General features: G+C 37.3%; 3 protein-coding genes across 7 annotated transcripts; 1 reads left to right on the top strand and 2 right to left on the bottom strand.

Moving 5' to 3' along the window:
* Positions 1-6,774: 6,774 nt before the first annotated feature.
* On the top strand, positions 6,775-13,085 carry LOC18427946 (RNA-binding NOB1-like protein). Its single transcript, XM_006836988.4, has 6 exons — positions 6,775-6,995; positions 7,856-8,274; positions 9,067-10,177; positions 11,611-11,779; positions 12,495-12,614; positions 12,758-13,085. The coding sequence occupies exons 2-6, from the start codon at positions 7,971-7,973 to the stop codon at positions 12,902-12,904; spliced, it is 1,851 nt and encodes a 616-aa protein (XP_006837051.1). The 5' UTR covers positions 6,775-6,995; positions 7,856-7,970; the 3' UTR covers positions 12,905-13,085.
* An 8,492-nt stretch (positions 13,086-21,577) lies between these two features.
* LOC18427947 (biotin carboxyl carrier protein of acetyl-CoA carboxylase, chloroplastic) lies at positions 21,578-30,366 on the bottom strand. Its single transcript, XM_011622779.3, has 8 exons — positions 30,223-30,366; positions 29,569-29,746; positions 27,458-27,505; positions 27,168-27,331; positions 24,438-24,768; positions 24,130-24,201; positions 21,987-22,052; positions 21,578-21,876 (listed from the first exon to the last, which is right to left on the bottom strand). Exons 2-8 carry the CDS (start codon positions 29,716-29,718, stop codon positions 21,853-21,855), a joined length of 855 nt encoding a protein of 284 aa, XP_011621081.1. The 5' UTR covers positions 29,719-29,746; positions 30,223-30,366; the 3' UTR covers positions 21,578-21,852.
* An 11,268-nt stretch (positions 30,367-41,634) lies between these two features.
* On the bottom strand, positions 41,635-67,664 carry MPPBETA (Insulinase (Peptidase family M16) protein). 5 transcript variants are annotated; one of them, XM_011622781.3, is made up of 10 exons: positions 66,901-67,664; positions 49,390-49,554; positions 48,987-49,124; positions 48,673-48,824; positions 48,421-48,529; positions 46,300-46,398; positions 44,208-44,273; positions 44,017-44,124; positions 43,464-43,550; positions 41,635-42,038 (listed from the first exon to the last, which is right to left on the bottom strand). In XM_011622781.3, exons 1-9 carry the CDS (start codon positions 67,552-67,554, stop codon positions 43,464-43,466), a joined length of 1,578 nt encoding a protein of 525 aa, XP_011621083.1. In that variant the 5' UTR covers positions 67,555-67,664; the 3' UTR covers positions 41,635-42,038. The 5 variants fall into 5 exon arrangements, with proteins under 5 accessions (XP_011621083.1, XP_088706158.1, XP_088706157.1 ...); XM_088850032.1 differs by having other exon boundaries at positions 41,635-41,960; XM_088850031.1 differs by having other exon boundaries at positions 41,635-41,935.
* Between the last annotated feature and the right edge of the window lie 4,425 nt (positions 67,665-72,089).

Raw genomic sequence — 72,089 nt, 5'->3', positions numbered from 1 at the left:
AATTCAGCAGCAGCATGCCCCATTCCGGCGACCAAATCACAACTCTCGCATACCCGATTGGCGCGAAACTAATTGCATTGTGTGCATGAGGTTCGTGACTATCTATGGTCCAAACGCCGTGTACGATGACTGATTGGATTTCACACACGGAGGCATCGAAGCTGCTGTAAATTTCGGACAAAAACTCAAGACGACAAAATCTTCATCCAGACACGAAATCAAGCTGTGTTTGTTGCAACATGATTGTGACGGCATGTTCAGTGTGATTCGGCCAAAAAATTAAAGAAAAACATTGAAGAACGAGTACACAATCGATCCAAAGTTTTCAAGATTCATCCAAAATTCAAGCTCATGATCATGGATCAAAAACATGATTCATGACTCGAAGTTGGTATCAAATCGATCGTCATGCCGAGCCCCACAAGAAAACAATCATCTTTCAATCAAACAGGCATCAGAACAACCTTGGATCAGTCATGGAAGATCAGGCAAGTTCTCGGGCAGCAATAGGGACTGTTCCAGAATTCCACACATTGTTAAGCAGGGGTAAAATAGTCATTTTGTACCTCATTTTATAATTTATTTTAATTCAATTAAATTATAATTATCTTCAATTTTATGTAGTTTTTGGGCATACACCCATGTTTTAGCCTAATTCTATATAAACAGTCAATGCCTCATTGTAAAAAAGGGGCTCGATTCATTTTCTTGGATCAATCAATAAAGTTCTGAATTTTGTTTAAGCTCGTGGGTACATTTTGAACAAAGAGAGAGGAGAGAGAATAAAAGGGTCGAACCCTTCGATAAGATAATTTTCTCTCTCCTCCCATCTTTTTCTCTCCTCTCTTTTTTATCTCTCCTCTCCTCTCTCTCTCCTCCCCTCTCTCTCTTTCTTCTTCTCATATCTATCTCTCTTTCCCTCTCTTCCTCTTGTCCCTATCTCTCTCTTTCTCTCCCTTATTCTCATCTCTATCTCTCTTTCTCTATCTTCTTCTAGACTTTATCGATCTTCTTATTATCTCTATCTCTCTCTCTTTTTCATCCTTATCTCTTTCTCTCTTTTCTTATTATTTCTATCTCCCTTTCTCTTCTTTGTCTAATACAGGCGAAGCCTAGCCCCGACTGCATATTCTCTCTCTTCTCTGTCTAATACAATTGGCAAAGCTTAGTGTCAACTACATTTTCTCTCTCTTCTCTATCTAATACAATCGACGAAGCCTAGCGCCGACTACATCTTCTCTCTCTTCTCTGTCTAATATAGTCGGTGAAGCCTAGCGCCGACTGCATCTTCTCTCTCTTTTTTGTCTAATACAGTCAGCGAAGCCTAACGTTGATTGCATATTCTCTCTCTTCTCTATTTAATATAGTCGACGAAGCTTAGCGCCGACTGCATCTGCTCTCTCTTTTTGGTCTAATACAGTCGGAGAAGCCTAATGCTGATTGCATCTTCGCTCTCTTCTCTATCTAATATAGTCGACGAAGCTTAACGCCGACTGCATCTTCCCTCTCTTCTCTGACTAACACAGTCGGTAAAGCCTAGCGCCGACTACATCTTCTCTGTCTAACACAGTCGGTGAAGTCTAGCGCCGACTGCATCTTCTCTCTCTTCTCTGTCTAATACAGTCGGTGAATCCTAGTGCCGACTGCATCTTCTCTCTCTCTTCTGACTAGCACAGCCGATGATGCTCAACGCTTACTGTATCTTCTCTCTCGTCACTTCTTACATACAGCCGACAAAGCCTAGTGTCGACTATGTCCATCTCTCTCTTCTCTTTCCAACCCAGCCAGCGATGCCTTGCGCCGACTGTGTATTTCCTTCTCTTCGTCTTCCAACACAGCCGGCGATGCCTAGCGTCGACTGTGTCTCTCAAATTCTTCTCCTTCCTTCTATCTTCTCTCACACTCTTCTCATTCTTTCTTTCTCTTCCTCTCTTTCTCTTCTCTTCTCTTTCTTATTCTCTTACTTCTTACTCTCTCTTTATATCTTTCATTATTTTCTGTTATCCTTTTGTTTGATTAAGAAGGGTTGAGATTAGCCTCTTATAATAGTCATATTGTCTAGCCGTAATGTTGTTGTGCCAAAATTACTTTGCCCACTTTATTGCCATGACAGACAAACCATCGTGCTTAGCTAGTCAGTATCGGTATTGACGTCTAGTAGTAATCCTGTGAGCTGGTCTGAGTTACCGAGCCCGTTTTACTACCATGTCAGGCCAATTATTCACCTGCTTAGTCACTGTGCTGATCTCCCCGCCTAGTCAAATTTTTCTTTCCCCCATCTTTCTTCTCTCATTCTTTCCTTCTTCTTTTGAATGTACATGCCTGTGTACGTTCACCCAAAAGGCCAGGTGTGGTCTATTGACCCACCTGTCTTATAACATTTGCCATATATGTGTGATTGCATAAAATAGGAGAATACAAGCCAATGGAGCCGATTTCAAACTAGTTTTATTACTGGGGGGCTTTCTTCGTAATCTAAGAGGACGCCCACATGAGTCGGCCCGAGTAAGTCCCGAACCCACTTTAAATTCCTCTCTCATCGGTTGGTAATACCTGCTCTTGTTCTCAAATGAGGTTCTCGAAAGAGCGATCTCAAAAGTCCCGGGTCTCCCCTGAAACCCAAGATGCGTGCCACCCAATCCTTCAAGATCCGAAGGGTGAGATCGAGGCACCTAACCATGTCCATTTTTAAGATTTTCGAGTCTTCATAGATCTCCTAGATTTGCACTATTTTTTGAGCTTCAATTTTATTATAGGGGTGAAAAATAGACCTTTAGGTCATGATAAGAGTGTGGGCACCAAAAATATATCTTTTAATGAGATTTTGAGGTACACCTTATCGTGATTGTTCAAGGTTGACACCTTATACAAACCTTACCATTTTTTTACATATGCCAAGTGGGAAGCTAGCAAGGAACGTTCTCCAAAGTGATCAACTTAACGAGTATGTATGGCATACTCCCTCGGGAGCAAACTGTGCACTTGCTTCCCCAGGCAACACAAGGAACTTAATATGATTGTTATAATGTGGAATCCATGGTTCCACTTTGTCATCACCATATTATTGTTTTCAATAAAAACAAATGGATTTTGAGTTTCTAGACACTTAGCTCTCACTGTCCAATTTTGCATGAATTTAATTTATTATTGTAATTTTACGCAAACATACAATGCATGACTTTTCTTTTCTTTACCCTTCTTTTTTTTTTAGACAAAAAACTCACAATAATAAACTTCCTATGCAACTTACCCCAATCAAATTTTTTTTCCCACTTTTTACCCAAAAAAATATTTTTCTAGCAAATGCCTCCCCAAGTAAAAAAAAAGTATATTTTTTTGATGCAGATACCCTTTTCGTACATAAAAAATTAATTTTGGCTAGACGTTCAAGTGGGCTTACGCACAATACCAAAAGCTACATGGGATGCTAGACCACCATGTACCAATTGTTGGACCCTATTAAACTAAAAAAAAGTGTTGGACCGCCTTCATTATCTGCTGAACCGCGAATAGATATGCTTAACCGCATATATAGCTCTACTGGACCACATATATAAAAGTGTCGGACCGTCATATAAATTTTTCATACTGCATGTTTGTCCAGTAACATAAGTGCAGGACCACATTTTGTCCAGGAAAAAAGTGTTGGACCGCAATGTACATTTGCCAGACCGTGTGTTTATGAATAAATAATAGTGTCAGACCGCCATGTATATCTATCGGACCACACTTTTATCCAGAGGAGAGAGGTGTGTAAAAGTCAAGGACAGGTAGGTTAGTCTTTCTTTTATTGTTGTTTTTGGTTGGGGGAGTGGTATTTGCTAAGAAAGTATATTTTGGATTAAAAAATGGGAAAAAAAGTTTAATTGGGGTCAGTTGCTTAGGAAGTCGATACTTGGGGATTATTTGTAATTTTCCCTCGTTTTTTATCTTGGTCCAATGAGGAATAAGTTATAGCCCTAATTTTTGAGTCTTAAAAATACTTTGTTGTCTTAGTGAATGCAATATGTGTTCATTGACATGAGCATATATAAGTGAAGTCATGGTTTAAATGAATTCTAAAGAGAGAAGGGATAATTAGAGAGCTTTGGATGGTGGAGAGCAAATAAAAATAGGAGTTAACATGTCGGACAAAATAATGGATAAAGATAAAGAAATAACTACCCCAAGAGTTTCTTAATATTTTCAATATAATTCTCATGGAGATGAGAAGAGAGGATGATAGTTTCCTGAACGAATCTTAAAAGCAAGGGATGGGGCTGGCAATAGGCACAAAGGCTAGGTTGCCTGGCCTTGAAAAATTGTGGTCTAGGCTATAAAGTGCGGCCTGAGGGCTAGGCAAGGATCCTGACCCAACTTTTTTTTTTAATTTCTTCCCTTCTTTTATTGGGTCTATTAGGCCCGAGCTGCCTTGAACGGGGCTAGGACCGGGGCTAGACCAATGTTACTTCAGCCTGGTCCTAGCTCAACCTGGCTCGGGCTGGATCTATAGGGGAATGGGGCTGAGCTAGAATGGCTAGTTGCTAGCTCTAGCAAGGGAAATTTGTGTCCAGCTATGCAAGAAAGGAAATTATATTTTTGAAATATCAAATAAGTTTCTACCAATTTTTATGAGCTTTTGCATGTTTCTTTTAAGGGTGTAGTTTGTAGAAAACTAAGGCCGTAAACAATTAATGTCAGGGGTACATTCAAATCGTGTCGAAAGATGTTGTTTTAGTATTAAAAATATTTGTGATGGTTTGAAATTTATTTTCATATCTTTTTATAAGATTTAAAGCTAAAAAAATAGTGTAGATCAAGTAGATCAATAAACGCTTAAAAATCTTGAAAGTTAATAGTTCAAAAATTTCATTACCAGATGCACTATTTCCATGACTTGAACTCTATTTTTTCTTATGTTCATACATCGTGAGGTCGAGATGCTCGATTTGAAGATTTTTGAGCATTAAAATAACTTCTAGTAAATTGTTGAGGGGTGTTTAGAGCATCACTCTTATATAACTTTTTCAAACAACTTTCTTACAAAATATATTAGTAGGATATATAAAAAAAAAAAAGGGGAAAATAAATAACCCCCAAGAATAGACTTTCTATGCGACTTACCCCCAACCAAACTTTTTTTTTTTTCTCATTTTTTACTCCAAATTTAACTTTTCTGGCAAATACCTCAAAGTAAAAAAGTCATATTTTTTTGACCAAAAGTGCCCATAGTGTCAGACCGCCCTCTTTTTGTGCCAGACAGCATGCCCAAAGTGCCAGACCGCCCATATTTTGTGTTGGACTGGCCCTATTTTGTGTCGGATTGCATGCTTTTTAGAAGCCCAAAGTGTCAGACCACCTCCACCTCCATTTTTGTGCCGGACCTCATGCCCAAAGTGTTGGACCACCCCATTTTGTGCTAGGCCACATGCTTTTCTAAAAGCGAAGTGCTGGACTGCCCCCATTTTGTGTTAGACCACATGTTTTTCAGAGGGTATTTTGGTCTTTATTTTATGACTTGGGGGGTATTTGTTAGAAAAGTTCAATTTGGGTTAAAAAGTGAGAAAAAGGGTATAGTTGGGGGTAAGTTGCATAAGAAGTCTATTCTTGAGGGTTATTTGTAATTTCCAAAAAAAAAAATCTCTAAAAGATTATTTATTTAATACCAAATTTATAATGAAAAAAATTTATATAAGGTTGCAACCTTAAAATGTAGAAATAAGGTGCGCCTAAAAAATCCGCCATAGAACGCTGTTTTGATGTTAGAAAGCTCTCTAATTGATCATCTTGACATCATGATGTATGAATATGAAAAAAAAAAGATTTTGTATCCCAAAAATAATACATCTTGCAATACATTATCTAGACTCTGCATTTTGAATATTTTAATTTGTTTATAGATCTACTTAATTTGAATCAATTTTGGAGTTTAAAAAATTATAATTAGATATAAAAATGGATTCTTAGGCCATCAAAAGATTTTTTGACACAAAAATTACATTTTATGATAAATTGTGGGGTGCGCCTTAATTTGATTGTTTAAGGTTGCAACCTTATGCAACCCACACCCATCTATAATCTAGTATTAATAAAAGGACACGGTTTCTATGCGGCCAGCCTGCATATTGTAGAAATACGGGTTTGGCAATAAAAATATTTTTTAAATATAATTTGATCCTAATTTTAGAGAATATATAATCTTTAACATGGATATCATGAATATAAAAATAAAATAAAATTGAAGACTAAGAATAATAATTATATTAAGAAAACATTTGGATCGTTAGTTCTACTTATTTTTAGATGGACCACCTATTTGCATTTATCTTTAAGAGGGATGCTTTATACCTTTAGACCGCATATTGTAGACATGCAGTCCACAACCCACACGAAACAATTTTTCTTAATAAAAACTCTAATTTCAATTAAAGTAGTTCTCAAATTGCAATTCAAACTATGTATTTTCTTAACTAATTTTTGTTGGGTGCTGTTTGTATGGAGCCTAGGCTCTAAACAATCAAATTAGAGCCTACCTTCAAATAGTGTCGAAAAATATGGTTTTAATATTAGAGATTTTTGTGATAGTTTTAAAATATATTTTTATATTTATTTATAAAATTTAAAGTTTTTAAAATAGTATAGATGGGCAAATTTATAAAAACTTAATTTTTTTAAAAATTAACGCCCTAAAAATGAATTACAAAATAGACTATTTTTCAAACTTAAAATCCATTTTTTTGTTATGTGAGATATCGATTTGAAGATATTTAAGCATGAAAACAATCTTTTCTAGAAATTTTTTATGCAAGCTAAACTCTTCCCATTTTTGTTATGCAAACTTCCTTTTTTGGGTTTTTCGCGCTGCCGCGAAATAAAATTTAGGGTTTTCCGTGTAAAACTTTTCGCGCGGCCCTCTTCTCTCAAAACCCTCGCCCCTCTCTCTCTCCTGCCTTCTCACAATACTTCATCCTCTTCAAACGAGGATCCATTTGCAGGCTTTCATCTTCTTCAACAAGGTAAGGAATTGTTTTTGGCGGGTGTTCTTTTATGTTCTTTTGGTAGTTTTTCTGCATCGTAGTGTAAGGATTCTTCACGAAACAAGGTAGGGTTTCCTTCATACGAACCCCCACACGAAATGCCTCATGTTGAACAAGGGTATGGATTATATTCTTATGATTTTCCTGGGTTTTCCCTCTAGATGGTGCTGTTTTTTTTAATTACCAATGCAAACATTTGTTTTCCTATGATTTCCCCATGGAAATTAGATGGTTTTTTATTTTTGGCTTATTCTATTGAGTATAGAAACACAATTTGGTCTATAGAAAAAATGTGGGTATGGTTTTTTTTTGGTTGTAATTTACCTTTTTCTTTTTATTTCTTGCTGGCTTTTTGTTGCTGTATAGAAGCCATTTATAACTTTTACAGTGAGGCTTGTTGGTATAGAAGCAATTTGCTCTGTAGAAATTTGTTGATTTTTTTTATTTCTTGCGGGTTCTTTTGTTCTACTTTTTTTTTTTTTCTTGATGGTTTTCTGTAGTTGTATAGACGCCATTTGTGATTTTTAAAGTGGGGATTGTTGTTGTATAGGGAACTGTTTACATATGAAAACTGTTTTGCGTATGCAAACTGTTACGCATGAACCAAACGAGCCCTTATGGGGCTCAAAGATTTCATGGTTCGTACAGTTCAGAGCTCAGAGTTTCATATACATGGATTTGTTATTTGCTGTTGAATTAGGGTAGCTCAGGAATAACGGGGATTTACTGCGATCTAAAACAGAGTTTCATTGGCATCAATTGAATTATAGTGATATTTCAGAGAATTAGGTTTTTTGATTCATGATTTCATGTTGTGGATGTTAATTGGTGTATTTCAGGAATATTTGGGTTTTTGAGCCGGACTTCGAGTTCTTGGAGATTTCTGAATATTGAGCTGTATTTTGGCTGTATTTTAGAGTATTAGAGTTAGGGTTTTTGATACTGTGAGGAGCCATGGGTACCGAAAGAGCAGCGGGTGGATGGAGTGATATAGTAAAGAAGGGCAGTGGTATGAGGAAGCAAGGGGAGATTGATAGGGTTTTGGAGGACTGTAAATCAAGTAAAGGGATAAGCATCGCTGTTATCGATGCTAATGCTATGATTTCTGGTGGAGAAAAGCTCTCTAATTGTGCAGAGAAGTTTGTTTCAATAAAGGAGGCTTTGGAGGAGATAAGAGACCCTGTTTCTCGTCACAAGATTTCATTTTTGCCCTTCACTGTAGAAACTATGGAGCCTTCCGAGGAATCACTGAAAAAAGGTTCTCCCTCTCTTGAATGCTTTTTCATCATTTTTTTACGGTTTCCAACTGTCTCTCTCTCTATTAATGTCCCTTTGAATTTAGAAAATCCTGCATGTTTATATTTTGACCTTGCTGGTTTTTTTGTTTAATGGGTAATTTTGTCAACAATATGTGCATCCATATATTGTTTAGTTTGTGGCTCCCATTTGAATTAACAGACACGAGAAACAACATCATACCAATATGTGCATCCATATATTGTTTAGTTTGTGGCTCTCATTTGAATTTGCAGACACGAGAAACAACATCATTGAATGATCATGCGCACCTCATTAGAAACTTTGTGCATCAAATCCCTGATTTGACAGATTTTATTACTTGATTGAAACTTGATAATCAAGATCTTGATATATAAGTAATATAGGGGGCTTCAGTGATTCATGCAACAAACGAAGATGCGTGTTTCTTTCTCGCATGTTAATTAAGTTGCTCATTTTATTTATTTAAAAAAAGTTTTTCAACACCTTTGTGACGGATGGGTAGCTTTTCTCTTCAATGTTGTTTGATTCTTTACTTATTCTCTTTACTGCTTTTCGGTGTTTAGTGGGTTTAAAGTACAAACCCTTTAGTTTTCTTTGTTACAAACATTAATTGGGTTATCTCAAATCCTTTTGAGCTTCATCAAGAGTTAGTAAGTTCCAAATTGTGGGACATTTTCCTATCCATATTCTTATTGTGATCACACTTGATTGTTTCTGTGGGTTATCGTAATTCTGCCGAAACCGATTGGAAACTTCTGAATTAGTGCAGTTGTGAGCTTTGCAAGGACAACTGGAGATTTACAGACTCTTTCTGATGTCGATCTAAAACTCATTGCTTTGTCATATACTCTGGAAGCCCGGATTCATGGGACTGCACATCTTAGAGATGTTCCTCCTCCTGTACATGTAGTGAATGTTTCACGATTACCTGAGAAAGACATGCCTGGGTGGGGTTCAAATGTGCCTAATTTGGAGGAGTGGGAAGCTCTTGAACATGCTGTAGAAGGCAACTTGAATGAGAATTCAAGGATTTTGCCATTAAAAAACTTGACTTTGAATGTACCACCTGCAAGTGAATGTGTTTGTTCAGAAGATAATTCACCAAAAATCACCAATGAAGCTCAATGTGAGAGTCTAGAGGAATCAGGTCAAGGTCATAGGAAGCATATAAGATTTCCCCCTAAGAAGATCGTTACTATTGAGGGGAAGAAGATGGTAGCTGATGGAATTGATGCTTCTAAAGGAGAAGTGGATGAGAATGATGAGTGGTACCCAGCTGTAAGCAGGAGCACACATAGGAGGTATCTGAGAAGAAAAGCGAGACGTGAGGCCTTGGGAAGTTGTGATCATCCAGAGATAGAGGGAAATATGGATGAGGAAGTTACACTGGATGACACTAATATTGTTTCAAAAAATGCTGTACTTGACAACACTAAGGCTCTTCAGGGTGCTTCTTTTGAGGAACCTCATTTGGTGAACAAATCTTCCAGTGAAGCTGCTTGTGCTGAGATACAAAATGGACAAATTGGAGATGGCGTTTTAGATCAGGAGGAAGATTTGGATTCTATGATGGGTCATGATGAATTATTAGGTGAGGGGTGTGTTGATGAGGTTAACAATTTCGAGAAAGATGGAGATGATGTTGAAGTTTGTACTATAGGATTGGACCATCTTGAGATAATGAGTCAATTTGATGGCAGTGAAAGCATTAATGCATCTCAAGTGGAAGATAGTAGCAGTGAGCAAAGTTGGATGTTGCGTTCTTTGTCCGACTCAAGTGTGGCATGTGTCACAAGTGACTATGCAATGCAAAATGTTCTTCTCCAGATGGGTCTTCGTCTTTTGACTCCGACTGGGATGCAAATACGTCAGCTCCACAGGTGTGCTTATTTTGTACTTGGCGGTTGTATGTCGATTTGGTTGCTTCACCATTTTTCCTTTTTCCCTTAATATTTCTGCTATGTTTTGTCTATTTATGTTAGACTTTGGCTCAACAGTGATTGAAACTTGGTCATTGTATGATCGGAAACCAGGCAAATCATTTGCCCATGCATACTCCTGCATGTATTTTTTTTTTGTGTATTTATGATATGTGTATTTTGTTTTGATTGGTTATCCATGTGAATTTAGGGCTGGCAATGCGCGTGGCTCAGTCCGAGCCTTCCCGTTGCCTGGTTGGCTGACGAGAGCCCTTGCCCTGTCCTGGGACCCTGGTCCTTCCTTTGGATTTGGCCAGGTTGGGCTGGACCTGGCCTTGATCTGGTCGGGCCTGGTCCAACCCTAAGGGCCATATATGCTGGGCTGGGGGGACTTGTGTGTTGTCCAGCCCATCATCACCCTTAATATGATGTGTGTATTTGTATGCATTTTTATATTTGTATATCTCTTTATATATGTTGTATGTATGTCAGTGTGCATCTCTGATATATGCAAATATGCATGTTTGATATTATGTATATGTACAATTTATATATGTTTGTATTTATGTCGGTGTGCATATCTAAAGTATGTGCATGGGTGCTTGTACATGTATTTATGATGCACACACCACACACATAATACATGTACACATATATGTCCTCTGGAATAGTGGACTTAGCCAACTATATCGAATTCCATCTACTTTCCTTTTTGAATTTTTTGTTTTATTTGAAAATGAGTTCTGAACTATTATCGAATTAATATTTATTTATATGTCCTTATTGTCCTCGGTAATAGTCTACTCATCCAAAAACTAAATAAAATCTTACATAGCTGAAGTAATGCTTTCTTCAATGACTTCCAAAATTATACTTGAGCAATCATATATCTACATTTCATCAGTTCACATACACTAACATATCCTTTTCTTGGACAAAGAATTTCTAGTTGATATAGGTAGGCAATTTATTTTTTTGTTAAAGAACGATGATCGGCTTGAGTTCTGTCAAAGTTCAAATTTTGGTTTTGATCCATTGTTGTAACCATGCCAGCCAAATATCTTACACCTTGGGTTCGTCTTTATCTTACCTGGAGTTGTGTATTTATTTTCACCTACTGAGTTGTTTGTTGAAACTAGATGATCGTGATATTCAATATTCACGAAAACAGTGTTTTCTATATTATGCGATCTTTGAGAATTCTATTGAAAAAGGCAGGATATTACTGTCTTACCTAAAAGATTTAGTCCCTCCTAGCAATGCGACTACTTCTCTTAGCCTCTTCCCTTACCTCTTTCCCTGAAAAATAAAAGAGAGATAAAAAAAATGATATTTTTGGTAATTGTCATGATGTATAAGTTTGTTGAGAACTTCTGAATTGTTCCTTGGTGTAGGTGGGTTTTGAAGTGTCATGCTTGTAATAGAGTGACTGCAGAAATTGGAAGGATATTTTGCCCAAAATGTGGCAATGGTGGGACTTTACGCAAGGTTGCTGTTACTGTTGGTGAGAGTGGTGTTGTTCAAGCAGCTCGACGGCCACGTATTATACTCCGAGGCACAAAAGTGAGCTTATGCAAATGCTGCATGTTTTATGTTCTGTTTGAATTTGAAACTGGAACTTTTGTTTCTTCATGTGCATGCCTGTGTCGGCCTGACATTTGTGTGTGCTTGTTGGTTGTGATCTTTGTGTGCTTGCATGTGTTGGTATGCTCCATGATTGTTTGCGAATAGGCTTTGTGCCCTTGTCTGACGACATTTGTGAAGATTAAAAACTTTATTCTTCAGTCGTATCTTAGGCAACTTTGACATGGCTTTTTGTTTTTGATAATTGACATCACAGATGTGTTGATATACACTGTTTATATGTATGCGTCCATGCATTCACATTGTAAATTTACTAGCCATAGCGACACACAGAACCACAGTTGCATATGCGCATCTAGATAGATGTAATGTCTTCATTGTCATTTCCCCATGTGGTGAGGAGAAGTTTATATCTCTCCTCGTTTGATTGGTTCTACTTTTTGTCAGATTGATTTTGTTCCAAAATATTGGAGTGGTTATTATTTGTGTGTATCATGCCTTTTTTTCTTGTAGTTTATAGGACTATGATCTGTTTTAGGATTTACTGCATGTGTGTTTCTGTCAATGCCTCTGTGTGCATGCATATGTAAGTATTTTTTTTTGTAATTCATGTACGTATGATATGTATATTAATGATTCCATGCATATATTCTTGCTACCACCCTTGATGTTGATTCTCTTTTTCTTTCTGTAGTTTTCGCTTCCTTCGCCTCAAGGTGGGAGGGATGCCATAACTAAGAATCCTATATTACGTGAAGATCAACTTCCCCACAAGCTCCTTTACCCAAAATTGAAGAAGAAACCCGCAAATAAGGTGAGGTTATAGAACGTGGTGGGTTAAGAAAGTTTTAGGATTTTATTAATTTGGTGTGGAATGTATGCTCTATGATCTGGATTTGAATTTCATTAGCAGTTCTTTTTGTTGGGTGTGATTTACTGACATCCTTTGGTAAATAGGGGTTGGATATTCTGAGTTCAGATGATGTAATATTTCATAGTGCCGACAAAAGAGCTTCATTGAAGCCTCCTGTGAGAAAAGCCGTGGCACTTTTCAGCGGCAAACGGAATCCCAATGACAACCATTTCTCACGCGGTAAGAAATAAATGTCATTTATGCTCTTCAGAAAGAAATACAAGTCTGTCACTTTGTAGTGGCTTTTTCTGTAAATTTTTTATTTTTGTTGAGTGAAAACAAATGAGGAGTACTGTCCTTTCAAAATTTTGGTGATTCCATTTGTGACCATGTCACTAGAACAATACAATTTTGAGCATTCCTTCCTTCACACATTTCTGTCTCAAATCTCAATTTTTGATGGAAATATCTCATGTCACTAATATGCTCTTTGTGGCTGCTACTTGAATTGGACATGGGTCTAATAAAACATCTAAAAAGTAACTGCATATTGGATTTTGCGTTGAAACTTGAAATGCCAATAATTCATATGCTGCCATCTCTCTCTGTCTAGAGAGAGAGAGAGAGCGAGAGAGAGAGAGAGAGAGAGAGAGAGAGAGAGAGAGGGCGGACAGTCGGATAGAAAAATAGATACATTAGAGGGAGGGAAGGGCACAGAGATATACATCGTATATGTTACTGTTGCATGCTTATATTGCAAGTAGAATGGAAGTGTGGTCTTTCAATTGTTTGATGGATTCCAAACCAGGTGCTTCAAGGCCATATATTGTGTTATCTCTGAATTATTTTATGACCCTTTTGATTTTTGAGACCATGGTTTCCATTTGAGCTGAATTCTCAGATTTGGTTATCATGTTGGGCTTGCCAAGTTTTTTGAGTAAGGAATCTGTCAGAGGTGTACCAGAGTCTGCCTATCAATCCTTCTTTTCATGTGATCATTTATTCTTGAGCCTAAGAACATGAAACTCTCAGTTGCCTGCCCTATGCTGTGGTGGTTGTGCTAATATGCACTTTCATGTAAGATGCGGTTCTTTCCCTACCTCTATATCAATTTATTAAAAGGCTTGTATGCTCTAATATACAATTGTTAATCTAGACTTGTGTTCCAAGAAAGATCCATGTGCGTCCAAAGGGTATGCTTAGACAATGGACACTAATCTTAATTTTTACAATCCATATTACTGAAATGATAAGGATGGGGCACATGCGCATACATGTCGGTTACCAAATTCTCTAATCAACAGTTAGAAATGTTTTTGATGGTTGAGCTGCCTTAGATAGCATGCTAAAACCATTATTAATCATTTGCAGTATGTCAACATTTCGACATTGCAATGCTTGTAAATATTTCTTGATAATGATATCCATGAACTTGAAGCATGTAGGGTCTGGCAGCTAGAACTAAGAAAACACCGGCAAACATTACTCTGAAACCCATTCCTGTACTCCTCGCAAACCATGGGCTCCCGGTGCCAACTGAACCTTCTTCATCATAAGCGGTAGCTTGGTCGAGTGATCACACTTTGTTAAGAAGTGGAGATCTATATAGATATTGGTTTCCAGATTATGTTGAGGCACCGAAAGTCTCCATTTGATTGATGGAGGGAATGGGTCCTGATAGATAGCTTAAGAATGTCATGGATGGAATGCTTTGAAAGATGCCACTTGTAAGTAGATTGCTTGAAAGTTCAAGAGGCTCCAATTCCTGCCATGCTATGATCTTCTCAGGGATCTTTCCAGTACATGTGGTTGCTGGAACAAGTTAAAAGCCACCTAATCTAATAAGCTTGCTACTTCTTCTGAGATTGTCCCAAAGAGGTTATGACTTGAAATGTCTATGCGTGATATGAGGAAAAGAGTCCTACCATATTTTAGCATCTGACCTTTTGTTGCAATTGACAAGCACCTTGTTGAAATAGTCGTATAAGAAAAGTCATAAAGGTCTTGTTGCTATGATTGCCATAGCTGATGAGTTGTTCAAGGTACGAGGCGTGTTACCCATTATTTTGTTAATGACAAGGTCCAATACTCGAAGAGAACTTAAGTGTGAGCTTGCACTCTTGCAGAAGTTCATGTAAACATGTTTGATCTCAATCAGAGAATGCGAAGGGATAATACGTTCTCTCCGATCCAAGTGGGAATATGTACTGGTAGTTGGTTTGAAGCGACTAATAAATTTCCCAAGCTTGAAGGGATCGTACCTGCCGACTCATTACCTGAAACATCTAGGAGATTCAAGTTCCTCGTTCCTCCTATAGAGCTGGGAATGGTTCCCGCAATGTTGTTTTTGGAAGACTATTGACTTGTATAAATAGTAAAAGATATTACAATAAAGTTAAGCTGCTAGAGGCATCCCACAGGCTGGGTTCTCAGGTGTACACTGCTTAAGCAGCACACTTAAAGACGAAAAAGGCAGAAAAGCCACAGAGAGAAGAAGAAAGAAAACAATAAAGAAGGAAGGAAAGTAGAGAAAGAAAGAAGAAAGGTAGAAATGGGGGAAGTAGCGCCTAGGAAGTTGGCAACTCCAAAGAACCAAAGTGGCAATGTTTCCCACAATGTTATTATTAGACAGCAAAAAGACACCCAATTTGGTCAGAAAGGAGGGGATGGTGCCAGTTAATTATTCCCAGAAAGGGCAATAAGCAAGTCAGCAACGTCTCTCTCATGTCTCACAAAGGAGGGACCGTTTCTTGTTATATGGTTATTTGAAATGGACAGATGCATAAGGTTGGGCATGAAGGGGATGGTTCCTTTATATGGTTATTTGCAATGTTGAGCTGTAGTTGGCTCAGAGTCATGTTGAAAGGTATGTTCCTCTGATATGACTGCCAGAAATTGATAAGAAAATTGGTGGTTTTTATTGCTTCACCAATCTGGGATGAAATAAAGAATTGATATTCTGAGAGGTTCATGTAATCTAGATTAGGATATGTCTCACTCAGGATGTTTTTTCTCTTGTCAGAATCTGCCAAGCATGTGCAATTTCTCAAGCTTTCAGGGAGCTGCCTGGAAAAATTGTTATCATTGGACGTGTCTTACATAGTTTCCTGACGCTATGCATTTGTGTATGTAGGGAGTTATGGAAACTATTATTTGAGAAGCCGACATTTTGATTTTGATTCTATTGCCCAAAATCTATTGGAATTTCACCTGAGAAGTTGCTGCTATAGGCATCAGTTTCCAGGCCTTGCAGGGGAGATATGCTGCCTGGTAATGAACCTCCAAGGCTCAGTTAAGCTGTTTTAAAAAAAAATGAGCCTCCAAGGCAATTCACTGAGAGGTCAAGAGCTTTTAATGACCTTATGTTTCGTACCACTTGGGGGAAGATCTCTAGTGTGTTGGTTGTGAAACAGGTTCAAGAGAGTGAGCTTAGTCAAGTTCCCAGTAGAAGAAGGTATGGGATCCGTGAGAAGGATTTCATTTCAGAGAGAATTCCGCTAGTTCTTTCATGTGCCAAATTCAAGGGGATATGAAACCTGCGATCTTGTTCCCAAATATATAGGGTAGATTTAGAACAACACCGATTAGGAGGTGTGATTTGGTTCAATTAGAAGGCTCTAAAAGGGCAAGGAGAAGGCCTTAAAAGACATGGACGGACCTAATGAAAAGGGAAATGGTGATTTACTGTCTAACTGAGGGTATGCCACTTGATAGAGTGGAATGCGAAACATGATTCTTGTAGCTGACCCCAAATAATTGGGATGATGCTTGGATGATGATGATGATGATGATGCTAGTGATGACCATTTTTAGGTGGGTTTTTCCTATGAAGAAGTTATCCTATAGTTGTAGGCTGTTAGGCTCCGTCATGTTTGTAAGGAAATATGTAAAGATCTCACCAGTTATTCTATTTGCAGTGGTATTGAGTTGAGAAAACCTAGGAAGCCAAATAAGAATTCATTTGACAACCATGGGCGGTCTTTGCCGTCGCAACTGGCCTAGGTAACAGGGATTGGTCCTTTTAAATGGGGGTTTTCAAAAATCTCTAGTATTTGAAAATTGGAAATGGAACTGAGCTGTTCTGGAATTGAACCAATCCGAAGATCTCTAAGGCTTGGGAGGTTCATGAGTTTGGCAGGTAAGGTAGAGATACCGAATGTTTTTCAGGCCATAAACCAGTAGAATTGAGATTGAAATAGAGAATCCATTAAAAGAGAGATTTAAGAAATTCAGGCTGAAAGATTACTTATATTCAGTGACCATGAATTCAAAAGACTGGTTTTACAATTCAGTAGGTCTTGCCTCAGGGAGGGAGGGAGAATGAATTCAAAAGATTGGTTTTGCACAGTAGGTTTTACAATTTAGATCGTCTGGATCGGTGAGGGAAGGAGGGTTTGTAGATGTAGTGTTTAAAAAAGCGGAATGGTGTGGCGGATTGTCCACCCCTAATCTTGTTCTCAATTGGTTGGTTCGGCGATCTGGATCGTTTGTAGATCATCTGGATCGGTGATTTAAAAAAATTAAAAATAAATGAAATAAGATAAAAATTAAAATAGTGGTTGATTGGGTGGGGATTGTGGAGAACGATGGACAACCTTAGATAAAATGAAAAGCGGGGGGGGGATTTAGGGCGAAACAGGCCTCATAGCATTCGGGAACAGGTTTGGTTCTGATTGATTTTGCATGCGAATCTGCGATCCGGAATGGAAATCCTTGTTTTTAAAACACCGGATGCACCTTGCTATGTTCTTGCTGTCCCAATGGGGAGTATACAAAGGGACCGCAATAAGATTACTGGCAGTGGCCACCAATTCGACACCTTCTCAGCGTATATTGTAAAATTGTTAAGCATAAACCATCCAAAAGAAGAGATCAATAGTCCCTCAGGAGACTCAACCCTTAATATCATCTCGGCATGTAGACTACGAAATCCTTCGAGGGTATGTTCCCTCACGCATTGACTGATATTTATTCTCGTCGCACACTGTCATTCCGATTTCTTCTCTCCAAGAATCAAGTTTCATTGCTCTCATTCAAAGACCTTTCATTTGAAGGACCCGAGAATAGGAGCACATTGCTGTGATTCAGCCCATTTGAATGAAGATCACTGCTGGAGCACCCCAGGGTCTGCGATATATGGGTGAAGGTTATTGAAGGACTTTGATGAGCTTTATTTATGGCTTATTGAAGGACTCTGATGAGCTTTATGGCTTAGAGACAGAAGTAACAAAAACAAAATTCAAGAATCCTAGTTTTGAAAAGGCAACAATAAAAATATTGTTTTTTGCCTTTTCGAGAAAATGTATATTATATATAACAAATAGTAAAGTGTCAAATATACCATTATATCGCTATTATATATACAATAAAAAAACTACCACTACCACATTGAAAGGTGAGGACGCAAGTACTTTTTCAAAAGTTCCTTTCCCTCTCAAAATTCTTTAGGAAGCATATCTGCTGTGTTTTGTCTTGTCTTGGAGTGAGTGAAAGACTTCGCACGAATCAGGATCTTTAAGGCGCAAAAGCTGCCATGTAGTAAGATACACTCCCAGTGGTACTTTGTGGAACCTTTGCTTTGAGGAGCATCAAAGGAAGGAGATAGAGATAGTGGATCCAGAGGCAACAGCGAATGCAAAGCCTCTAGTTTGATGGCCTGAGCTTCTGATGATGAAAATTTGGCCCAGGCGAAAAAAGACATGTCTAGGCCAAAGGCCCTATATTTGTGAGATGGGTGCCCTCTGTGCAATGAATGGTATAACTATGTTCGCAGGGCTTGAAAGGTGCGGTTTTAGTCTTTTTTTAGCATAAATGCACAGCTTCACACTCACCGCATCCATGCATAACTCAATGCAAATACCTATCTTATTAATATTTTTTTTTTCTGGGCACTAATTTCATGCAACAGTTACATAGTAATATGATGCAGCAACCTTCAAAAACCATGTTATGGTCATTTGTTTGATCTAAAATTTAAAATATACATTATTTTTATTCTAATGAATGATCACAAAAAATGAAAAAAATTGAAAACACAATTTAGAAAGTTTTTTCTTACCCCAATTAACATAGGCCGTTCATTTTTGTGAGATGTTTAGATCTATGTTTTAGAATGATTTTTCATTTCCCATTTTTTTTGGATGGTTTTATTATCATTAGATAAACAAAGTTAACAAAAAAAAAATGATTTGGAGTTTATAAAGGTCAAGATCTTGAAATTCACCAAATGAATGGTCTAGATTCATTTTTGGAGGGGACTCATTTTGACCATATTTAGGATTCAAATTGAATTTTTGTTTTTTTGGGACTGATTATTGAGATGAAGAGCGAGTGTGCGTAAAATTTTGGATTGTATAAATACTATAAACATGGTTTGTTAGAAGTGTCGTTGCATTATACTATGATACAACTGTTTATTAGATCGTTGCTTTTTTTTTTTGTTTTTTTGGGTAATTTAGTTGGGATGACAGCCTTTACCCGTTTTTTAATTAGTTAGTGGTTTTTGAAGCTGACATGGGCAAATGTGTTTATATTTTTTACACTTAGTTGACACATCAAGGCACTTTAGACGTCGAGACACTTTTCAACGCCTTTTCAAAATCTAAAAATAAAATAAAGTATTGTCTGATATCTTGCATCTCTGTTTTCCTTAAACAATGTAAAGGTTGAAGAAGACGGAGGTGGGTTTCTCTTTCTCTCAAAAGCCAAGCTTTTCAGCTAATTCATATTCAAAGTTGACCGCAATAGTCTCTCTCCCAAAAGCCAAGCTTTTCTGCTAATTCATATTCAAAGGTGTCGGCAATAGCGCAAAATTACGATTAACAAAATTTTCATAAGTTCACAGATTCGGTTAAAACGTTTTTGCTCGAAAGTTTCATAAATTTTCTACCCACAAGCCATTTTGGCTTTCAACCAGGACGTCCCGCAGGCGCCCCCAATGCGTTCTCGCTTTAATTTTAAAGGAAAAAGTTGGATTCTTTATATATATATATATATATATATATATATATATATATATATATATATATATATATATATATATATATATATATATATAGTGTAGTTGGCATACATATGCATCCGTAGCTGTAGAGGTAAAGTGCACCTTCAAATTTTATTATGGTATATAATTTTGATGTAAGATGTTCTTAAGATTATCTCAAAATCTATTTTTATATCTAATTATAAAATTTTAAATTTAAAAAATGGTTAAAATCAAGTAGATCTATAAACATATGAAAATCTTGAAAATGGACGGTATAGAAAATATGTTGTAAAATGCACTACTTCTAGTACTTGAAATCTTTTTATTTTTCATGGTCATATATCTCGATGTCAAGATGATCAATCAACGGGTTTTTCAACATTAAAACTACTTTTTCCGATAGATTTTTGAAGTGCATCTATAGTTCTACAATATAAAATTGTATCCTTATATAAACTTTTTCCATATATATATATATATAATATTTTCAATAGTATTTTAATTTTTATACTAATCAGATTTATCTAAAATTTAAAACGTGTGTATATATGATCAAGTTGCACCAAAATAAAATATAAAACAAATAATAGTCATAAAATAAAATGATAAAATTACCTCTAAAATTTTATAAGAGCATTTATGTAATTTTTATCAATCAAATTATTTGTTTTATATTTTATTCATATGCATCTCACTAAAAGGCACGCATCTACAAAATTTCAGATCATTATCACATGTAAAAAAATATATTAAATATTCAAATACTATCAAATATTTATAACCGTGTTATAAACTTTGAACGATGATAAAGTCATAAACGAAATACTGTTATTCATTACCGATATATAACATTACCGATAAATGGAGCGCCATCTCTCAGCCTCTAAACGCAGGCGTAGTGGTGCATCTCTCTTTCCCCAAACTGTGAATGTAGTGGCGCAATCAATCACAGTTGGACATCATCCTCTCTCTCTAACACAATCAATCACAGTTGGACATCATCCTCTCTCTCTCTCAAATCCACATAGTGGGACATCGTCCTTATTCTCTTTCTAGGACTAAAAAAAAAAAAATCCAAAAAACACCCCCCAGCTTAAACCATTTTTCCGCCCTCTGCCATGTTGCTCCAAGGAGCTACCTAAGCAACCGCCTAGAAGCAAGGATACAGAGGGCACCTGCTCTGGCCCTGCCTAAGCGTTTTCGCCTAGATGGCCAGGTGGCTGAATTTTCGACCAAACTTAATATTTTTATAGCCAATACATGTATCCGTATCGGGCATGACCCATGGATTAGTGTCCAAGTAACATATGCTGAGGGATAGAGACTCTTTAGAAGTATCTTTGCATGTTTTTAATGATAGTAAATACACGGGTATTCCACAAACTAAGAATGCATGCAAAGAGGCGGGCAGGGGCATCAAATGTAATCTACTTCAATACCCAAACCAACTTGTGATTCAGACTAAACAAATTCAGAAACCATAAACCTGTTGTCAAACTGAAGCCTTTGGATTTTAGGCCTAGACCGAAGCGAAGCCTTACCTTGTTCTGCTGCTTGTCAGCTTCGACAGCTTCAGTCAGTTTTGGGCCGAAAAGTTCAAAGTCTTCCCTCGAATAGGCCAAAGCACCGAATTGATTCTTTTTCTCACCAAACCGACTCCGAAGCGAATATGATAACATTGCTTAGAAATTTTAAATATTAATTAGTATTAAGTGGCTTAATAACTGCCAAATTCTAGACCTTACAAGATAAAAATGTAGATCCGAGTCCAAATTTCAAGTCTGGCTGGTGCCCCTAATCAAATGCGTACATGGCCGTTGCTGATGCCCTCAATTTGAGAAAGAGATCTCTCAAGGAAACACAATTAGCAGATGAATTCTCTAATAAAAATCAAATTGAGCATATGTGTGTGTGTTTGAGAGAGAGAGAGAGAGAGAGCTGGAGAAAAAAACATTTAATGGCAGAGTTTCACCAATACATATGGAATTGGATTGCTCGTTGGAGAATCCGAAAATTCTAAGACAAGACATTACAATAAGAGATTTGAAAAAAACTCAAGATACTCTAGTTGATGACCACTGATATTACTACAAATATAATGATTCAATTTAATGAAGAAGGATTACTAAAACCTAAAATCTTCACTTCTAAAAGAAATATAAAAGAAGATCAATGCTTTCTCAACTTACATGGAATGATAGAAGGGCAAGGTCTTTATGGCTCAATGATAAAGAGAGGCTGCAATGCAGGAAAAAAGAATGGAAAAAATTTTAGGGGAGAGAGTAAAAGAGGTAAAAAACGGAAAAAGGAGAGAGAGAGAGAGAGAGAGAGAGAGAGAGAGAGATTACCGTGTCAACGCTTACAGGCTTCCCATCCTGAGCAATGATCTCCACAACAGTTCCCGATTGATCAGCCTGCAAAATCACCAAAACTCATGAACGCATATCCACTCTCTCTCTCTCAGCACACTTCTTAATATCAGTAGTTAACTTCGGTAAATGGTTTAACATTTAAAATATAAAATAAACTTTGGTTAACATCTCTCTCTCTCTCTCTCAGCCCACCATCACAAAAATTAGAATACAACTGTAGTAGAAATACAATAATCTATCAATAGAAAATGGGTGAGGCTTGTAAAATGTGGCAACCTTGTTGAAGTAAGATTTGTGATGTTCTACACCTTTGACACTTCTTTTAAGAAAATATCAAAAAGTAGCATGTCTTAAAGATATTATCAAATATACACCATCCAAAAATAAACAGTGTAGATTACTGCAACCTTCTACAAATAAAGTTACAACCTTATATAAACAAACATTGTAGATTACTGCAACATTCTACAAGTAAAGATGCAACATTATATAAACTTTTTTAATAGAGATAAGACGATGTATGTACCTACTAAACATAAAAAAAGGTTGAAAAAGAATAAGAGATATTTTTAGCCTCTCTCTCATTCACACACTTCTTAACATTTGGTTATGGTTTTAAATTGAAATTAATTAAAAAAAAAAATGGTTGTGGTTTCCAAGGTAAGTGTCATCTTCGGAAGTTCCTGCATGGAATGACACCGTGCAGGTGCAAGATGCTAGTTCACAGCTGAATTCCCGTACATGCATATACACACATATACATGTAGTCCATACATACATGTGCAATGCATGTGGACACAATTACTACACACTGACATAGATACACACGCACGTTCGTACACACACATAAATATACACCAACACGTGCACATGCACATACATCAATATGTACATATATATGTGCGTGCAAGAAGATAAACTGACAGGCATACCCATGCATGCACACACATATATTCATTCATATATACACATACACAGACACATGGATAGGTGCATAATATGTGTCAAAATGAAATAATGCAGCGGCACTAAGAGATATGAGAAAATGTGAATTTCCTATGTTAAATAGGAAATAATGTTCTTAGAGAGCACATCAATTACTTTATTTCTGATGATATTGGGATTAAGGGAATTTGTATAAAACAAATTATTATTGTTTTGCACACTCCTTTTTAAGTGAGGGTGAGGTTTACACAAGGTGGCCTCCTTATACTTTATAAGTAAGTCGCACTTCTAATTCGCGCTTCTAAATTTTGTTTTAAGATGTAGTTTCAGTGTCAGAAACCTTATGATGACTTGAAAATTTGCACTAACCCTATGTATAAATTGACGATACCAAAAATTATACAAATCGAGCATATCTATAAGCTTTGAAAATCTTGAACCAAATAACTAACATGCGCTAATTTTTTTCTTTATATCCATACATCTCAAGGTCGAGATGATTGATTAGATGGTTTTCCAACTTCAGAACAAATTTTTCTACTGCCTTTTTGAGGTGCATCCTACTTTTATCATTTAAGGTTGCAACCTTACATAAAGCTTTTCCTTTAAGTTATTATTGATTCTTAATCAAGTTTGAATTATTTTCCTTTTTCTCTAAGGGATTTTCTGTTTCTTGTCTTTTCTCTCGTATTTCTGAAGTTACTATTTCACAAGTCTTGCTTATAGTGGTCGTTACATTTTTCTGTGTGGGTATTTATAAACTTATTTCAGATTGCTTTCTTCCATATCAGATTTATTTTTAATGTTTGTCTGATACTTTTATGTTCGGTTATCAAGCAGTATCTTCATAGTTATTTTTGTTCCATATGCTTCCAAAATTTTAAGTATACAATGCATGTAATACTTTTTTCCTGACCGCTCAATTCAAGTTTACATAGAGAGCGGAGCACTGAGTAATCAATTGTAGGGCTGCAAACAGGTCGGATCAGGGTTGGGTCAACCTATACCCGGACCCGAGCAGGCCCGAACCAATTTCGAGTTCCTACTTCTGGATCCAGACCTAACCTGCTGGGTTGGAACCCAGACCCGATAAGCAACCCTAGTCCAATGCTAGCATTTTTTTTCAATCAATAACATAACCATGGATAGAGTTGCAGGAGAAGAATCTGCTTACTTCGATCTCATTCATTAGTTTCATAGCTTCGATGATGCATACAACTTGCCCTTTCTGAATTTTATCCCCAACCTAAAGGAGACAAACATACACACACAGTCACCAGAAAGCCGATCCAATTAAAGTTCTTCCATTAACCAACTGCCACCTGAACCGACCACACATCTCTCTCTCTCTCTCTCTCTCTCTCTCTCTCTCTCTCTCTCTCTCTCTCTTTATATATATATATATATATATATATATATATATATATATATATATATATATATATATATATCACAAAAGATTGAAAACCCAACAGAAATTACCTTCACAAAAGGAGGTTCTCCAGGTGCAGGATTCTGGTAAAATGTCCCGGCCATTGGAGACTTAAGTGGTGGTGATTTACTGCTCTTACCAGAAGGAACAGGAAGTGCAAGGGCTGAACCAGAGGAAGAAGCAGGACTAGCAGGCACAGGAGGAGGAGGAGCAGGCTGAGAAGGTGGCATCTGTTGGGGAATCATGTATTGAGTAGGAGAATGCATCATAACTGGAGCAGGAGCCGGTGGTGGCTGAGGCAAAGCTTCTTTCTTCCTTATTGTAAGCTCACAATCGAGTTGCTTCATTTGCAGTTCCATGATGTCTCTTGAGTCTACAAGTCTGCAAAATCAGATATTTCAACACAATTGTTCACATAATGGTGAATTATGAAAAATTCATAAAGTGAACATTCGTGTTAATGTATGTCTGAAACTTCTTGTTTTGGTTGGTGGGACTGAAGCCAAAATTCCAGGTTGTGGACCGAATCTTTGGCTGGTCTCAGTGAAGTATCTTAAATTAAGAAATAAAAAGAAAAAGAGGGACTTGAATTTAGAGTTTAGACCCAAATCTCTTAGGGTATGTTTGACAACCACTCATGATCCTGATATTTAAGGATAATATGAGATTTATAGTCATCATGATCTTTCAAAGGCCAAAAACCATGTTTGACTGGCTAGAATCTTCTCACCCAAAATTGGGATAACCCCCTATTATCTAAATCCCACAAAATTCAAGTGAATTGAATTTTGAGGGATTCGGTTTCTCAGTTACTGAGTCCAACATGAATTAATTTGGATTCCTCATACCCTCCCCTCCCTGGTCTTGACAGCGATCATGCTAGGAAACCAACCCCCACTGCACACCGCTAGGGCACCTTGCCTGTCCCTCTCTCTCCTTATTGCCAAATCTCACCAAAAAACGATTTCTGGGAGCTGAAGTAAAGAACCTACTTTTCTTCTACAACAAATGAAAATTTTAGGGTTTGGCGATAAGGGGAAGCTTCAACAATGATGGTGTTGCGCCTTTCTTTCTCTTGCGAGACCTCACCAATAAAAGATTATAGGACCTGAAGCAAAAGAACTTGCTCGTCTTTTTTAAGATCTACAATAAAGAAGGTTTAGGGTTTTGTTGATAAGGAAAGCTTCTAGAATGGCAGTGTTGCTGGTAGCTAGGGCATGGAGTTCTCCCTCTTAAATCTCCATTTTTTCCGCTGGCCCTTCCAATTTTGATGGAAGTTTACTTTTATGATTTTTCAGCTCTAGAGAGAGAAGAAGAAGATGCTAGGTGAAATCAGATTGTATTGGGCTCAATATTATGTTGAGTGACAACTCAATAATTAAAGCTCTAGGACCTTTCTCTTTTCTCTCTCTTAACCCACATTAGTGCACCCTTCTCGACATAAGAAAATCTATAGATGGCGTTCTTCTGAAAGGAAGAATGTCTCTTTTCAATACTTTACACTCACTCCATGAATGCCTTCAGATCAGGGGCTTCTTCACAGTGAGTTTTTTGGCTCAAAATATCATTTTCATGGTTTTTATTTGCAACCTGTACATTGTAACCTTTTTTTTGTGTGCGTGTGAAAAACCCATTTCTATCTATGGGTATAAATGTAGGTATCAATGCAAGTTGAAATGATCAATAAAGCAAGATGTTTCATTACCCTGTAATTGGGAATCCTCTAATGTGGATCTACTGGGTTATCCATACTTTTTTCAGTGTGTGAAACAGTGAAAATAATAAAGCAAACTTATTTATTTACTATTTTAAGATCTATGATTGTTAGATATCTGCAAAACCCTCCTTTTACCGAAATGAGAAGCGCTTGTTGTCTTTGGCATAGTTTACCCCACCTGAGTAACTGAATATATCTATCTTTTCCGCTCATTCTTTTGGATCATTGAAAAACAGTGTTAGATCTATTAGGTGATCTAGAGTCATTAGTATATTTTGGTACTTGTGAAAAACAGATGCTAGTCATCATAAGGATATTGAGACTTCGTGGGGGGATTGCAAGTAGCTATACTTTCTGCATTTTATCTGTTTCACAAATTCTATGCAGTTCGAGTTTTGGTTTTCTATGCCCTTCAAATCCCATGAACTCATACAAGAAAATCGAGATGAAAGCTTCAATGGAGGGGAGCAGGAAGCCAAGTGCAATATAACGATAGTGGAGGGAGGCAGTTGGAGGATGGTTGGTTAATTTGGAAAGAAAGGACAAGTCTAAAGATCTATGCACTTGCTTAGACCAATAAATTATAGTTTTGATAGCAACAGTTAAAGTTTCAAATTTATAAATTTTTAAAATACAAGTAAACAATCAAACATATACAAAAAAATCTCATATTAGGATAACAAATAATTGAGATATAAGGAAAGCCAACAATGCCATTATCCAAATATCAAATTCTGAATATTTAAATATAATTTAGAAATAAAAGTTATTGATTCTGGAAAAAAGTCCAAAGCAAAATATTCAATTATTGCCTTATTAGAAGAAGAAACTAGATTATTTGATTTTGATTGATTCTAGCAAAGAAACAGATGAAATTCAGTTGATTCCCACCAATATTCCACACATAATGTTCAACAAATGGACGGCCATTATATCTTTTCAGGTTTGGCATGGGGCAATCTTGAAAAGACATTTTCAACTATATCAAATGATTATTGCAGCATATTCTATTCAACCAAATGGATTAAGACCCAATATAGGATATGTTTTCGAATGTACTCACTTCACAAGGTTTGCCACTTCAGCCATAAAAGCGTTTATGGAGGCCTCAGAGACTGTTTTCTTTGGACTAGTCTCCTCAGCTGGCTTGATGTCTTCATCTTTAGGCAATGGCGAATCTGACTTCTTGGAGGTGGTTGGCACAGCATTCGAAGCTTCAACAGCAACCTTGCATATGGTGAAGAAAAGCTCAACAAGCAAAGATGAATCTTTATTTCTTTTTCCTTTTGGGAACTCAATACAACCAAGAAACATAATATACGAAAAAAGACCAACATTATGTTCAGGAATTACCTCATTTAGTTGGGCTCTCCAAACAGTTGACAGGATCCTATTTGGTCCCTACATAGGCAATGAAGGTTTAGCAATGAGAACCTATAGAAGAATAGCATTCAAGATGTTTAAGCCACGAAAGAAAGGCACATTGTTCTCCATTAGCAGGATCCAAAAGCAAGAGAAAAAGACAGCATCAGGCTGGATAGGAACCAGTGTTACTAAAATGGACTAGATGGTTGCTTTGATTTCAATGGAACCTGAAACTAGGATTTCGGGTTAGAATGAGGAAGAAAGCAATACCAAACCCAAAAAGTGTAGTGCAGTTAATATACCCAACTATCTCAGAGTAGTTGGATCTAACTGGGTACCTTTTCTTTGAACTTTTTATTTTTCTAACAGAAAAGGCCACTAGAAAAAATGGGGGATTAAATCAATCCACATCCTTCCTATATATGACATGATAGTTGCTACTGCACCAAGCATAAAATAATGCAACAATAAGCAAAAGTAAATCAGCAGCTGATTATCAAATAAGCACATTGTTGGACTCCAAAAGACCAAAAGCAAGAAGCTGGTGCGCTAATAAATAAATCAGTTAATTGCTTAAATGGACAGAATTGTTGCAACTTAGTAAGTTTTGTCAGCTGCGTAACAATGAAAGCAATTAAAATGACATGATTTGAATGAACATATAAGTTAAAAAATAAAAATAAAAGAATTAGATAAAAAAAAGAGACACTGATGATGGGGACTGTATACATCCCATTTTCGTATATCCATTTACCGAGCACCTGACATGCGGGCTGCCTATTTTTAGCGTATGTGAAACTATTAGAATTTAATATTTGGCAAAAGAAAAAAGAAAAGGAAAACGAAAGGCAATGCATTTCCCTTTCTTCTCTTCCACTGCATAAAGAGAATAACAACAGTTGTAAGCATAAATAGAAAAGGGGAAAAAAAAAAACATAACTACAAAAAACAAAAAGGATATTTCTTAACCGCGGAAATTCTGCTTCTAAAACTTATTAGATTGTATGGTTCTCACATTTATTTACCTAAAAAAAGAAACATAAATTTAGATAATGATACCCATTCATTGAAACAATAGCATAGCAAACACTTACCAATCCCTGAAAAATAAATAAGTTCCCTAAAATTTTGTGATTAATAAAAACCACAGAATGAAAATATTACTGGTGAAATGATATGAAAGTGTTTGAAAATAATCATCAGTAGGTTGTGGTAAAAGAAGATGATAATAAACATGGGACTGCCTACCGGACAAACATCAGGATATATCAATGAAATTTCCCAAAAAAAATAAAAAATACAAGGATTTGTATTTGTTCTAAATTCTTTCGTATTCTGCAAAATCCATAATGTAAATGAAAAAGACTTGCCAACAAGACATGCATTGACCAATAAAAACAAATCAGGGGTTCTCAAAAAAAGAAAAAAAAAGAAAAAAGAAAAAAGACAGAAAGAGCACAAAAATTATAACATCCAAGTTCCAAGTTATCAACATGTTTTAGAATTTACCTAAAAATATAAAAAAAAGGAATTTAAATTATTTATAAACTTGCAGTAGACAACCAACGTGCTTTGTTTCAAACACAACCACATTTTCTACATTAAAGAGAATACAAATTGAGAACAAAGGTGAACTAAGTCAATTTGATCGTAGTTCTAGTTTTAACAAACTTTCCTGACACAGATCTAAGAACACAGAAACTCGAAAATAAAAGCCACGTACAATTACATGAAATTAATGAAACATTAATCATCACATGCAACGATAAATTCTTACTTCGAACCATGTTTAAGTAATAAAATATACATTCTATGAAGTAAGAAAAATGCAAACTTTCATGAGATCAATTGCAATTTCCAGTTTTCTTATATGAACGCAATGAACATTAACAAGAAAATGCAACATTAAAATCCTTAGTTTGAGACATGCTCGCCATTAACTATCAAATAAGCTAATCTGAGAGAAGAAAAAGGCACCATTTCATGAGATCAATTCCAATTCTCAATTTCTTACATCATGTGCCACAATCCGTCAAGGCAAAGAAAAGGGGAAAAAAAGAAGAGCAAAACCGAAAAAAGAAAAAAAAACAAAAACTCACGCTATATCGAAGCAAAGAAGGCCTATTTTTCAAAGATGCCGGAAATGACGCATTGCCTTGAACCTTTTGTTGATGCTTCTGTGGCTTCTCAGAAGCAAAAGAAGCAATTCCTGATGCACCAGCTGATGTTGCAGGGAGTGAAGATGCCATGGCCACGGATATATCCTCGAAATCAAAGCTAAAACTGAGATTTGAGTTTTGATCCTAGGTTCTTGTCTAATGCAGAACGCAAGAGAAAACGTGGACTCAAACGTAAACAGCTCAAGTTCCAATTAAATGCGGATAAGATCACTGGAATCAAGCTATGAATAAAGCATAAATCACCAGAGTTCGTCCAAAATGCAAAAAAATCACCAGGATCGAATCTAATCCAGAAGTCCAGCCTAAATTTCCAGACCTTCGATCAAAATGCAGATAAAATCACTGAAAGCGGAGCCAAAAACCAAGGGGCTCACGCTAAATTTTTTAAATTTCTATCAAAATCGAGTGAACAGTTACTCTAATCACAAGCTAACCAAGATTCACGAGAAAATTTCTCAATTTCAATAAAAATTCAGAGGAATCATCTAATCCAAAGCCGAAAGCAGAATTCAAGCCTTAACCGCTCAGAATCCCCCAAAATGAGGAGGCTCAGAGAGAAGTAGCAGAGAAAACCTTGGACTTGCAGACAGAGGATTGGCAATGGCATAGGAATTAGGGTTGGGGTCGAGGTTTATAAATGGTATTAGGGTTAGTTTTGAGCGATGAAACCGAGGAGAGAAAGAGAGAGGGGGGAGAGCTTCATCGTCATTTACGCCCTCTCCTTGGAGGAGGAGTAAACACAGATTTGATGCCAGCGAGGCTAAAATGGGCCCTGCACTTTTTGAGAGGATTTGTAGGAGAAAAATGACTATAATACCCTCTGCTCTAGGCTAGTTTATTTTGGTGCTAATAATAGAGAAATTTACACTCATACAAGTGAGAAAATGATAACAATGCCCTCAATATCGAGATGGCTAAATATGTAAAAAAATAAAGATTTTAAGTCTTAAAAATCGTCCATCTTGTAACACATAATCTAGATCGCCTATTTTTAAGGTTTCTATGTGTTTCTAGATCTATTTAATTTGAACCATTTTTAAGTTTAAAAATTCACAATTAGCAGTGAAAAGGGATTTATGACGCCATCCTCAAAAATTTTGAGAAAAAGGTTACATGAAGTTGTAATTTTAAAATATAGAATTAAACATTCGTCTCAAAAATCTATCGAAAAAAGTTGTCTTGATGTTGGAAAACCCTTTAATTGATCATCTTGATATCGAGATATATGAATATGTATAGATTTTGAGTCCCAAAAATAATATTTTACAACACATTATCTAGACGGTCTATTTTCAAGACTTTTATGTTTTTATAAATCTACTTGATTTGAACTTTTTTGAAGCTTAAAAAAATTCACAATTAGATATGAAAAGGGATTATAAGGCCATCCCAAGCATTTTTTACACCAATGTTACATCTTATGATAAAATTTAAAGCGCTTATTTGTATTGTTAAGGTCGGAAAAACCACACCCCTCCTTAAATTGGCCTTTTCATTATAAAAATTTTACTTTGCTTTTTCTCATTATGCTTCTAATCCAGGCCTGCAGGGTCTCGAGTGACACCAGTTTTGGACTAAATTCTTGAAAAAAATAATTTGCTATGGAATGTCAGAAGTGATGGCCTTAAATATCTAAAGTGAAGGTTGCAAGATCATAATTAATTAGACTTCGTACTTTCGCTTGGGTCTTTGAAAGTCTAAAATTAGAACACTTAAAGGCCTTTAAGGTCCAAAGACAAATTCCATTTTCATTTCGGACTTTGGTATTTTTTTTTTTTTTTAAAAAAAAGATAATAAAAAATACTAGACGCAAAATATAAAAAAAATATATACATATTTTTTTTAATAAAAATGAATATTTAGGGGGATAAGAGCATAAATTTCTTGAATAGACCAAAGTAAAGGCCCTTGATTTAGGCTTGGGATTCAACTTCATCATCGAAACGAAATTTCTTCAGCCGATTCGATTTGGAGGATAATTTTAGAAATAAAAAGTATAAAATAATAATTTTTAAAATTCATCTGTCTATATGAAGTATATTTTAAGAAGTGTATTTAGAGGGTAGTTCTTTACGAAATTTTGGTGAAGTCACATCTCAAGACAATATACTTCATGGACTAGAAGTCATTGAGATGACCTACCACAAGCAGTGTTCAAAAGATCGAATCGGCCAAGGGCCAGGTCTGAGTAACCGGTAAACAACCAGTCTAGCTGTATAGGTCTTAGTCGGTTAAAAAAGTATTAAAAAATAAAAAATACAAAAAAGTTCCAAAAAAAATATAGAAAGTATATTTACAGCATGATTAAACAAAGCATGTCCAAATGAAGTTGAATAGTGAAAAATAGATTTTAAAAAATTCGATTTGTGCCGAGGGATATTTTTTGAAATTTTTCAAAAAAGATGAGAAAATGTAAAAGTAAGTATTCATGGCCTAAATACTTAAAAATCTTTGTCAAAATGATAAAAAAGATTTCAAAAACACATTACAAACTCATGCTATGTATACTTCTGTCCAATACATACTGAGGGTCTTATATGGCCATAATAAAAATTCGGTTTCGATTTCAGTTACCTATATTTTTTTTAAAATAATTTTTTAAAAATTCCCAGTCAGACCAGCAAAATCGGTCAAAGCCGGATCAGCTTGTATCCAGTTTTGATTTGACTAGCCATTTTCGAGTTGGATCGGTCGAGGTTGCAACATTGCTTACAATCAGCTGAAGCGATTCTAAGAGCATTTGTTGTCATGTATTAGGCACAATGAAATGATATACATTGGGCTGATATGGGTTGCATTAAGGGGGGAAATTGCTCAAATGCCTCTGATTTTGTATAGGTGCAAACTTATAAAATAAATGATTGAAATGCCCTTCAACTCCAGCTTAATGTAATCTGCCTTGCGATAACACTTGCTTACAATAATTGGATGAAATGGGAAAACAAGTAAATCATCATTACGAGCCTCATCTCGACTATTGGGCCTGTTACGAATCTTGTTCTAATATTCTGCTTAATCAAAGGTTATATCTTCAGTCAGATCATAAGTTATCATATCTTTTCTCACTACTTTCATATGTTTTTTTTTAGGCTTTTCCTTGCCATTTTATAGCTTTCCACTTGAACCAAATCGCCTCTTCTAACCGGTGTTGTATTAAGGGCAGGTTTCACATGACCAGCACTTAAGTTTGCTTTCCTTCATCTTATTGCCTATTGGAGCCACCCGTAAGTTCCCTAGTATGTATTCATTTTGAAGTCTATCATTTATTACCTTGCCGCTCATCCATCTCAACATCATCATCTTAACTACATTCATCCTATAGATTAAATACAAGCCCTAATTTTGGATACATAGTAGTTGATTCAAGTGAAAATTACTAAAATACCTTGATCGGGTGCTCTGAGGAAGAATAATAAAATTGCCCTCGATGCTGAAATTGAAAAACATGTTTCAAATTTGGGAAGTGGTACAAATGACTGAAATCTCCCCATTTGGGCACATGGTTCTCGTTTTGGGGGGGCTTGATTCTAGGTTTAAAATTGTGCGGGTAACTTAAAAGATGATGAATCTTATAAGAGCATTTGATACAAGAAAGTTACAATCACTCTTTTAGATTGGGTATATAAATGTTTACATTTGATACGAGACCACCATCATTTCTATCGCTAGATGTTAAATCACATGGCTAGCAATATATAAACAGTGTTCCCAAGAAAAAACTAAAAAAACAAATATATATATATATATATAAATTTTTGAAAAAAAAATTTAAAAAAAAAAAAAAACAAGAAGAAGGAGATAACCTAGTGGATAAGAAGGATTCTGACTTTTATGTGCAAAAAGTCGCTTATGTGTTGCGATAGAAGCCAGAAGGCATTTATGCAAGTGGAGTGGGGGTGGCAAAGGACTCGGGGGTTGATTTGATTCCGGATATGGGTTCGAAAATTGGACCCGGCGGGTCCTCCGATCCAAATCTTAGACCCGCAGATTATTTGGATTCAGGTCTGGATTAGATCGAGTCAAGGTCTGGTAATATTTTTTAGGTCCCAATATATAAAATATATTTAAATACATTAATAGTTTACTTTTTTGGTTGCATCTTATCGGATCAGGTTTGGGACTGGGTCCAGGTTTGAGTCCCATATCATTTTTTTTTCAGATTTGAATCTAGGTTCGATCGAACCCGGTCCCAACCCGTTGCCACCCCTAGAGTGGAGACAACAAAAAGAGGACTAAAATGTCCCAAATTCTGATTGACACGGTTGGCTAACCTTCATAAAATCAATGCTTTTATATGGGGCAATATATATATATATATATATATATATATATATATTTTGGGTAAATCAGATGGGAAGAGATCCCCTACATATGATTGAAATAGAACTTAAGACGTCATAATGTCGCACCCACCATCTTTACCACCTATGCGTTGAGTCTATTCCTAATATCTTGAACGGCTTGAATCGCATTGGTATAAAAAAAAGCCGGAAAATCAAAAGAAGGCGAGGCGGGATCTTGGTTCGCTCCTATGGCAGAGGTTGCTCGTTGCTAGAATGCTTTAAGGTTAGTGTGTTAGTAGAATCCTCTTCTTGCGTGGCTTGAGCATTCGTTTTGGACACTGGGTGGGCGGCGTGTTATCATTTCCAAAGCCATGGAACAGCACCGGAAAACAAGCACAATCTGGTATGTTGTATGTACCAAGCACGCATGTTCAATTCGTCCCATGGGTCAACCTTCAACGGAGTAGGGTTCCGGGCTAGCTATAGAGCAGGCTTGTGAACTAGGGACCCCACATATCTTTATCGACCGGAGACGATGGTAAGGCTTCTTCAGCCCGTCGTAGCAAGGCGAGTCCCACCCAAGTCAAGATAGAATCCGTCTATCTAGCCTCGCCTCTCTAAAATAAAGAGCATGCATATGCAATAAAGCTCATGCATATGCAATAAATAAGTTTAAGAACCAAGAATGATAATTTTTTGAAGAAAATTTATAGACCATCTTTAAAATGGTCGTTTTCTGTCTCGAGGGGCGCAAATGCAGATATGCGTCCCCCAATGCATTTTATTTTTATTTCTAATTCTTATAAAAGCTCACCAAAATTTATGTGTCATTGGTGGTTCCCAGTGGGGCTTACGATGCTTTTCAAGGAAAATGACTAAAATACCTCTTATTGAAATCGCATGGGGGGCATGATGGTCATTATGACCTCCAAAATTCAAGAGGTTATGCATTTGACATTTTTAGAATGAGTCATCATAATCTTTGTCAAGGTCATTTTGACGTTCAAAAGGCCATGGAGCTCAGCTTTCAATCGAACCAGTTTCCCTCTTTCTTCTTGTCTGTCGAGGATTGAGGGTCCACAACAATCTTTTCTCCCATTTGAGGAGCATTCAGGAAGTTGCAATCACTTTTTCTCCTTTCTTCATCTTTCCATGTCATTCTTAGTAGTAGTCAAGGGAGCTCAGCCCTTTCTGGCTTTTTTTTTTCATTGTCATGGGAAAGATTAATTTCTCTTTTCCTAATTCTTTTGCCTAAAGATTTTTCTTATGTTTTTGGTAATTAAGTGGGGAAGCCAGCCCCTACCTATTTTTTCAAATAGTTTAACAGTTCGTTTTTTTTTTTAAGGTGTTAGTGGGTGATGTCAGTAAAAATGAAAACAACAAGGTGGTGACTAGGGTGTAGGGGTGCTACCACCACAACTCCAGTCCCTTTCCTAATTGATGTAGTCCCTCTCATAGAACTTGCCTATGAATGTCTTTTAGGACAAGTCAAAGTACAAATTCTTTTCTTTTTTAATGGAAAATACTCTTCTTGTGAATCTAAAGTGGACTTCAAAACTTAAGATTGAGAAAATAGTCGGAAGCAGGTCTTTTGCCCGAGGTAGTAAATATATACTAGTCACCCACAGAATACACTAATGTTGCTTCTTCTTTTCTAAAAATTTATTAGAAAAAGGCCCAAGTCACTTGCTTTAGAAAAACCAATTATATATGTCAAGCCCAGGGGTTGTGTTTGTAGCATCCCCACACCTAGTTACTACATCATGGTATCTAGTCTTACTGTTGATACTCTCAATTAATACTTTAAAAAAATGTTACTCTAATCTATTAAGAAACGGGTAGGGGTTTATCTTCCCCACTGAATTACTAAAAAAAAAAAGCTCAAGCTTAGACCCCAAAAACAAAAGTGGGGCCTTTGAATGCAAGCTGCCCAACTAGCATCTTTAATGCCATATGTTTTCTCTAATGAATACTGTCAATTTAAGAGCGAGGAAGGTTGTGTTTCGCAATCATCATAAAACCTTTGCCATCACTCTATGATGAATTATGATCCAATGTTATGTATGAAATGATAGAGCAAGATTCGTGTAGTCTACCTCAAATAGTTGGGATAAGGCTCGGATGATTATGATGATGATATTTGTTTTAAAAAAATATTGAAATGGATTAGGAATCATGTCTTGGACTTGAAAGAAATCAGTCACATGCAAATAATTAATTAGAGCTACAAATTAGACTAAGTTCACCAACCCAAACTAGGTAATAAGATTCTTTAGTAACAAATTAAACTACGTTAACAAATCACAATATTTAAAATCCCCCATTGAATCAACAATAACCAACAATATTTTATTGACACACACAGAGATTTAATATTGGTAGTATACAATATCTTCTTTATGAGTCAAATAAACATACTAAATGGAAGTATAAGATTTGAATTCCAGCTCTAAGGACCGAATTAAAGGACACCTAGGATGTAATGTATACTAATGTTCAAGCGCCCCCTTTCACTTTGGGTTTAAAAGTAAAGAAAATATGAGAAAATCTTCAAAGAAAGAGCCCCCGTACTTTATAGAAAACACTTATATAAGGTGTCAATGTTGTAATATATTAGTGTCCCGGTGCTAGAAAATCCTCCAATTGACCATTCCAAATCTTGAGATGTATTGATATGAAAAAAAAAAAATTGAAGTCCAAGGAAAAGTGAATCTTTTGGCATATGGACCATATACTTTCAAGAATTTCAAGTGTTTATAGATAAGTGACATTTTTTTAGCTTTACATTTTATAAATAGGGGTCCTAGATTTGCAGGCTGCTGCAGGATTCTGACACCAAAACTACATCTTGTAGGAGCTTCCAACACCATAACTACATCTTGTGACAGTATTTCTTATGCTTAGCATGCATACACGATTTCTAAGAATGTACATGAAGCTGAAGAGCTATTTTCTTTTCCCACCCGGAAATATTTAGAATAAAACATTTTGAATTTGGAAAGTATACCATGAGGCCGTCTTCTTTTTTTTTTTTTATAGAAAGTCATAACCGCCTATAGCCATTTGGGATAAAATCAAATAATCAGGGGTGTTTGACGATGCTCGAAATCCATGAAGAATTTTCTAAAATTTTGTAATCTATCACTACTTACCTGATTTTATATTTGATGGCTAGTGAAAAATATCATTGAAATTGTCAAAATGGCTTAAATCAACTTACACACTAAAATATCTTATGTTTTTTGTTAAAAGATACCCAAATTGCCCATCTTCCTTGTTTGGAACATGGAACAAGAGAGGAGATTTTGATAATTCAGCCACTTAAATTACTAATAATAATAACCTAAATACCCTACTGGTTCCAGGCTCTAACCTCGAAATATTTTTATAAAAAATCCTACTCCAAGTTTGGCACACAAAATAAGTGGGGCATCTTGGTAACTTGAGCCCCCTTAATCACCCAAGGTAAACGACAAAAACACCCATGTTCATTCCGAATCCTAATTAGACTTTTTTTTTAATAAAAACATGTTTTAAAATTGAAACCAAAATAAGCGATGCATTTAAATCATTTAGCTAAAGTAACTTAAGTGATCTAACTACTTAACAAAGTGCTCTTATTTGTTTAGAGTTTCAAATATGGAAGAAGGGTCGTCATCATCATCGCCAAAAGCCAAGTTCCAACTAATTGAAGTCGGTTAAGAAAAGGTAATTTGTGTATTTTTTAACTCAATAGTTGAGCTATCAAAGCAAAACAATTTTTAAAAAGGGTGCAGTTTGCATGTCGATGCATCCGTAGGTGTAGAGGTACTGTGTACGTTCAAATTTTACAATGGCATATAATTTTGATGTAAAATGTTATTAGGATTATCTCAAAATCTATTTTTATATCTAATTATCAAATTTTAAATTTCAAAAATAATTAAAATCAAGTAGATCTATAAACATATGAAAATTTTGAAAAATTGACAGTATAGATAATATGTTGTAAAATGCACTATTCTGAGACTTAAAATATTTTTATTTTTCAAAATCAAGTAGATCTATAAACATATGAAAATTTTGAAAAATTGACAGTATAGATAATATGTTGTAAAATGCACTATTCTGAGACTTAAAATATTTTTATTTTTCAAAGTCATACATCTCGATGTTGAGATGATCAATCAGAGGGTTTTTCAACATTAAAACTACCTTTTCTGATAGATTTTTAGGGGCATTTGTAGTTCTACGTTATAAGGTAGCATCCTTATATAACTTTTTCCTTTTAAAAATTAATCACTTTGTTTGTAAATAGTCAAATTAATTACCTCATTAATATTTTTGTTGTTGGGCTTTTATTCATCATTTTATTTTTTTGACAATTGAGAGCTACATAAATGCATCATCCCTCAAAGCCGAATACAACCAAAATTTTGGCCCATTAACTGCCCTGAAAGTTGTTAGATTGGAGGATGGTTAGTTAACCTATATTCAGACACATGGGCCCATAAAAAATAAGGATCTACATGATGATTGCTTTTAGAAGATGTCACGGAATGCTGGACCACAAAATTATTTGCTGTCCAACTGAACTTGATGTTATCCAAGAACACTAAAAAGATATAGCCCCGTCCCATGGGTGCACACTGTACTCTTCCTCCCTAGTACAAAAGAGCTAAACTCCCATAGATACTCTTGCACGTGGGATTTCTCGATACAAATTTGAAGGAATCCGGCTTGGATCAAGGCTGCAGCAGCTAGGTTTTTATAGCACTACGTCTCAAGTTTCATTCCTATTTAACCTTGTCAAAAAAAAATTATATCGATAAAAAAATGTGGGCCCACTCTAAAATCTAAACCACCAAATGAGTGTTTTATCTAGAAAAAAAAAAAATGTTGAGTTCCTAAACACCTAAGATTTTGGCTGTAAACACTTAAGATCTAGGCTGTCCAAAATTATATTGTTTTTGTTCAATCTCTAGACATTTATTTTTTCAAACACATAGTATATAATGTTTATTTTATTTTATTGTTTTGAGGTCTGAGGTTACGTCCTCAAATTTGGGTCCCAAATATACTCTTAAATAGGGTTTTAAGCCGACATGCTCCCACAAGAGGATCTTTAGGGAAAGGGAAATAGAAAAAAGAGTATAGTCCCAAAGGGTCAAATTGTATACTTGCACCCTTGGACAAAATCCCGTTGTAGGTTTAATTTCCTGTAGGACCTCAAATTTTAGGGATGCAACTTACTCAACCTCACTAACTGAAAGAGCGTATAAGAAATGGCATCCATGTGAACTCCTGAATGGTGTGTGCTCCAATAATTGAGATTAGAAAGGAAGAAAATAGATAGTCAAGCTTGCAATCTAGTTTTTTATTTTAATTTGTTTATATTAACTTTAAATTTCACTTGTCCACACTTCTCAATCATGTATTCAAGTACACTGAAAATATTTAAAAAAATAGTTTGTAAAAAATAAATGGAACAAAATACATTGAAAACATTAAAGAATTATTGGGTTAATAAGATATATTTTGAATTAGTTTTCTATTTTTTAAGTAATGCAATATAGAAAAAAATTGTAAATCCCACAGCAAACCATGACATTCTATTTTCTTTTATTCTAATCTAAACCAAATGGCACTAGCACACTTGAGTATATACCAACCAAAACTAAATAATTATGTCTCTTAAGCATCGACTCAATGGTAGACATGTTAAGGAGGCTAAGGGTTCAAATCCTTGGAATTTGCTCCCAAAAAACCAAATAAGACTAACCAACACCCTTTTTTAAGGAATTGGGTTTGGGCATCAGTGGTTAGCTATTGATGTCAAGAAATAATCCATCCCAAGTTCGATTCCTACTACTTAACTAGCCCCAATTACAAAAAAAAACATATAAACACTTGAAAACTTCCTAAAATTTTCATATTGGTTATACCCGCTATAATTTGAGCGGTCAGGTCTACTTATCAAGAACTTGATCAGTTGCTATTTTTTTTTTTAAGATCTCATAAATTGATTCTAAGTGATTTTTTGAAATCCTTGGTGCATATCTTAGCCTGTGTGTAATATGCACCCATGGGAGCACCCTATGTACATCCCTTAAAATAAAATTTATCCATCAGCACCCTCTCTCACAATCTTATACTATATTATTAAGCCAGAGTTAAGAGGTGAATACTTATCACAAAATAAGAAAGGACCTAATTTTATAGAGATTGTAGGACACAAAAATAAGAAAGGGCCTAATTTTATAGAGATTGTAGGACACATTATTATATTTAAAGAAAGATAAAGAAATAGAATATGCACCTATTTAAGGATAATAACTAAATTTGAGAGAGAGAATATGCATGAGAGAGATTCTCATATCCATCATTTTCTCAACATTGCTTCCATATCTTAATTTGAGAATGAGAGAGAGCGCACAAGAAAATGATTTTTAACTAAATTTGAGAGAGAGAGAGTATCTATAAAATTGATTCGTATTCAAAATCAATTCAATAAACTAATTCATTGAGAAAGATATTTACCATATTTATTTAGGGGAAGAGGGAGAGAGTAAACACCTATTTTATATTATCGCAAGTATATACAGGACATATAAAATTTAACCTATTTTATTATATTATAGTAAGTTTATATAGGAGAAATAAATCGATAGAGTATGCACAAGAGAGAGAAAAAGATATTTAACCTATTTTATTATAGAAAATATATAGGATAAATAAATAGAAAGATAGAAAAATATGGACAAGAGAGAGATTTTCATGTCCATCCTTATCTCAACATTGTCTTTTATCTTAATTTGAGAGAGAGAAAGAAAGTAGGCATAAGAGAGATTTTTTACCAAATTTGAGAGAGCGAGAGCGAGAGAGGGTTTGAACAAGATAGAGGTTACCTCAAAATTGTTTCTATATCTTAGAGAGAGACGAGACGCACGAGAGAGATTGTTAACCAAATTTGAAAGAGAGAAATAGAAAGAGAGAGTACATATAAAAGAGAGATTTCCATATCATCTTAACATGGTTTGAGAGAGTGAGAGAGAGAGATTTCTATATCTAAACGAGTGAAAGAGATGGTACAATATTTAGTACTAGTCTATAAGATTGATTCTTATCTAAAATCGATCCAATGATCCAATTCACTGAGAAAGATGCCAAAAAGCACATGATAATCTCTCTCTCAACCAATATTTAAAAGCCCAATGCTCACATAAACTATGTTGGCTTCCACCTAAAATATTCTTGTCCTCTTTCTCAAACTTCTCTCAAACATGGTATATCAATGACTATATTGCGCATGTCTATGTTCGTATGACTTCAATTGTGCACCATCTTTATGTTATTTTATTTTGTTAATATCTATATCATGCTCTCATGCCTATGTTCGTATGACTTCAATTGTGCACCATCTTTATGTTCTTTATATCATGCTCTCATGCCTATATTCGTATGACTTCAATTGTGCACCATCTTCACGTTCTTTTATTTTGTTAATGTCTATATTATGCTCTCATGTCTATGTTCGTACGTACGACTTAAATTGTGCACCATCATGTTCTTTTATTTTATGGATATCAATATTATTTTATTATTATTATTTTGGTTTGTGTTTTTACCTGACGTGCATGGTTATTGGGATGCTAGGTTAGGGTTTTCTGATGTTTTCCTAATCACGCAAAGAAAAAGTTCATTCCAAAGTAGGTTTGCAAGATTTTTCTTTTTATAATTTTAAATGCATTTTGCTTTGAGAAAAAGGAAATAATTGTAAAAACTTCAAATGTGCACGACTTTGTAATCCGGTTACACAATGTGATACATTGCTCAGACAAAAACTAGAAAAGTGAATATTACAAATGGAAAATATAGAATTTATACGATGATTTACAAGAATGTTCATTTTGTCCTACGCACAACGCACATAATCCGACTAGTATTTTATCATTCCAAGACACATTCTTTTGCCTCTGAATGCCCTCTCTTTCTATATCCACCATTCCAGTACACGTTCTTGCCTGCATTCAGAGAGCAAGTTCTTGCCTGCATCCAATATTGCTACCCATAACCGTGCACCAGGCACATATATTTGTATGGTGTGGTTTGTACAAGGCCAAGGCTCTAACAATCAAAATAGGACTCTAAACAATCAAAATAGGGCACACCGGCCAAAATTTGTTGTTTTAATATCAAAATTCTTTATGATGATCTGGAAATTTAAATTTAAAGTTAAAAAATAGCATAGATTGAGCATAACCATGAATACTTGAAATTTTTTAAAATTAACAGTCTACATAATACATTATAAGATGCACTATTTTCAATATTTTAAATCTATTTTTTCTCATGTCCATACATCTTGAGGTCAAGTGATGGAATTTTAGGGTTTGTCAACAACAAAACAACATTTTTTTATGCTTTTTGAGGTGCACCCTAATTTGTTTGTTTAGGGCCCCACCCTTATATAAATGTATTCCTTATATAAATTTATCAACATACCCGAGAAATGTAATATTTAGCATTTTACACTGACACTATTCCAATCATGTGTTGTTTGAGTATTTTGAAAACAAATCCCACAATATAGGTACAATGTAAAACAGTTCATCTCACAAGTATCTTTGACAATTTTCTCATATTCTAATAAGAGATGAGAGAGTAGGGGGAGGAATGACCGGAAAATTATCCATTATAAGAGGTTGAATAAAAAACTAAAGATCTATGCTTCTACCCTATTTGTCGAGATAAGCCTTTATTTTGTTGTCAATGTCCTCAATAGCTCACCTATTTTGATAGGCTAAAAGCAGGTAAGTCAAAGAAACATCTCCACATAAAACGCCATTGAATAACATTACCCCAAATTTCCACATTATCAAAAAGTAAATAAATCCATGATATGCCAAATTGGATGGACATTGACGTACGACATAGATACAAGTATAAAAACATTAATATGAAAATTGGACTTTTAGACACAACACATCTGTACATGATTTAAAAGAAAGACAAGGTTGTGATCTTAAGTAGTGTTATGCATTTCTATAGTGAGATTTTTAAAAGGAAATGTTAATAAGCATCCAGGTTTCTAAAGTATTAGATGCAAGTATCAAATCCTTGGCGCATTGACATGTGTAAAAGTAAACGATAGGCACATCTCCATATTACACATTCTTCACCACTATCAACTGCCTCAAAAATGCATATTTTTCTCTTCTTAAAAAGTATAATTTCAACAACCTCAAAACAATTTTTTCTCTAATTTCCATCTAATAAACACATCGATCCCCAACAATGCGTGCAAAGATTAATTAACAAGAAATACAACCAAAAACAAGAAATACAAAATCCCAACCAAAATTCACAAATTTGATCATTAAAAGAAATGATTAATTTAGAACAAAACATCAAGTGAAACTATCATGATAGGGACAAAGCTTTATTGAAAGCTTGATTATTTAACCACATTGGTAATGACACAAAACTTTTTGATTTAAAAGAACAAGACATCCGGGTTTGAGAAAAACCAGAACAAAAGAAATGGCTAACCTAGTAACGCAGCCAGTATGTGCGGCGCCTGAACCAGTTGTAATCAGGAAGGCTTTGGATTGGTCCCATTGCGGCAATCGCAATGTCCTGAAAAGATGAGAATTAAAGTCAAGAAAGCAGTCTCTCTCTTCTCTCTCTCTCTCTCTCTCTCTCTCTCTCTCTCTCTCACACACACACACACAGACACACAGTTGATGCATGTAACTTTATGAACCAGCGTCTACAAAACTTAGTCGAGTCCACTGGGACTCGCCTAAGTTTCTAGGAGCCGGCTTCCTGCCGAGCCAGGAACCATACACAGGGGAATCAGTCGAGTATAGACATTCCCACGATGTCATAAATTGTTCGATTGAAAATGGCCGAGTCAGATGCTTAGAACCCCAGTGACTCCTGACCCGAGTCCATGTTATCTGACACTGTTAAGAACATTAGAACCCCAACATGCTAAAACATGTTTAAAGAAGCAAAAGAACAAACATTGTCGAGAAAAATAAACAAGAAGTAATGCTGATAACAAACTAATGCAGATAAGAAATGTCCAGTGGATTCTTACCCTGTCAAAAATGAACCTATTGGCAACACGCTTCACAGTGCTCACATCAACCGCATCTATTCTTGCAAAGAGTTCGGCAACAGGGATTCTACGGCCATAAGTAAGCAGCTGAACAACAAAAAAATAAGTGTGATCATGGATCAACATATGGGGACAATCTCTCTCTCGCTCACACACACACACCCACCCACCTGGCGACCAATATCTTCAGCTATAGGACTGGTTCCATCAATGTGAAGTTGCAGAGAAGATTTCAACTGCAAAACCAGATTAACCCTTTAGATCAGCAAACTTGCATAACAAGAATGGAAAAACCCCATTGTGGGGCTACATTTCCTCAATATCTTGCAGTTTCATAAAAATTTGAACGACATCCAAATGTATAAATAGATTCCCCCATGTAGATATTTTTTTACATCAGAAAGTTACCACTAATGAGTTAAGCTTACAAGAGGATGTGATGGAGCAGCAGCAACAAGAGAAGTCAAAATAAAAAAGAAGTATTTCCTTCCGTATTTTATGCACTTGCTGAAATTGACGAGCATATCTTTTCAAAATCATTATAAGAAAAGCACCTCATCGTACACATGTACATATGCACATACAGTTTCCTGCAATAAACTACACTTACATTACACTCACATCACATGCCAATTTAAAACAAGAGGCTCTTTGTAATGTGAGTTATTAAAGTTGGGTCAACTTTTGGATGATTGAGAGCCTAGAAATGGAGCAAAGTAGGCAGTTCTCAGTCAGCTCATACTTGATTGATATTTTAAGCGAGGGTAGCAAGAGGACCGGAGCCCTTCCTCTGTGCGGCATTCCAAAAACTGTTGAGACTATAGTTTTGCTGTTTCCTAGAACCTATTAACACCCATTCACTTTTTCTTTTATCAATAGCACCGACTCACTTATTGAACATGACAAACATTACAATTCCCTGTTTTCAATACTGTGATTATGTGTAAGAAAAGGGCAAGGAGACAGGATGTGCTGCTCTTTTATTGCTCCTTTGCCATGATCATCTGGGTTTTCTAGATCTTTTTTATGATACTAAGAAAACCCATTGCTCAATCGAAAGTTAATAAAAACTTCCCTGAGGGTCCTTGAATATACTGGTTAAAAATAAATGTGGATCAAAGGAATGAAATAAAGCCAATTTGAACATCAAACCATTAAGGATGCTTGACATTTTCCGAGCTTTCAAGCCATGTGAAATAAAGAAAAAGCAATGGGGCTCAGTATCATTGCATCAAGGACCATAAACACCAAATAAGATGGGCATCCCACTTCAGATACCACCAACCAAATTGCCTTTCTTAGAACCAAAGTAGAAAGAAAAAGCAAACAACAGAAAAGAGACCTAAAGGATTAAACAAAATAATAGGAATTCAATCAATATTTCTTCAAAAAAACACTAGATAAACTTATCTTAGACTCAACTGTACATAGAGTAAGAAGAGTGTACAGATCCAGTAATGTTACAGGAACCAGCCATTTTTATGTGTTCATGACTTCATCTAAAGATCAGAAACATGGATGGCTTTGACCAAAAGAATATCATTTTTCTGGGTGTTCATCTGCTGCCTAACCCCTCATCAGATTTATATGAAAAACTATTGTTCATGTAGTTCTTGGTCGATAAACCATTCACTCAATAAAGTCTATGCATAAAGGAAGTAAAGCATTTACTCACAAAAGGAAGAAAGAGGAGGAGAAAAGGGGGGGAGGGGAATGTTGGGTGGGAATCCCTGAATAATGAATATATTGAATGTCATTAACCCTCTCAACACATCATTTCAGGAGAAAGCAAATTATAGTCAGTCCGCTTTGATACATCAAAGAGTCGTACAGATTTTTTTTTCTTTTTGGATCAATACAATCTTGATAAAGCCTATGCACAAAGGAAGTAAAGCATAGGAGAAGAAAAAGGGTGGATGGGGAGGGGGGGATGTTGGGTGGGAATCCCTGAATAATGAATATATTGAATGTCATTAACTTTCTAACACATCATTTCAGGAGAAAGCAAATTATAGTCAGTCAGCTTTGATACATCAAAGTAAGAGTCGTATAGATTTGTAAGAGTCGTATAGATTTTTTTTTTTCTTTTTGGATCAATATAATCAGCAATTTGTTTAAAAAAGAAGTACTAACAAGATTACAATGTGAGATGCAAATATTAAAACATGAACTTGATTAGTGGTATCATCCTACAACGTATCATGCTCAGGAGCATATAGATTGCATCAACATTAAAGTGAGTACTGAGTACTAATATTTCACCTGGTTTCGAGCACGGGTAACATCCTCTTCTGAAACTCTGTATGATAGCTTGCTGATTTCATACATAATTGCCCAAGCCAAATCATCCAAGCCATCCGGCTAAACACAAGATTTTAAAACTCATATAAATAAGTAGTTCACAATTAATAATCAAAGCTAATATGCAAAGACAAGAAACATTCCATTATATAACAATCAAGAACCACGAAATACACCCATGCTTTTAAAAATAACAAAAAGCTGCACATCACGAAGCTCACAGAAATTACAGGTCACTTTAGCCCTTTCCCCATTGTCCACAGAGAAAACGTTTTTTTTTTCTTCTTTTTTTTTTTGGGGGAAACGGGAGGAAAGACGAACAGTCCACCCAGCGCAGCCCTAGGGCGCACGCCTAAGCCTGGGCATCCCTTCCTGGGCACCAGTACTTAGGCGCCTGCCCAGGTAGGATGGCCTGTTTCCTGTCTTTAAAGTAGCCACTACGTGCGTTTTATGTAATTTGGATCCCAAAATTGTTTTAAAAGAGTAATGGGGAGGCCTATTTAAAACCCCCAAAGTATACATATGTTAAAAAAAAACTTATAATAATAAAATAAAAATATTTTAAAAAAAACTGTATAAGCCCTACATCAATGGAACATGGAGAGTTAGAAACTAATACAATAACACACTATGGTAAGTTTTTTAAGTAAATTTTTTATGATTTGAAGTTTTGAAAATGTTTATTCTTAACATGCCATATGTATGAAAAGTTAGTTACAATACATCCAAATGCAAAAAATTGCAAAATTAACACAAATATATGCATATGTCTGTTAGACAACACACATATGCTTACACCCGAGGTTCTAAGTGCCCACCTAGGCGCCGGGTGTTGGGCACTGGGTCCCAGGTCAGCCGCCTAGGGGCCCAAGCATTTTTTGAAAGCTTGCCTAATATTTACCAGGAACTAATATGTAACAATCATCAGACACCCACAAAGCACCCGGGGACAGAGAACTTTTTGAGGGTAGACAGCTTCTTGAGGGAGTTTTTGGGTGATTTCAAAATTCTCTCCAAACCAATGTCAAATCATAATTGTTTTTAACCAATGTTAGATATATAATTATCTCTATCAAAAAGGGTGCAAGCTTTATATTATTTAGCTCGAACCTAATCCTATTCTCTTTTGTTTAGCTTTATGTTGTAGCATATATCTTGTGACTAAATCCATGTTAATGTTTCAAAAAGAGGCCCGCCCAAAATGTAGGTGGGCCAAGGGCGCCTAGGCGCATTGCCCAAGCCTAGGCGGGCTGTACTTGGGCACCCACCAAGGGACTATGCCCGCCTAGGGACAGCAATGCCTCTTGGCGAGGGTCCTAGGGCCATTTTCCATCATTTCTCCCCCAAAATAAGGGAGGAAGCGAAGAGAAACGGGAGTTTCTACACCCCTAATCCCATTTTGAACCCTAAGAGACCCAAATAAGCACTCTTATGTCCTCTTAAGAATTATGTTTATGGACTCCGAAGTAGGGTTATGGACCATGGATTACGGATTGTGATTTGTGACTTTTTTATATATTTTTATTTAGTTGTGGTAGTAGTCTAGTACTTTGGTTCGAAGCTTTGCATTATGGGATTTTGATATTTTATGAGTTAGTGTGTTATTGTCCTATCGTGATAGTTGTCCTAAATATAGTCTGGTATTATGGTTTATGTTTGTGGAATATGGAGTAAGTCTACAAATTGTGTATTTTTGGTAGTAACATAACTGTGGTTTTGATTTGGAATGATTCCACATAAAAATGCATAAAAATCATTGAATATACATTTTCATACAAAATTTAAATCTAAAATAGGATTCCCTGGACACCCCCTACCCCTCTGCTGGACCTGGGCCGCCCAGGTCCCTGGGCGCCCGAGTAGCCAAGAACCCCCTGGCTGCCTGGGCGCCACCCAGCATTTTTTGAGACACTGATCCTTATCAAGCAGATAAACAGATTTCTTATACTACCCATTAAGTTCCACAACTAATAATTTCCAAGAATCACCTTAATAGAGGCACTCAAAAAGTAAAATCAAATTCGACTAACAACAAATCAAATGTCTTTTTTTTTTTCAAGGGTAGCAAATAAAATATCAAACCTTGGCAATCGCATAAACACCAAACAAACCAGTGTCCTTATAGTTTGTGTTAAAAGCCATCATACTTTCAGCTATCTCATTTATCCCAATCCTCTGGGCAAGCTCTGACCTGTTTAAAATACGATATTATTAAAATCTGGCACACAAACAAACTTATCATTATCCAGAAAAAAACTATTAATCCAATGAAATCAATTTGCTTATAAGTAAATCTAGTAAGTCATTGACAAGACAATTTTCATCAGAACTAACCCCAGGTGCTTCCCTCCACCAGTATTCTTATTCCAAGAACCGAGCATGGATTGCATCACCATCAAAGCAATTGAATCTGGATCTGTCCAAGAAGCACCTTCGAATGCTACTGCGAATTGTGCAAGAGAAACATCATCATCTATCATCCGGACCTAAAGAAATGCAAAATAAGTTATCAACTTATTACTAGTCCAGATGCTCGATAAAAACCATAAATTTTGCAAACAAATGTAGCATCATAATGCAGAAAGTAAACATCAATGTTTTTCTAAAAAACAAGAAAGAGTATAAGAAATCAATGGAAAGATCAACACCTCAGAACCCGTAAAGGCTGCAGGCTCTTTTGCTACTAATTGGGCTGCTGTGGTAGGATTCGTGGAAAGCTTTGTAAAAAGCTTCTTCACTTGTTCAACCATATCCTCATGTTGAACAGCACCAGCCGCTGAAATTACCTGGAATTCAAAAAATAAATAAATAGACAAATAAATAAATAAATTCAATTTGAAAGACTAAACTGTTTTTTGTTCTTGAAAAGCAAAAACATCTAGGATCAAACATTTCTAACCAGGTGGAGACTCAGACAAATATATGGTCTAGTAGGAAAAAACACCTCATTGCTTTTAAATACATGAAATAGAGAAAAGCGGCTCTACCATCGATGCCTACGGTAATATTAGACACGAGAACTCATGTTTTAATTCCAACACAAGAACATACCATTCTTGGAGCAGTGTAATGCGTTGAAATGTAATTCTGCAGATGAGCTTTTGAGATGGTCTTGATATTCTGAGCAGGTCCTAGTATAGTTCTACCCAAAGGAGAGTACTGGAATGCAGTAGCATGCAAATGATCAAAAATGACTTCTTCAGCTTGACCCTCCACCTACAAGATTGAGCAACCATTAACTCTTAAATATCAAAAAATAGTACCTAATTGGCAAAACGAAAAAGGAGACCACAATTAATTTACCAAATAATCTTGAGTCATTTGTAGCAAATATGCATGACATCAATCTCTTTTTTCTTTTTATTGATTGGCACACATCATAGTTAAACATCATAGAAATAGAATCAACAGAATGCAAGTCATGCGCATTTCACATATGAAGCAAATATAAGTAACAAGCATTATCTGACAATCTAGCAAACAGATCATACGAATGCAAACAAACATCTTCTCTGTCAAGGAAATCAGTTCATATAAATGTAAAATTAAAAACAAGAGCACATAGCCACAACCCAGGCAAATTATAGAAACAGTGAAAAAATTCAGGCGAGTCCAGTCGGGCTTGCCTGAGTCACTCAGAATTGGCAGGCTGCCAGGTCCAGAACACCCCCAACTCGGGTATATATATTTTATTTGTTATTATATATGTTTTATTTTTAATTAATTATGAGTGAATATTCGATACTCCCGTGGAAGCATACTGCCCATCTACTTTCCGGTCGAAAACCTAATTAAGCAGATTTTTACAATCTGAAATTTTGGAAAGTAAATAAGAATCACTAGATGATTATTTTTCAAAAGATGAAAATTGATTTTTAAGCTTTTTGATACTTGGATGATTGAATCTCACCCTAAAAAAATTGGATGGTCTCTATTCAATCTTGAAAGATTCTTTCTTTTCAATGGCATAGAGAGTGACGGTATTGCATCCCCAAACTTTGGAATCCTAAAATTACTCCTAAATTGAGTTTTACAAGGTAGTAAACAGACAATATGCTTCCTCAGGAGATTAATCATAATTGAATATGGTTAACTTATAATTCATTCAATGTTTCTCGAAATCAATTATAAAAGATTTATAATCAATTTTGTGTAAGTATTTTCATATTTTTTATGATTTTTAATAATTTTCAGATCTATTTTTCTCAGAAATTTCAGAAAGATAACCAGTTTTCTATTTTTTCTATACTTTGAAGACTTTTTCACATCTTATAGGTACTTCTTTATGTTGCTTCCCATTTCTTTTTCTATTTTCTTATTTTTATCCTTTCTAAATATTCTCTTAACTTATTTTAATTTTTTTTGTTCCTTTGGAAGGCTAGGACAGGACGACTTGCCCGAGTCATTTGGCTCACCCATGGGAGAGTTCCGAGCCCGAGCCATGTTTTAAGACGGTGTTTAGAAATTACACTGCATCTGTATGTGTCCACGAATACATGCAGAATGGACCTGCAATTTGACAAATGCTAAAAGGACTGAACAGGTCACTGATCGGATTAAGAAGCCACTTCTATTCGATATCAATCAAATCAAATCAAATTAAAGGGGCCAAATGGTCAGAAAAGTCTTTAAAAGATAATATACATAAGTGAAAAGAATAAAGAGATCCAAAAAAGAATAAAGAGATCCAAAAAAGAAATCCAGGCCAACCCGATAACTCTAAGTAGCCATTTCAACCGTTCTAACAAGTCCAACACGACTGCTAATAAGTTTTTGGAAAAACCCAAAAAAAAAATTTGAGCTAGAACCAATCAGTTCCTTTTTTTTATGACAAGAAGGGATACAATTAGAAATTAATACATTTGGGATAATTTAGGTGTGGCACCAATAGGAGACAAGATGAGAGAAAGTATACTTAGGTAGGCTTGCAATGCGTGGCACAAACTCGGTCCAGCGCCTACTAAGAGGTGTGAGTTAGTTTAAATGGAACGCTCACAAAGGGGCATAGTTTAAATGCAACGCTCACAAAGGGGCAAGGGGTAGGCCTAAAAAGACATGGTTGGAAGTAATATGAAAAGATATGGGGGACTTATGGCCTCACTGATGGTAAAGGCCTTAATAGAGGAAAATGGTAGAACAAAATTCCTATAGCCGACTGCAATTAGTTGGGAAAAGGTTCTAACGATGATGACGAACCAATGAGTTTTTTCAAATTTTGGCTTGACCTTGGGTGGAATCAGTCCAAACGCTACCCTCGGTTCATCTAGTCTTTCTGTATAAGTATCTGATAATAGCCGCTATGCATCAACGTTAATTTGTGTGTGTGTGTGTGTGCATTTGCATAAAAATAACATTCACATAATATGCATGTGAATATATTCCAAGTTACCAACACGCACATCAAGGCTTCATAGTCTTGACATAATCCCATAGCACGTTTGTGGATCACATTCTAAGTTAGCCACTATTTGGAAAACAACTAACAAAATGCCCCGCCATGTGCATGATTAAAGAACCCTATTTGTAAGTGTTTGTTGTTTTTTGGGGCGAGGGGGGGGGGAGGCAGGGGGAGGTACATACACCTTCACTATTTACCTCATGAACGTCTTCCAGGAATTTACGACTAAGTTATAACATTAGGCCCCACTTGGATGTAAAATCAGGTTCTTTTCTCCGAAAAGAGCTTGCTTGGGAATAATGAAGCGGACCAAGCTATGCCACACTTAACTCCTAAATGGGCACAAGAAAGAATATCGCTATGCACTATTAAATAGTACGCCTAAACGGAACCTTATTGTTTATACATAACTATAGTACTACATTCTCAGATGTCCTGCTTTTCATGACTGGTGAGTGCTTATCTTTATTTGGGGCAGATATCATTGGCCACACATTTGGACTGACACTATACCATAGAACTGAAATATAAAATGGACACATATTTGAACTCTTCTTGGGTGTGATATGTGAAAGTAGGGTTAGGCAATAGATATTCCTTCTATATAATTCTCTTACTATCATTTATACACAACTATAGTACCACATTCTCAGATGTCCTGTTTTCATGACTGGTGAGTGCTTGTCTTTATTCGGGGCAGATATCATTGGCCACACATTTGGACTGACAGTATTACCATAGAACTGAAGTATAAAATGGACACATATTTGAACTCTTCTTGGGTATGACATGTGAACATACGGTTATGCAATAGATATTCCTCCTATATAATTCTCTTACTATTCTCCACAAAGCTCATAGAAATCATGTGTGCTGGTGTTGTTTTGTTAAGAAGCAAGCATGTCACTTATATTTGACTCTTGTATATGAAGTGCCTTTGCATTATAATGGCATGCAATCTCCTAATATTCTGAGAGGAGAGGAGAGGAGAGGTTTAAGAGAGTAAGTCAAAATTGCTATCATATTGAGCAAGCCACATATTGCAGCTTCTTCCACATGCACATATCATTTTAGGGCTGACAGAGTTCTCTTTGGGCCTAGGGGACAGGAAAAAATCATGGATCATATCGTGATGCACTGAGACACTTGGGGAGTATGCACAGGTATTCCAAACTCATTTCAAATGTCAAGGTAGAGAAAAGTAAAACTTTCTGCAGTTTGGTGAGGGACTAGAAGATGATGTGGGACTAAATGAGGATTTCTATTTTGGGGACACTGCCCCTTAAATCATATAAACTTTTTAGGATGAAGTAAATGATCAAATGGGACAGAGCCTCAAAGACTATATGAGGAAGAAGTGGTTGAAATCGTTAGATGGGGAATAGTGTAAGATCAATACAGGCCCAAGGGAACAGGTCAAAGTTGAGGAATTTGAAAGGTTGCAGGTGAAGATGATTTAAATTTCTATTTGTGACATAGGTCTACGCTCACTGGATTCGTCTGGCAACTGGATTCATAAAGCCCATATTCTACAAGATTCCAGAGAAAAGGGTGGACCTCATCGTGTTTGGATGTATAATTCAATATAATAATAGTGAACATCGATTCTCTAATGTTTATTTAAGTTAGTTGTAGTTAATAGATGAGAAAAGGCACTTATTAGATAAAAGGTGTGGTATGTGGCATGCCTTTCTCCCTCTCTGCAAATGTGAACTAACAAATGGCCAAAAATAATGGGAGTAAAAGAATGAAATAAGCTACAGCTTGAGTTTTATTGATCGGTCTGTGTTCAAGCTACAACCTTCATCTAGATAAATAAATTTCTTAGGCGGCTTCTCAAAGTACTTAGGTGCTTGCAGGAGACTTGAGAGTACGCATTCCAACAGAGATTAATAGGAATTACAAAAATTTAAATTGTCAAAGAAAAGGTGATGTGAGAGATGCATAAGATTTTGTATTCCAAGAAAGCAAACTAAACAGAGGACGGCTGGGAAAAGTCCAAGCATCACTTGGCAAGTTTCGGGTCTACATGACTTTTTAGTTTTTATTATCACAACGGGATCTAGAAATATATGCATTTAGCTTTTGATTGCTAAATAATAATTAACGAGAGCAAACAATACAATTTTGCAGAAAAAATAAATCTACAATATGGTATTTATCCTTAAAACTGCTCTAACTTAGCAGCATCCCAAGATACAATAATTGAAATGAAGCCCCATTTAGAAGAGGCGGCATTACTATTATTATCCAAGAGTGCATCAGATTCAAGTATCAAATGAATCTTCCAAACTTTTTTTTTTTTTGAGGAGATGGTTAACTTTGTATTAATGGTACAGTGTATTACATCAAAAAAAGCTCAAAAGAAAGCATCCCACAAGTTGGGTGCTCGACTACAATATAAATAGTTGGTGGGGAAGGGGATAAGAAAATAAAGAAGTAGAGGGTAGTGAAAGAGACAAGAGCATAAGAAAGTAAAACAGTAGGCGGCGGCTCGAGAAAGAAAAGAAAACGAGCTACAACTTGAATAGGTGCTCTGTAAGGTGCCGTCACCGAGGTAGGGTTGGTCTTCAATTCCCTTCCGTCCGAGATGACGTAGCAGCACAAGGAAGAGGGAGTGTGAAGGCCCATAGAAAGGTGGGGTAAGGGGCAGAGGGGTGAAGGTCGATGAAGAATAAGAGAGGTTAAAGGGGCGATAGAGGTTAGAAGGAGGAGAGTGGGAGAGAAGAAGGATGGATCGTACATAGGAGGTGTGAAGAGAAGAGAGGGGAGGGGAAGAGAGAAGACAGCTGTTAGAAAGAAATTTGAGAAGGTAGTGAGAGAGAGTAAATGATTTGGGGAGAAGAGCAGCAGACAGATAGTGAAATTGTAAAAAATTTTCTCTTTTTCCATCTTTTTTTTCTGTGGTTTTTGTTTTTTTTTTTGAAGAGGAGAGTGGGGAAGAAGAGGGAAGAGCTTGAGGGGTATGTGGTTTCAAGGAGCTGGGGGTGCACCTGTGGCTTGGCGCGCTCCCTTCTTAGCCAACTGGCCTGCCTCAGTGTAAGCCTCTCTTTTCACCTGTGGGATGGAGCTGTGGCTTGCCGTGCTCCTTCCTTAGCAAGCCTGTCTGCTTCAGTGTTGGCCTCTCAAGGGATATGCTCAAACATAACCTATAGGAAGGAGCTGCAAACGAAGTTGATATGCTCGAAAATAGAGAATAAACGCCATGGCGGGTGGTGCTAGTGAGATGCCCAAAGGATCGTGTTGTTGGAGTCTGATTGGACAATAAGCCCTTGATAGTTCGACCCAGTTTGAGGCACTCGCTTAAGACCTTCTAAGAGAGTCGTGGCCTCCGCAGTGGTTGAGTCCAAGATCCCGATGTGTTCCAAAAAGGCGAGGAAAATGCCATTGGAGTTAACCAAAGTACCACCTACGCCAGAGGGACTTGGGTTACCTAAGGATGAGCCATAAGTGTTAAGTTTAAGAAAGCCAGGTGGATGGGGACTCCACTGGGCGCTAATGCTGGTAGGAGGGGCAGAAAGGTTCAAAAGGGCTTCCTGATTGGCTAGGAAGTGGGAGATGGTGAGCGAAGGATGAGCTTTCCCAGAGGGAGATTAGGCAATTCAAGAGTTAAACATGGATCGTTGGCCCGTCGAAGTGCTCCTAAAGATTCTGGAGTTCCTCTCAAGCCCAATGCTCCAAAGGAGGGCGACGATGGACAGTTGTCAAAGTTTTCTACCACTTTTAGTAAGAGGAGGGGATAAGAAGGCATGGAAGAGGTTGTCAAGTGAAGGGGGAGTGACCCAATGGAGGCAAAAGAGTTTAAGGAAAGATGACCAGAGGCCGTAAAAGAACTTACAATGGATAAAAAGGTGGGGGATAGTCACCTCTTCTTGGAGGCACATGATGCAACGATTGGGTAGGCAGAGCCCCCTACGCTGAATTTGGTCTAAAGTAAGGGTTTTACCTTACAGAAGCACCCATATGAAGGCTTGTATTTTATGGGGCAACAGTAGGGACCAAGATTTGTTGAGTAAAGATGCAAGGGACAGATTAGGGAGTAAAGAGGAACATAAAGAGGAGACTGTGAAAATCCCAGTGCGCTTTGGAGACCAGATGATAGAGTCTTGACTTTGGAGAGGGCTGAAAAGAGGAGCTAGCATAAGGAGAAGGGAATTTAGGGAAAGGGACTCCTGGTTTGTGAGATGTCTCCTAAAAATGGGCATCCAAACCAAGGCCAATCCTCTGTCCTCAACGTACCCAGCAACCACGGTTACCTGGTTTTGGGCCAAATGGAATAGAGAAGGGAAGACCTGCCTAAGGGGTTTGACTCCTATCCAACTATCCATCGAAAATTTGATTCTCTAACTATTCCCCAAGCAAAACCTAATGCAGTTAAGGAAAACTAAACTGCTAGATGCAGTTGTTAAAAAATCGCCGAGTCGGCACGGAATCGGCCTATTCGAACTAGGAATCGGTCATCTCGTGTCGATTCTTTTGTAAAACCGAGAATCGCCCGATTCTAGAGAAGAACCGGCCATTCTGTACAGTGAATCGTTGGATGACGTCATGACTCACCTGGTTGACGCCATGACTCGCCCGGTTCTGTGCACGTGCATGACGCCATGAGTCACAAGGGGCATTTTTGTAAATTTTCGAGTTACAAAGGGCACCCATTGTCATAAACACGTGCTCCATCACAAACCCACACTGCTACGTGCGTTTCGCGCGCGACTAGCTTTAGTAGCAGAAGACTATTTATCCTTACCAAATTTGTTCTGTGGGTTCGATGTGGGACAATTACGCCAAGGTAATAGCTCAGAAAGAAATATAAGTATTGAGTGACCTCTTTGTATCACAACTTAACATTTGACGCGGTGGTTAGAGCATTGTTTTAGTGCGCTGGATGTCGCGGGATCAATTCCTGCCCAGGTGCCATTATTCATTCACAAACAAATTAATTTTTTCATTTTTACAAAATAACTTTTTTTTTTACAAAAAAAAAAAAGTTTTTTATAAAAAAATATATTTTTTGTTAAAAATAAATATAAGGTCCTTGTCAAAAAAAAAAAAAGGTAATACAACAAAAAAACATTTCTTGTCAAAAAATAAAAGCTTATTGTAAAAAAAATATAAGGCTCTTGTTAAAAAAAAAAAAAAAAAGGTAATACAACAAAATTTCTCTTTCTTGTCAAAAAATAAAAGTTCATTGTAAAAAAATATAAGGTTCTTGTAAAAAAAAAAAAAAAAAGGTTATACAACAAGTGTTCCTTGTAAAAAAAAAAGAGTAATACGACAAGTATTTCTTGTAAATAAATAAAAAGTTATTGTCATAAGAAACAAAAGGTTTTTGTCAAAATAAAAAGATCAAAAGTAATACAACAAATATTTATTGTAAAAAAATTAAAGATTGAATTTGTTATTATTTGTATAATAAAATAATTATAAAATGTAAACCAACAAGTTCAATTTCAGTATACAATGTTCTCCACCAATTCGAGATTTTGGTGGCCATTTTTTATCGATTAAAACCATTCTTTATTATAGTTCATCTATGATTATATATTTCATCCATGATAATTCTATGATTTTTCTTTTGCGTGATGTAAATTTAATAGTCAAAATAAGTTCATACAGAGAAAAAACATCTCAATATTCACATATTGATGAAAAAATGAAAATTAATAATGTAGTACCTCGATTTCTTATTGGATTCCTAAAAAACAACATTTATAATGAATTTTAATAATTTTTTTAGATTTTTATAAAGCTTAATTCAATTGATTCGGCTAATTCCCGATCCGGATCGCCGATTCACCGATCCAGATGGGTTTTTGGGGTGCCCGATCCGGGCCACCGATCCGTTTTTTAAATCATTGGCTAGAAGTGATACACTTCCATACTTGGCTTGGATGACCTGTTTCCACAAGAGGGGGTGGGGGGAGGTACATTTCCACCACCATTTGCCTAGCAAGGCAAGATTCATAGATCTAAGCTTTTTGATACCCAGTCCTCCATATTCCTTTGGGGTACAGACTTTGTCCCAGGCTACCAGGTGAAATTTATGGCTTTCAACAGACCCTAACCAGAAAAAGTCTCGCATAAGTTTCTCGAGACACTGAAGGACAAAGACAGGGATTTGGAAGTGGGACATGTGGTAGATAGGGGTGTTTGCTAGCGTGGATTTGATAAGGGCAATTCTTCCTCTAAGAGAAAGATACCTCCCTTTCCAGCCAGCAAAAATTCCAGTTTAACTTCTCAACTAGAAAGTCCCAGAGGTGCTTTCTAGGTTTGCCTAAACAAGGGGAAGACCAAGATACGAGGAGGGAAGGTTTTTCATAGCACATCCCAAGTGTTGGGTAAGAAGCTCTAATTCTCTATTGTCCACCACAAGGCCCAATACTTTAGTCTTAGAAAAATTAACTTTCATACCAGTTAGGAGTTCAAAGCACCTAAGGAAGAGCCAAAGGCTGTCAATCTAAGAAGGGTGGGCCTGTGTCATCAACGTAGAGAAATTGGGGAAAAGACCAGCCCAAGGGAAGTCCTAAAGCCTGTGAGAACCCCTCCACCAAAGAGTCTAGTGAGGGTTCTAGAGAAGAGTTCACCAATAATTGTGAATAGGAAAAGCCATAAGGGGTCTCCCTGTCTCATGCCTCTAGCAACAGGGAAGAAACGGGTACCATTAAGGAGAATGCAAAGGGTAGGGTGGGAAATGCAGGCCATAATCCATTTCCTCCATCTGGTTCCAAAGCAGTCAGAGCACAATCAAGGATTTATTTATTAGCAATAAAAGCAGATCGGGCAAGGTAAACTACTTAACTAAGCATTCCTGGAGGCAGCACGCTAAAACCTTTGTGAGAATATTGTAGATGGAGCAGATTTATGAACACTTCAGGAGACTAATGGGTCTGAAGCCTCTCAGCTTATGAGCTCCTTCAATTTTAGGGACCAGAGCTAAAAAGGTGCAGTTGAGAGTAGAATTAAGGCCACCCCTATTTAAGAATTCTACAAAGAAGGCTAAGAGGTCTGGGGCTAAAAGATCCCAAAATAGCTGAAAGATGACAACAGGGAATCCATCAAGCCCCAATGCCTTGTCTTGATGTAGTTCGAAGACCACCTTTTTTATTCTAGTGTGAAATGTCTCTCTAACCGAACTGACTCTGCCAGTGAGAGAGTCTGAAGGGTGAGATTGCCCAGGGAAGGGGAGGGGTGTTGGGGCTTAGAGAAGAGATTTTTAAAGTATCTTAGGAAAATACAATTAATACGTTCTGGTTGGAAGAAGGATCAACTACCTACTGACACATGGGTGATAGCATTACCCCTTCTTCTGAAGCTTGCCATTTTGTGGAAGAAAGCAGTGTTTTTGCCCCCCACTTTGAGGCATTTGAGTCTGGACCTCTTGTACCAGTAGGTCTCCTCAAGCTTTAGTGTATGGAAAAGCATAAGTTTGGCTGAAGCCCTCTTTGCACTTTCTTGAGGAGCGAGTTGTCGGGATTCTTCCAAGGAGACCATAGACTGGATAAGGACAGAAAAGGTATTAATTTGTTTTCAAAAGTTCGCGGGGAGAGAGAGCGGCTCCATTGCTTGATGGAGGCCTTCAGAAGTTGCAGCTTCCTAGAGAGTCTAAATCCCGCCCAATCGATGATGGAAAGGGAGGGCCAAGTGGATCTAAACAGGTGGGTGAAAGAGGAGTCTTCCAACCAAAAGAGCTCGAATCTAAAAGGTTTAATCGAGCGATGGACAGGATTGGCGTCCAGAAGAATGGGCTTATGGTCGGAAGTAGACTTCGGTAAGGCAAAAGAGCAGGTCCCTGTGAAAGCATATTCCCAAGGCTGGGAGACAAGGAACCTATCTATTTCGATCATGATTGGGTTAGAAGCATGGTTGGACCAAGTAAAGGAGGCCCCAGAGAGGGGAATATCAATGAGTGGAATACTTACAATGAACTTTGAGAAAGCATGCATGGTGGTTGTCTGACGACCCCTTACATTTTTCATGAGTCCACCTTACAGCATTGAAATATCCTCCAAGAAGCCAAGGGAGGTCAGAAGAGGGAGCCTAAGTTCTAAGTTCCAACCAAAAATCCCAAAGACGGAGAGGACAGTTAGGGCCATAGACTAAAGTGGATAGGAATTGGACGTTATCAGAGATATGACTAAACTGGATTGTCATTGTGTAATCCAAGATCTGAGAGGAAAGGGCAAATGCCCCCATGCCCAAAAGAGTCCTTGGCTATACAGGCACAAGAATTCTGACCCCACATATCCCTAACCAAGGAAAGGTCAAGGGCAGGGGGCTTGGTCTCAAAAAGGGCCAAGATAACTGGGTTATGGGAGGAGACAAGTGAGAGGACGGCGCTACAGTTGGCATGAGTGCCAAGGCCCTAGGTGTTCCAATAGAAACCCTTCATCGGGGAGAATGAGGGTGGCAGGAGGATTTCCAATTGGATCTCCTATTTCTTAGGCTAAGAGGGAAGGCGAAGAGAAGGTAGGTTGGCTAGGCCGAAATCTTGGGGGCCCCAAGTGTAGGTTAGCTAATTCCCTAGAGCCTTTGCTGGATTTGGGTTTAGGGGTTACCTGAGACACACCAGCAGCTACCCTTAGGTGGTCAGAGAGATCTATGAAGTTGTCATTGAAGGCCAATCCCAAGGTGTCGATCATCTCCGGCAAGCTTTGCTCCCCTTAATCAATCATGACTAGCTCCTGAGAGTCAATACATGTTGAGGACTGAATGTCAAAGTTGAAGTTTTGGGAGGTGTGAGACGGGAGGGGATGCAGTCTTCTAGAGGAATTGCTTAAAGGGGGGAAGAAGAGAGGGGAGGTTCGAGAGATTGTTGAGAGGGCGGAGGCTGAGGGGTGAAGAAGTAATTTAAAGAAGGGATACAAGGAGGGAGACAACCACCTGAGCTGTGAGCAGCATTGATTGCAAAGCGCATATCAAGGGAAAGCGAGACAAGGTTGTCTAGGTCTGAGTTTTGAAGATCGGAGCCAGGGGATTTTAGAGGGCGATGGTGAAGGTGTTGGCATGGATGGGGGCTTCTGGCGAGGCTTCAAAGAAGACAAAAATAGGGGGGTGGGGGTTGATTACTAGGAGAGTAGGAGAAGCTTGGAAATTGATGCAATAGTGCGGCAGGTGAGAGGGTTGAGGTTCGGTGGCAGAGCCACCCTGGGTAAGAAGGCCGTTGTTTCTGGCGACATGACATGGGGGAGAGGTGTTGCTGAAGTGGGGTATGGATGACAGGTAGGGTGGAGAGGTTGGTGAAGGGAAATGAAGAGGAAGAGATGGGCAAGCGGACGAGTGGGAGAGAGGAAGTCAAGGAAGCATAGGACGAAAAAGTTGGGAAGTCGGATGGGGGAAGCAATTGGAGGGGAAGGGAATTGGGGGGGGGGAGGATGTGGGAAGGAAGAATGGTGAAGAAGGGTTTTCAGGAAGGGTGGGGCAGCGTGCAGTTGGGGGGGGAACGAAGAGACATGGTGATGGGGAAGAATGGGAGAGGAAGGAGGAAGAAGCGGGAGACAGATGGAGGGGCTCGAAGAGCCATCCTCGATAAAAGAAAGGGTAAGATTAGGTGGAGGGGTAGAATGGACACGTGTAGTAGAGTTGCAAGGGGGAGTAAGGGGGATGATGGTTGGGAATTAAATGGCCGTAGACTGGTAGCTAGGGAAGGCGGTGGGGGAGTTGGTCAGAGTTTTGCGGCAGCGAGGAGCACGTGGCAGAGGGAGAAGGAGCCCTATTGGGTGTAGAGCACAATTGGGAGGGAGTATGGTCCTGGTTAGGATGTGGACCACCATACGTAGATGGCACTTGGGCATTAGTTTGCGAGGGTCTCTTCAGGTGCACCGTAGTCCAACCTTCGTGGTCCAGACTGGGTTGTTCATGGTGTTTAGAGCCTTGAATTGAAACGTTGATGTGGTAAGAAAATCCATTGCAATGAAGGTAAAAAGATTTGGGGATAGAGTTCAGCCGCCTCTGAAGCTATAAGAATTATAACTTTCCCTAAGGTTAAGGAGCTAAAGGATTTCCAATGCACCGTTAGAAAAATCGCCACAGTTGTCTCCAATGGTTTTGAAGATTTGGTGAGTCCAAAGGTGTAGGGGATACCTTCTATCGATATCCAAAATTCTCCTTTCCTTGTGCATTCAAGTGCTCGTCCCATCTCTTCAAGGATAATATCTCTCCCCAGAAGTTAAGCTTTGAATTTGGAACATCTGAGGGAACAATGGCATTGTCCGGGAGAGAAATAAGGTATGGTTTGCTATGCAGAAGTTTGCAAGTTAGATGACGATATTTGAAGATGTGTTGAAGCCATTTGATAATACCCTTGGTATCGCTACGTTAGGGGGAGAAAGAGCCAATAGAGAGTTTCTGAGGGAAGAGAGGCAATCTGTCATCTCTGGAGTATTGGATAGCCAAACATGGGGGGTAGAGTTTACTAAGGTTACTTGAGAGAAAGGCTTGTTAAAATTAGGAGGTTCAGGGTTTTCCAACTAAATAAGACGTTGAGCGGTGACAGAGGACTTGTTTTTGGTGGCTGCTAACTGTCTATAGGTTTTCAAGGTAGAGGGGGGTTGTGTATAGTTGGAAGAAGAAGAGGGAGGAGCCTGGGTGAGAAGTAAGAGAAAGGAGGCTTTGCATGAGGGTGGATGAACTGTTGGTAATGTTTGTAAAGGGGTGGAGACTAGGCTTCTATCCTTGAGTCCATCTTCTAATAGAGCGTGATACCAAGTCCATCGTCGTGGAGTAGGAGAGCAACGTAAGTGCAAGCAAGTTGACTCGTCGCCATGGCAGCTCTACTCGTTGTGTGTGCATTTACACCAATACCTAAAAAGGGTATCTAGGGCATTGAAAGGGAGAAATGGGGGGCTTGTGACAAGAGATCACAACCTCATGGGTTGCCCATGGGATAACCTCTGCAAAGGAGGAAAGCTTTGGGTTTGGGAGAGAGAGAGAGAGATAGAAGTTGGTTACCTATCTTCCCCATAACCTTTATTGGAACTATCGGATTGAGATCTTCATTATCATGATTTTTTCTTTTAAATGGTCCTCTATTTTTCCATTTTATGAATACTGGCTTAGAATCAAAATGGCCTTTAATCTTTTCTTCTTTTTTTTGAGAAATGTTTACTTCTATAAATCTGATGAAAATTACAATGGCAGAAAAACGACATCCCACAAGTTGGGTGCTCAGACCACAGTAAAGACTAATTTAATAGAAAAAGAAAAACTATTAAAGAAACTGAAAAGACACTTGCAACTGAAAAAACACTTTGTAGTGCGAGGTTAAGATGGAGTAGGCTTATGTTGGAGGGTGCACTGAGGGTCTGCTATTAGGCGAGGTGTGGGGGAAATATTGGCGAGCTGTGGATAGAGAGCAAGCCGCTTACGAAAGGGACCGACATGTCTTGAAAATCATCCATCCTTAGCCACATCAACTTGTCATTTTGATGTGAGACAGAAAGAAGGGGAAGTAGGAGCAGTGTTTCAAAAAGCGCTAGGCGGGACCTAGGCAGTCGGGGAGAGGCCATGTCGCCCAGCGCCTAAGCGGGCGTCCAGAACCTAAGCGACCCAGTAGGAAAAAAAAAATTTGGGTTTTTCTCTCTCTAAAATAGGCTCTAATGGGTTTTAGGTTTCAAATGAACCTAAAACCCACAATATTGCACATTTAGTATTAAAAAAAATGACCCAAAAATACCCTCAACGAGGGGATCCGCCCCTACGCGGGCGCAGGCCCTAGGAGGGCACCCAAGGATATCTGCTTTTTTTGGACGCCTAGGCCCCCAGAACCGCCTCAGTGGCCGCCCTGGCGCTGGGTGGTCCGCTTTTTGAAAAACTGAGTACGAGAGATAAAAGAATAGGAAAAGCTAGGAGAGAACAAATGAGGAGGAAAACCTAGCATTTGAGCAAGATAATAGAGATATATTTGGAAGCCTAAACTTACCAAAGTGAAAATTAAAAACTAGGAATTAAAGGGAGAAGAAACATAAACAAAAATTGGGAGATAAGCAAGAGATAGAGAAAGAAAGGGGGACGAGAGAGAGAAAAAGTAAGAAAGGATTAGATCGAGAAGTGGGGCCTCTTATAAAGAAAGGGAGAAGAGAAAGAGAGAGAGAGCGGAGAATAAGCGGTTCCGGTTTTGAACGGTTTTAGTTATCGGCCGGTATTTTTTTGCATCTTTTCTATTTTTTTCAACAATTTTTTGGCCGCCCGGGACTTGCCTGATTAGAATGACTGAATCGGCCAGTTTACCGATTAGGCCAGTCAAACCGCTTCTGGCCCCAGGTCTCTCTAACCGTTCCGGTTCGATTTTGCGAACACTGAGGTGAACAGAGGAGGGGTAGAGAGAGTGAGGGTAGAAGGGAAATGATAAGAATAAATGAAAAACAAATTAATCTAACGTTATTTTCTCATTATAAAAAAAAAAAAATCCACTCCTTTTTTCCCTTTTTATTTTTTTACCCTTTTTTTTTCCTTCTCCTATTTCTCCTTGTTCTTATGCACCAATTTTTATTTTTTTTAAACGTCAGCAATGTACAATCATAAGAATGTGTAAGTAATGAGAAAATGGCAGAGAGCGGAATAAGAGAGGTGAGAGGAAGGGGTGGGGGGGAGGAACAAAAGCGACAGAGAAAGAGAGAGAACAAGGGTGGAGGGAAGAGAGAGAGAGAGAGAGAGAGAGAGAGAGGTGGGGGTGGGGGTGGGGGTGGGGGGGGGGGGAGGGGAAAGTGGAGTAGAAGAAAGAAAGAGAGGATTAAAGGGCTTGGAGCATCAGAGTGTAAGAGCGAGGAGAAAGTAACAAAGAGAGGAAATTAGAGAGCAGAGAGTAAGAGAGGTGAGGGGAAGAGGAGAAGGGGCTTAGAGCAACAGGATATAAGCGTGAAGAGAAAGCAACAACGAGAGGAAATCAGAGAGGAGAGAGTAAGAAAGGTGGGGGAGAGGAGAATCGAGAGAGAGAGAGAGAGAGAGAGAAAGATGGAGACGCGACGAGGGGAGGGAAGGGGATAAGAGAGAGAGAGAGAGAGAGAGAGGATTGAGGAGATTAAATCAAGGGAGGTGCGCCTGAGGAGTTGAGATCACCTTCTTTGGTCAGTTTGTCTGCTTTACAATTAGCTTCTCGAGGGATATGCTTGAAGGAAATATGTGAGAGGGAGCTGCACAAAATAATATATGCTCAAATATGTGGTGCAGACGCCATGGGGGCTGGGAAGCTCAAGTAACCCAAGAAACAATATTGCTGGAGTTGCATTCAACAATGAGGCCATGGGACAATGGTTGGAGGGGCTGAATTTGTTTAAGACACTTAGGGCCAAGGCTTCGATAGTTGTGGAATATGTGATTCCAATATACCCTCATAACAATGTGAAGATGCCTTCTATGTTGGCCATTGTGCCTTCGTAACCCGAAGGACCAAGATTCACTAAGGAGGATCCATCGGTGTTCAACTTCTAGTAGCCTAACGAGGGGAAGGGGACTAATTTTCTCTGATAGCAACAATTGAGTTTGAAAGACCCAAAGGAGAGTCCCAATTATTTAAAAAATGGGTGATCGAGATATTGGCAAAAATAGGGATAAGATTTGCCGAGTAGAAGATGAGGGAGGTTACTGAGTCAAAGAGGGCAAGGTCAAACCTACCCCTAAAAGTCCTAGAATCTAGAATTTCTTTCCAACCAAATTCCGCAGAGGAGTGCTACCACATAAAAGTTGCCACAATTTTTTGCCGTTATGAGGAAAAGGCGGGGAGAGAAGGGTGGAGAAGAGGCTTTCTATGGAGGGGGGTGTGACCCACTAAATGTCAAATCGATAAGAAGGGAGGACCAAGGTGCTGAAGCTGATATACAATGTATGAAGAGGTCGGGGTTAGATTCCTCTTCCTGAAGGCACATGACGCATATGTTAGGTAGGGGAGGCCACATGTTTGTGGCTGGTCTAAGGTAAGGGTTTTTCCTTGAAGGAGGACCGACATGAAGGCTTGAACCTTGTGGGGCACTGGTAGGGACCACCATTTATTCAGAATGGGAAAGGGAGAGAGGTTATGAAGAAGAGAAGAGTAGAAAGATGCAACCGTGAAGGTACTTGAGGGGTTAGGGGACCACAAGAGGAAGTCAGGACACTGGAAGGAACATAAGAAGTTGCTAGAGTTTGGAGGAGGGGTTTTAAGGCTGCAATTTCAATATAATTGAGATTTCTTCCGAAGATGGGGGTCCCAGAGCTTCCGGATTCAGGGCTATGGTGAACAGGGAGGGGTAAGCAAGATAGAGGGGCACATCACTTAACCAAATATCTAGCCAAAGTCTAATGCAATTACCATTGCCCACCCTTAATCTGCTACAACTAATGAATGCAGGTTTGCTGGAAGCTATGCACTTCCAAGCTCCCAAAGATCTGTGAGGTGTATTGGGAGGAGGTGTATTGGGCAGCCAGCAACCTACCTCAAGGCCAATATTTATTACTATTTATATTGATACCATTCCAAAACCAGTCCCGCCGGGGGGGGGGGGTGACTCTAAACGAATTCCTAATTGCACAAACTCGAATAAGACAGAAAGATGTGACGAGAAATCCAAAAAACTCAAAGGAAATGCAGATCATATATAAGAGTAGAAATATCATGGCAAAATGGCCAACCCCTTTGAACTCCACCAGATATTCAAATGAAATGAGAAATTACACCACAATATAAACTTCTATGATTATGCTAGAAATTACACCACAATATAAACTTCTATGATTATGCTAGTTGTTATCTAATATAATGTCACCTTTATTCAAAAATATATAAACCCAAAAAATATGTTCCAGAAATACGAAATGAAAGAGAACCAAACTGGAGCACCCAAAATGTGGGTGCCATCTTTTTGGCCCTTGTGTAAATCTTTATCTTATATATGAAGTTAACCTTCTTCCAAAAAAAAAGAGAACCAAACTGAAATTGCAATAAGCTGACAGAATAAACAAAAACGGTCTAAAAGGTTACAGAAAACAGCTCAATCCTAAAACAAGGCATAGATGGAGTTGCACCAGTACACTACAAAGCATAATTGCAGAAAATTCAAATTGAGAAAAAATGAACGGATGAAACAGAAAACTCGTGACATTTACAGTTGGACTAAACAGATCGACAACCAAGAAAAAAGAGATAAAGAAAAATATTGAGAGGGAATAACCATAATCCTAACCCTGGCCCTTACCTCTTCCATCTCCCTCAAAATCACATCCCTCTCTCTATTGATTCTCCCTTCGTCAAAGCATGAGTTCTGCAAAATATCAGCCAAAATATCCAGAGCAACAGGCACGTCACCCTTCAAAATTTTTGCATAATAGGTAGTCTGCTCCCTTGAAGTATAAGCATTCAAATGGCCACCCATGTTCTCGATCTCCTCCTCCAAAGCCCTAGCTGATCTCCTGTTTGTTCCCTTAAAGATCATGTGCTCGAGAAAATGAGCAGTTCCATTGGTTTCATCAGTCTCAAACCTCGAACCTGCATCTATCCATACCCCAACTGTCGCAGTTTGTGAGGCCAGGTTTGATTCAGTGGCGATACGAAAACCAGAGGGCAGGGTCGTGACCTTTGTCGATGGAGCTGACAAAATGGCAGTGTGATCAGTTAGGGTAGGCTCTGGTGAAGCGTGTTGAAGAAACAGAGGATTGGGATTATCGAGCTTCTTAAGCTTTTGCTTCACTTGCTCGGCTAATTGATCATACGGCATTACAGGAGGGTGAGAAGGTGGGGGAGTTGCAGAGGGGGTGGCTAGGGCTTGGGATGAGAGGATCCTGGTTTGGTGGAGGAGGAAATTAGGGTTCGGGGATCGCCGATAGACATGGCGTAGAAGCTTGGACGCCATTAAAAGAGTTGTTTGAAGGTTCACTCACTAAAATTAGGGCTTTTTTCAGAGGTTGTCGTCTCTCTCTTTGGGTTTTCAGGACAGAGAAACAGGCGAGGACTCTCCGAACCAGAATAAACTAGAGGTCGCCATTTATTTAAGCGACTCTTTTGAAGATGTAATTTGAGGATAAAATAGTAATTTGATCCCGTGCTAATAAGTGCTAATTACCATTTTGACCTGAAACTTTTTAGGGTTCGTCCAACTTAATGGAGATTTATTTTTTTGCTCGTCTTTATTAACTTTTACCCTGGAAGCTGAAAAAGAGTAAAATAATCTAGTGGAATTTACGATTTTACCATTTTATGCACGTTTCCTCGACTGACATGCACAATCAGAGGATAAAATGGTCATTTCACGTACTGTTATTTAGCATTTTATCATGTGACTTTCGAGTCCGAGTTTGCTTTTTGCGTCTCATGCTCCATAAAGTTACTATTTTTTTCCAAGGGGAACTAGTGCAATTACCACTTGGGGGATGCCCATAGGGCTCATGCCCCGGCCCAATTGTAAAAAAATAGGCCCTGGCTACAAAATGTGGTCCAAGTGCCGGGCCATCGCAACTCGAGTATAGAGCGGGTTCGGCAGGCCTGTCAAGCCTGAGCCTAGGCCTCTTTGGCCTAGTAAGGGCCAAGCTACTCTTGGGCTAGCCCTACGAGAACTAGGGCCAGACTAGGGCAGGAGTGGCTTGGACCATTCCTTGCCCTACCATTTCACATGGAATTTATCATGCATTCTCATACAACTTTAATAAATAGTATTTCAAAGCATAGTTAGCAAGTCGTGGAGTATCGTAATATCAACGCACCACAAAAACATAATTAAATCGGTTTTGGTCCATAAAGTCAGATGCAGAAATTCGAGGCAAAACTATGGATCAAGAAAAATATTGTACATAAAAATATCGTAAATATATCGGATTAGGTTCAAAAAGTCGATGTAAAAAAATTGGATATGTTTAAAATTTTAAAATAAATAATTTTAAAAAGCAATTAATAAGTTATGAAAATTTTATTAAACTAATATAATTAAATTAATTAATTTAGATGTCTAATGATTCTCTTTTTATTTTTGCCCTTTTTCCCTCCCCCTCTGATTTTTCTCTCATTTTTTCTTCTTTTTTTTTTTGTTTTGCCACCACTTCTCTCTCTATCGTTTCTACCTCTTAAGGTAGACGGGCAGAAGGGTTTATCTCATTCATCAAGCTCCTGACTCTACCCATTTTCCCATTTTCATAACAAATGAATTAAAGTATAATACACCACCTAGTTACGCTCAACTCCTGGGTTTTTCATCAATTACAGGAGCTTGAACCCATCATAAACTTTATTTATTGCACACAAAATAAAATGTAATCCACAAAATCTAAATTTTAAATAGTTATTTTCCATAATAACTACTGAAATCTAAATGAAAAAAACCATACCTTTATTTTTATTTTATTTTTAAAAAAATACTCCTTTAGTATGCAACCACAACTTTGAAGAAGGATAGTTGGGATGCAGTTTATTTTGCTAGGCAAATCCACGATAAACCCAATATTTGAGGAAACAATTTTCTTGTCAAAGAATGTGCTTTATTGGATAAATAACACGATTTTAAGATTAGAATTAAAAATAATAAAAACAATAATAAAAGTAAAAGTAAAATTAAAAATATAATAATAATAAATAAGTTGGACCAATTCTCTAACATAACCAATCGGTTCTATCAGAGAACGGGTAAGAACAGATCGATATTGATATTTAGAGGGATTTGAATCGGTACAACTGAATCCCGATCTGGATCGGTTGGTTCATCCAGATCAACCATTTTTAAAATACTAGTTTATACACACAAAACATAAAACCTATTACAAGCATCTTCATGCACCAAGTATCAGGTCATGAATAATAATTTGTTATTAATTAACCATAGTTCACATCGAATAGTTTCCGTTATTACAGCTCTACCGAATAGTTTTCGTTATTACAACTATATTAGTTTTTTTCATGTCAAAACATAATTTTTTTAAAAAGACGACTTTACCCCTTTTTGGTTGTTGAATAGCCGAATTTAAAGTACACACCAATTTCGGTTCTTGAAAAACCAAAAAATGCTTTTTCTCTCTTGTGGTGTATTTTCTCTACCTCTATGAAGTCATAGTTATCCGATAAAATCAAAGTGGAACAACTAGTTTGAGCCCCTAGGGGAGAGAGAGAGTTTTTAAAAAAAAAACATTTTTACTCGTGTAATGTAGAGAGAGGGGTAGAGAGGTGACAGACAGATCCATGAGAGAGGAAAAAAAAATTAGCTCTTGAAGAACCGAAATTTTTAAATTTTTGGTTATTGAAAAACTTAAATTGGCCCCGATTTCGATTGTTGAACAACCGAAAATACTTTGAATTCGATTGTTCAACAACTGAAAAAAGAGAAAATCATATTTTTAAAAAATTTCCATTTTGACTTGAGAAAAACGGACACAGTGATAAATAACAGAAACTATTCGGTACAGTAGTAATAACGGAAACTATAACGGTATGTATGTAATTTTCCCTATAATATAACATATTGGGTTGGTCAAGGTAGTTGATGTTTTGATGTGAAACTATCTCACATCAAGGACAATGTCGAGGTGGATAGAAGCCAATGACAGTGAGGTCCCAATATAACCAACCCACATTGAAAATGTTGAATGGGTAGTGTTAGAAATTAGATTGATTAGAAACATTACTATTTTAATAAGAGTTCAAATACTAGTTAAAATCTCATTACTAAAGCACAACCATTTGATAAAGGTGTTGCAACATATGTTATTTTAGGACTTGAAATCCTAATTTTTTTCACAACTATAATGGTCAAGGATGAGATGATCGATTTGAAAGTTTTCCCATACCACAACTATATTTTTCAATGAGTTTTTGCCTTTACATACATGTCCAAGTGCATGAGAAAGGTATTCAAGTTTCGTAAAAATTATATGGTTTCCATCAAAAGTACCAACCAATTCCATTAATCATAGTGCGTATAGCATGCTCATGTGTTGTATGTTGACTGTCTCTAACATATTAAACCCTAGAGTCTTGAGCATTCTCTTGGTATGAAAACTTAGGGATTCATCTAAGAATCACCAAATGATTATTTTTAAATATAATTGGATTTTGAATTGCTGAACAATTAAATCTCGTCCTCCAAAAATTAGATGGTCCACGTACAATCTTAAGATGCTGTTTTTAAAAAAACATGATTATAGGCTTTTATTGATAATAAAAATAAACATTACAATTACAACTGAAGAGAATCACTAGTTACAAACAGAGAATTATTAACTCTATGTTTCACTAAGAAATCAACAACATGATTACCCTCCCCATAAACATGATGGAAATCAACCCGCAGACCAAATAGTAAATCCGCAATTTCCATCCAAAGAGATCTGAGTGATCAGGGAGGCATCTAACTCCCCTTGTATCAATTTATCACATTGAAAGAAACCCCTTTCACAATATACCACACACTTAAAAATTCATCATTCAACACAATTAAACCAAACAGCCAAGAAGACAGTTTTGCTGCCTTATTGGTGTAGAGTGACCACAATGATCGAAAAAGCAACTAAGAACAACACCATCAAATACCTCCAATGCCAACCGGCCCACCAATGCCAACCGACCCAGGATTTCCAAAAGAGCTACATAGAAGTTCAATTTGATGCACCCACTAGCTAGTGGGATCCATCTTCCCACTTGTGAAATAGTTTTGGACAACTGCCATATTATATTTGTGAAATTCACCACAACATCCAACTATGAAACACCATCACCCTCATCCTCTTAGACTCTCCTTCTATATCTGTGAAAAATTATGGCCACTCCTTCCATATTTGTGAAAAATTATGGCCACCCCTTCTACCATTGATGAGTTGGGTAGTTTAGTCTACTCCATACTTTGCAGCCAAAACTCTCATCCACGGTTGCTCAGTCTCAACCAATGGTTTAAAAAACGGATCGGTGACCCGAATCGGGCACCCAAAAAACCGATCCGGATCGGCGATTCGGATCGGGAATCGGGTTAATCGGTCAGAATAAAGCTTCAAAAAAATTCTGAAAAAATTATTAAAATTCATTATAAATATTGTTTTTTAGGAATTCAATAAGAAATGAGGGTACTCCATTAAGAATTTTCATGTTTTTGCATGAATATATGAATATTGATATGTTCTTTCCCTGCATGAACTACTATTCAGCATTTAATTTACATCACACAAAAGGATAAACATAGAATTATCATGGAATAAGTATATCAACATACATGGACTACAATAAAGCATAAAATTAGTAACATATGATCTAAAAAAAAAATGATAGACGACGTTGTTGTTCTTCTTGGTCACGTTGGTGCCATTGATTGAATTCATTTGACAATTCATTGATTCGATCTACAAACGAATCATCGATATTAGCAGGCGTCTGACTATTCCCAAATCCCTGAGTGTTAGTGTTTTGTTGTGTTCCCAA

This window comes from Amborella trichopoda, chromosome 10 (assembly GCF_054954075.1).
Source record: "Amborella trichopoda isolate Santa Cruz 75 chromosome 10, AtrichopodaSantaCruz75HAP2 v2.0, whole genome shotgun sequence".
NCBI lineage: Eukaryota > Viridiplantae > Streptophyta > Magnoliopsida > Amborellales > Amborellaceae > Amborella > Amborella trichopoda.
This window is presented reverse-complemented; position numbering and strand designations above follow the sequence as displayed.

Excerpts from the sequence above, each read along its gene's own strand:
- LOC18427946 (XM_006836988.4), top strand. The coding sequence starts at position 7,971 with ATGGGTACCGAAAGAGCAGCGGGTGGATGGAGTGATATAGTAAAGAAG. Across the intron at positions 8,275-9,066 it reads CGAGGAATCACTGAAAAAAG|TTGTGAGCTTTGCAAGGACA; the intron begins GTTCTCCCTCTC and ends GAATTAGTGCAG. Across the intron at positions 10,178-11,610 it reads CAAATACGTCAGCTCCACAG|GTGGGTTTTGAAGTGTCATG; the intron begins GTGTGCTTATTT and ends TCCTTGGTGTAG.
- LOC18427947 (XM_011622779.3), bottom strand. The coding sequence starts at position 29,718 with ATGGCATCTTCACTCCCTGCAACATCAGCTGGTGCATCAGGAATTGCT. Across the intron at positions 27,332-27,457 it reads GGAGAGCCCAACTAAATGAG|GTTGCTGTTGAAGCTTCGAA; the intron begins GTAATTCCTGAA and ends ACCATATGCAAG. Across the intron at positions 24,769-27,167 it reads GAAGTGGCAAACCTTGTGAA|ACTTGTAGACTCAAGAGACA; the intron begins GTGAGTACATTC and ends CTGATTTTGCAG.
- MPPBETA (XM_011622781.3), bottom strand. The coding sequence starts at position 67,554 with ATGGCGTCCAAGCTTCTACGCCATGTCTATCGGCGATCCCCGAACCCT. Across the intron at positions 49,555-66,900 it reads TTTTGAGGGAGATGGAAGAG|GTGGAGGGTCAAGCTGAAGA; the intron begins GTAAGGGCCAGG and ends TCAATCTTGTAG. Across the intron at positions 48,530-48,672 it reads GGTGGAGGGAAGCACCTGGG|GTCAGAGCTTGCCCAGAGGA; the intron begins GTTAGTTCTGAT and ends TATTTTAAACAG.